General features: G+C 32.7%; 1 protein-coding gene and 2 long non-coding RNA genes across 3 annotated transcripts; 1 reads left to right on the top strand and 2 right to left on the bottom strand.

The window, feature by feature from the left end:
- Positions 1-21956: 21956 nt before the first annotated feature.
- LOC139498517 (uncharacterized) lies at positions 21957-32990 on the top strand. The gene is made up of 3 exons (XR_011657954.1): positions 21957-22167; positions 27558-27641; positions 30965-32990. It is a non-coding gene; the product is annotated as an uncharacterized lncRNA (long non-coding RNA).
- Positions 32991-33108: 118 nt separating this feature from the next.
- LOC139497634 (uncharacterized) lies at positions 33109-37942 on the bottom strand. The gene is made up of 2 exons (XM_071285864.1): positions 36198-37942; positions 33109-33139 (listed from the first exon to the last, which is right to left on the bottom strand). Exons 1-2 carry the CDS (start codon positions 37940-37942, stop codon positions 33109-33111), a joined length of 1776 nt encoding a protein of 591 aa, XP_071141965.1.
- Positions 37943-42340: 4398 nt separating this feature from the next.
- Positions 42341-48750, bottom strand: LOC139498514 (uncharacterized). Its single transcript, XR_011657953.1, has 3 exons — positions 48604-48750; positions 46328-46414; positions 42341-45354 (listed from the first exon to the last, which is right to left on the bottom strand). It is a non-coding gene; the product is annotated as an uncharacterized lncRNA (long non-coding RNA).
- Between the last annotated feature and the right edge of the window lie 23339 nt (positions 48751-72089).

The following is a 72089-nucleotide window of genomic DNA, read 5'->3' as shown; positions in this document are numbered from 1 at the left end:
TCAACATTACTGTGCAATAAGATACAGAAAATATGGAGTACTTTATGAAAAAACACATAAGGCGCAATGCATGTCTATGAAATAAAGCAATTAAAGAAAACCTCACTATTTGTACCTATAATGGTCATATATCAATATATCATGATATATTTGAATTTAATCTTTGATCTGATAGTTTGGTAAAATAAAAGTATGCTCTTCCCTTAAAAGTGTTAATCTGTTTATGATACCTTGAATTTTGTTGAATTTTCATCAAACTTGATCGTGAAAGATCAGGCAACGCATTATTTTGATCGTGAAAGATAATGCGTGACCAGAATTAATACTAGTAACTATAAATCAATATTTCTTTTACCATTTGATATACTTGCCACTGGTTGAAGCCTGTCACTTTTTTTTTATAAGAATGAACATTAAAGCTATCATTCTTTTTTTTATAATTCAACACTTTACCTCGAAAGTAATAAAAAACTGAAAACGTGTCTAAAATTCAGCTCTGAGAATCTATCCAATACAGTTCAGGCAGACCGCCACTATTAGGCCAATGATATGGGTATGCCTAGTTTAAACCAATATGATAACCATCAACCAAAAACTTATAAGAAAAAAGCATCTTTCTGAACAATTTGAGATTAAACGATAACCAATATTTTGTACAACAGTACTTTCGTAAGTTATATGTATCTTTATATAAAACGTAGCAGATTTTGATTGATTTCCAATTTAAAAATAACTATATACTACAGACTATAAAAAACTAGAGCACCAATGCTGAAATATCTCGTCTGCTTTACTTATGATAATATATTTGTTGGATCTCCTGTAGTTGGTGATCGCAATACTGGTATACCAGTATTGTCCACAATACTGGTATAAAAATTTTGTACCAGTATTGTAACTTTTTATAAAAAAAACCAGCTATACTGGTACATTACTGATATACCAGTATTGTAGTTGTATTGTCGACTAGACTATATTGAAGATCAAAGGGAGATTAAATGAACTCAAAAAGATTATAGAGGATAATTGTGAAATCAATTAACAACCAGTTTTAAAAAAGTCATTACTATATTTGCACAAATAAACAAAGGATTATTGAAATTAACTCATATCATCATTATTATTTATTGAACGTCTGTAAAATTAAGGATTAAAAGTGTCAAATACGCTTAAGATTGTGAATGGTTCATAAAAAGAGGTCAAGGTAAGATGAACCATGCCATACAGATCTCTAGAAACATCATGTACACCAAAAACAGGTGTTCTGATACTTACAGTATCTTAGAAACTGACAAATGTAAAAGTTTTGTTTGGCCAAATAATTCGGAACATAAAGTCGACAGTATATGTACCCTGACCGACAGCCAAACATAGACATCTTACTATCATTCCACATATCAAATACATTTAACGTTATAAATAAAACATGCAGACAAACATGTACACCGTTCACCAAATATCAAGGCGCTATAGCATACAGGTACAATGTATATAAGCAAAAGTCCAATCAACATAAAACGAATGCATGATAATGAGGTCAATGTAATTTGATATAATTTGCAGAAGCCAAAAATGTACATCTTACAATCATAACAACAGACAGATATCATTAAGCTTAACGAATTCGCGATACGAACTTGACCACAAAACTAAATGTTCATCCTTGAAATGAGGCATTGTCGTGGTCAGGTGAAAAATATTAATACTTTGAAATGCTTAAATTTATTGAGGATCTTGGCCAATCTAGTTTTTTTCATTACCAATAGCAAGTTTCAATTATCATATGATTGAAGAATAATTTTAACGTCTTCGTAGCATCCGATCTTTCACGATCCCTTTTCACGATCTTCAAAAAGTGATACGTGATCTTTCACGATCCGAAAAATCAATTTTATAAAAATATTTCTTTTATTAATAAGTTTCAGATCATGGCTATACAAAATAACTATGAGAACCATTTGATTCATTCCAAAAGAATGCCATTATACGTATAAAAGTAGTTTATTTTAATCGAATTTGTGAAAACATCATGTTTGTTTACATTTTTTATGTCATTGCAATGTCGAGAAGCAATCTGCCTTTTGTTGTTTTGTGAAAACTATGTACTTTCAAAACTGGATTTCTCACATACATCAATGTTGAACCATTTTGACAGACAGTTTTATTTTGTTGTAAATTTGTCTGTGTAATTAATTAAATAACATTATCTAATGACCTTTCATATGTCTTCTCGATTAATTTTTTTTCAAGATCCGTTACCAGAACTTTCACGATCTTCTCGCATTATTGGACCACCGTTATATATTCTTTCACGATAATTTCTCTCGTTAAACCGAATGACACCCGTGATAAGCGTCTTCAATATTTAGTGTTGAATCTTAAATAAAATCAGTCTGCTAAACCAGAGTAAACTTCAATTATTAATTTAACTGCATTTATATGAATTAAAATAATCAGAACAGCACTATTAGAAAATATATGTCCTTACTTTATGCCTCTGTTGTTTTGATACTGACTTTAGATTTTCCTGTACACACAATGCATATATATTTTTTACAATTCATATATATCAATTACCATCCCAAATCACTCACGACATGATGTCATGACAGAAAATCCAAGTCATAAGTTCGTTGCATTCGGCAATCCTCGGTAGAATCAGCTACTCCCCTTAGATGAGGGTACGGAATAAGCCGAGTTGAGACGAATGAAATTCGTTGAATACAACAATAAGGTTTATATTTAACCTCCTTATACTTATAGTACTCTTTTCCATCCTAAAACTTATTCCATATTATAAACGTAATCTATAAAATAACCTTACTAAATTGATAAACAATCAACATTTCAACATCTGACTATAAATAGATGATATTAAAACTTCTCTTATTGTTGGGGCCTGTTATCTAACTCCCACGTGAATAGATATTTTTCGTATCACACCGTGCGGAGTGTGATATGAAAAAGTGATATCAAAATTACGTTAATTTGATTGGCTTATCTCGTAAATTTCCAATATTTTCATTGGCCGTTGATCAGGTCATTATTCACTGGAAAAGGTCATGCCGGGACTACTTTTTTTCTTGACAACTGATTGTTTACTTCCGGTTTTCGCGATTTTCGTCTGCTTTATCGTCTGTATTATCTAATATAAATCTTATCATGGACGAAGAAATAAAGAAAGGAACCCGTGTACGGTTATGTAACGGAGCAAAGGGCATTATAACTGGCACAACTTCCAATTTCAATTTCCCTCTGTATGCGACAGTAAAACTACCGATGGACGTCCGCAAAGCTTCAAATACAATACAGTTATCTCTATTATAATGCAAAACAAGTTCATAATTGAATTTCAATCACAATTTCAGTGTAAAATCTTCATTAAAGAAAATGCCGCGAAAAGATGTTATCTTCTTTGGTCCCTACACTACGTGACGTCATAGGTATGCTTCCGGTGTCGTACATAAACACCGGGCGTTTTCTGGCTTCTGTGTCGCTTCAGAATGTAATAAAATTTGATAAAAAGAAGATTTTAAGGCGCAACAAGTGAGTTATTTGTTAATTATTGTAGAAATAACGTGTCAATACACTTGTTACAAATTAGATAACAGGCCCCAACCATAAGAGAAAGATCAGTACGCGTTGCAAAGAAAAACGGCCGTAGCAACACAACTCGCAACAAATAGGCCACGCACATACAACTTTTTGCCATAAGAGAAATAGGTTTAACAACTTGTGAGAATTAGATATCGCTTGATATCAACTCTCGTTATTTAATTTCAATAATAATAAACTCGCCATAGGCTCGTTTATTATTATTGAAATTAAATAACTCGAGTTGATATCAATCGATATCTAATTCTCACTCGTTATGAAACCTATAAATATATAATAAAAAAGGGTACATGTACAATCCTCTGTTTGTGAATAACCAGATATGTGGTACATAGATCGATGAGACAGCTTCCAAAAAGACACACACATAAAGAAAATACAATGATTAGGATTTTTCACTATGAATTGAAAGTAGTTTTGAATCTATATTTGGCGGCCAGCATATGTCACAGGGAGACAGGTTCAACTTTCGGCGATAAAATTAAAGAGCGATGGGTATTTACACTCTGTTAACAGGAACACTTCTGAACAAGTTGTAAATTCTTCTATGTTAGGAACATTCTCCACAAAGACATTGTTGATTATAAATCTCAAATGAAAGGAAACAATGATAAAAAAAACCTCATCATAGATACCAGGATTAAAATTTTGTATACGCGTTCCGATACATGTTTATCGTCTTTTGATATCAAACAAAAGGGGTTAGCAGGTTATGTCTATCATTGATTCGTGTAAAACCTAAATGTATTCAAGGCAAAAGTATTTGTTAATTATTGTAGAAATAACGTGTCAATACACTTGTTACAAATTAGATAACAGGCCCCAACCATAAGAGAAAGATCAGTACGCGTTGCAAAGAAAAACGGCCGTAGCAACACAACTCGCAACAAATAGGCCACGCACATACAACTTTTTGCCATAAGAGAAATAGGTTTTAACAACTTGTGAGAATTAGATATCGCTTGATATCAACTCTCGTTATTTAATTTCAATAATAATAAACTCGCCATAGGCTCGTTTATTATTATTGAAATTAAATAACTCGAGTTGATATCAATCGATATCTAATTCTCACTCGTTATGAAACCTATAAATATATAATAAAAAAGGGTACATGTACAATCCTCTGTTTGTGAATAACCAGATATGTGGTACATAGATCGATGAGACAGCTTCCAAAAAGACACACACATAAAGAAAATACAATGATTAGGATTTTTCACTATGAATTGAAAGTAGTTTTGAATCTATATTTGGCGGCCAGCATATGTCACAGGGAGACAGGTTCAACTTTCGGCGATAAAATTAAAGAGCGATGGGTATTTACACTCTGTTAACAGGAACACTTCTGAACAAGTTGTACATTCTTCTATGTTAGGAACATTCTCCACAAAGACATTGTTGATTATAAATCTCAAATGAAAGGAAACAATGATAAAAAAAACCTCATCATAGATACCAGGATTAAAATTTTGTATACGCGTTTCGATACATGTTTATCGTCTTTTGATATCAAACAAAAGGGGTTAGCAGGTTATGTCTATCATTGATTCGTGTAAAACCTAAATGTATTCAAGGCAAAAGTATTTTCTACATAATAATTATATTAGAGGATGACAGCTTCAGACGGGGGAATGTATCAACCTTATTATCAAAGTGTTATTTTTAGTGAATGTGGATGGCATGTACCTTTTTGGATATTTATCACAAAGTTTTTTTCTGGTCAGGTAATAATTTGTGGTTGACTGTTATAAAACGGATGTCATGGAAGATAAAATTGCACAAGGACAAAGATGTTATAACAGTTATGTTTAAAATGTTTTGGACAGTGGAACAAACACTGAAAGGGCTATGTATGTCTATGTTGTAATATTACACTACGATTCCAGGATATGTGTTTCTCGTTTTGTATGTAGATTAGACAAATGGTTTTCCTGTTTGGATTGTTTTACATTTTTGTTTTGGGTCCTTTATAGATTTTTGTTCGATGTGAGCCAAAGCTCCGTGTTGACGGTCGTACTTAACCGAATGTGAACGTTTGAAATGTTATAAGGTTGTACATCCCTGTACGTTAGATTAACAAGACTTCCATTGGTAGACAATACAGACATTGAAAAATAAAGAGCAAATAACAAAACATTGAAAGTAAAACAACCCAAGTCCCTGTTCATCAAACCAAAGGTGTTCTGAAGTGTTTTTTAGCCAACTGGTAGCACATGTAATGTTACGTTTATTTCTCAGCAGAAATTTGGTGTTAAGTTGTATTTATTTATGATTTTGTTGTAAGCACAAACGACAAAAAAGAAAATATTTTGACAAGAAGGAGAACATATCCATATTTGACTCAGGTGGGAGCCAATAGTCAAACAAATTCTAATGTCATCCCGACAACTGTTCGAATCTTTCATTTTATTGGATTTTGTTTTATCAAATTGTTTCTAAAGCATCAACCATACATCATGAAACTCAATGCCCAAAATACTGCATGAACTACACAGTGCAATTTGATAGTGGAAATCGATATCAGCAAAGCCTTGACTCAGTTTAGTTCATTTTCACTGTTTGGCCGTCTTTTTGCGATTTCCACCATTTTGAAAAGAAAAAAATGAATATACATGTAACGTTATGATTTACAAATTATTGCAAAATAAGTGTTATAACACAGAACAAACAGGTTGACATATATACCAAGTTTTAACTTAAATATATAACTGTTTATAAAAAATTTGAACTTTGGAAATACCAAAGCTTTTCCGACACAGGAATAGATTACCTTAAATGTATTTGGCAGCACTGTTAGGAAGTTTTGGTCCTCAATGCTTTTCAATTTCGTACTTATTTGGCCTTTTAAACTTTTTTGATTCGCTCGTCACTGATGAGTCTTCTGTAGGCAAAACGCGCGTCTGACACAAATTCAAATTTCTATCCTGGTCATGAGTTTATTTAACAAACGTATTATTCCTGGACTCGACTCAGTTCACTCAGATTATCAAAAAATAAAACATATTCAAAGATTATTGTTATGTATCACTGTAGTGCCATGCGTGTGCTGTTCGTGTGCTTTGTGTTAAATTAAATACTAAATTTTACAACTTAGAAAAGATGATGCACTCAGACACAATTTTTTTTTACAGTGTCTTCGTTGTTATACATTTTATAGTTACATTAGATCAAACAAAGTATCAACGACCTACTGAAATAATTTATATAACAGGTTTTAAGTCTACCTTGAAGCACAGCCAATGGAATTGGAGTGATTGTAAAATTGCAAAAGCATATATTAAGTTTTTTTTGTTTGTTTTTGGTATAAAATATGTCTGATGATTTGTATTTTGAAGCCAGACTTAAAGGTGTTTTCCCTTTATCTGCATTACATTTCTATACAGTTTTTCTGGACAATACACACGATCGATAATCTGTGTACAGTTTATGACGTTCCTGTATAGAATCACATATGCAATCCAGCAACTTATAATTGCTTGATTACATGTTGTTAACATGGTTAAGGTATTTCGAGGTTAGTTGCAGTGACGACATAATTTGCTAATGCAGTATTGTGTATTATTGATCGGTTAAATTTACGTTTTAGTTACCAGTTAAAACACTAGTGTAGTCTGTTTCTCAGTGTGCACTTTGGTTTTTCAGTCCAGTGATCGAGATTAAAGCATGAAACTCTGAGATTAAATAAAACTGTTTTAACATCATCATAGATTCGTGTGCCTTTTACCATGTCAGGAACTACGCAACGAGGTTGTCTTATGTTATTTATAAATGTTCAATCCTATGTAAAGAATGTTGTGAAGATGCGACAAGTTTGATAGTCGTTATTTGATATTTCACAACTTTCTTAGATAGAAGCAGCAGAAGTATACCGCTGTTCGAAAGTTGTAAATCGATTTAAAGAAAAATAATCCAGATTACAAACTAAAACTGAAGGAAATATATAAACTATAAGAGGAAAACAACGAAAAAACAGAAACACTGAAGTGCAACAAAAAACCAAATGACAATTCAACACTCACAGAAACGAACTATAAGATAACAACTGCCATTTGCCTGCCTTGGTACAGCTCATTTTTAAGAAAAAAATATTACGTGTTGAACACAGACACAGTCCAATTTAGAGTGTGCTATATTATAATACGTCACGGTGTCTCTTGTTCAATAATTTATATTGATTGGAGGATGATACAAGCTTTATATTGATATGCGTCCAGTATCAAATACTAAATGCATATTAGAACGAGTAGATGTTGGCGTGATATGAAACAAATGAGTATAAACCTTATTGTAACTTCTAGACCGAGATGGATTTTCATGTTCACACTCTAACATCCTTCAGAATAATATTTCGTTCTTTCCTTCGAAGGCAATAACTTTTTCTACTCCAAGTATTTGCTCATTAAGTTTCTCCTGAATGCTGCATCGCTAGAAAGAAATTAGCGTGAACTGTTTTCGTCACGGGTGGCATTCTGTTAAGTTTATCGAGAAAAAATATCGTGAAAAAATAAGTAACAGCGGTCAAATATTGCGATCGAATTAGGTAAAATCTATCGGATTGGGATTGCAATTGAATTCAATATAACTTAAATCTGTTGTAATGTCAAAAGGTAGAATGACAGCCGTGTTAACTTAACACATGGGTTTCTACTTCAGACTTGATTAATTAGAGTTTCATTGTGGTTGACTGATCCTATTTATAGAAAGACCTATTAGTTTTATGTTTTATTTATTCAATTTCTCAAGTCACGCATGTAAAACAGGTATTGATAAATTTCAACTCCATGATTTGGTCTGTCTCCCTTCTCTTTAAAAGGCCATCTTATTTCATGTCCATGCGAATGTTAAGTACAGCTCTTTGTAAGAACCAGGCAGAGTGCGATACATGATGGTTTCAGATTTTATCTATAATTGGCCTAGTAGAAGCAGTAAATGAGTATTGCTAAAAAAAAAAATTTAAGTGGGAAAATATGATTGGTTATCATGGTAACGGACACTCTATTTTTAGGTCGTTAAGCTTGGTAAAATCTTTCAAAAAACAGCTAAATCACCACAATTCAGAGCCTGCTTATGAATAGAATCATGCATTTTTCATTAATGTTCAAATCTAACATTGATAGAACTTGGTTTAAGCTTCATTTTAGTGAAGAATGCATGTCAACCAAATTTGTAATTTTTTTGAATATTTTTGCAAAAAAATTCATATTTTCAACATTTCTGAAATTTGGATTTTTCCGAAATTAACAAATTTTCTCAGGTGTTTTTCAAAAAAGTGCAAATGTGTACAAAATAGTTAGCACTGTAGTTATGAAGTTTGGATACTACTTTAACAAATTGAATAGAAAAATGCGTGGGATTTTCTTCAGTTTTATCACCATAGCAACCGATTTTTCCTTGGAAACGGAGTTTTATTTGCAGAATATTGCAGTTTAAGAGCTTAAATGTCTTGGATTTTTTCATAACCGATAAGAAAATACATAAAAACTTTAAATAACTATCATCAAGTGTTGTTGACTTCAATTGTTACCACAAAAACACATATTAACCATAGCAACATCCACTCTGAAACTGCATAAATAGAAATTTATGTAAAAAATACATAAATAGAGGGTGTTTATTTTCAAATTGGAACATGACTGCATGCTTTGCTTCACTCACAGTCTTGTTTGGTTTTTTTCCTTCAGATTGTTCAAGAAATGTAATATATAATGTATAATGTAATATTGGGGTTAGAAGGTAAAAAAAAGGGGGGGGGTAGGTTCATTTTTTTTAAAGATATCATACATGAAGATTTTTGAAAAGATAACGTTTGGTCGGCGAGCCTGATTATAAATAGAATCATTTTTTTTTCTCTCAGAAATTTCTTATATAACATCGATATAACTTGGTTTTAACTTCAGAGCTAAGTTAAGGTACATTGTAGTTGTCATGTTTTGGGATTTTTGTCAGATTTTGGGAAACCTCAATATTTATTCATTTGAATGCCTAAAGAATAAATTTGTAAGGGTTCTGCGAAACCCAGTGTCTTGGCTACTTTTGCTGTAAATCGCAGGCTCAACAGAAATGAGGAAAAAAATCGGTAAAAATATTCCTCTTGATACTATCTTTTGATTGTAAGAAGCTTCTGTCCAAGTTTGGTAAAAATCCTGGATAGTTTATGAATCTAATAAATGTTTTAAAAACTTTTACTGCAGACTGTATGTCATGTTAACTGGAAGAAAATCTAAGTCCATTTAAAAGTAAAATACGGAAAAAATGGATTTATCTTTTTACAAAATTTACTTCTTGATACTATCTTATGATCATAAATAAGCTTCTGTCCAAGTTTGGTACAAACCCAGCATGCCCAGGATAGTTTGAGAAAGTTATTAAAATTCTAAAAACTTTAACCACAGAGTAAATGTAATGTTTCCCCGCAGAAAAAAATAAGTCCATTTATAAGTAAAATACGGAAAAAAATAGAATTTTATTTTTACAAAATTTACTTCTGGATACTATCTTATGATCACTGGTATCTTGTAGAGAGTCGTCTTATTAACAATTATACCACATCTTAAGATCAAATGGTCACTTTTAGAAATTTCTTTATAGTTAACCAACAACATTCAAACTTGATCTCTGTTTTGTGGTAATAAGCATTGTGTATACATGTTTCAGAAGATTTGATTGAGGCAAACTATAATTGCAAAATAGAAACCAACTTTGTGACGACTAATGTACTGACGGACATGGATTAAACCTACTACAACGCCCCCTCCCCCTCATAAATTGCGGCGCGGCCATAAAAGTGTTTATTTTAGTTTTTGCCATTGTACCTTGAATCGATCAAATGTGTGCACAACGCGTGGGACATCGGAAATTTATTCTTTTTTTACACATGGGACACTAAAGTCTTGTATTCATGAATGATTACAACTTGTTTGGACTAGAAAACATTGATAATTATTACAAAGAAAAATAACATTGGTATGTACTGCGCTGTTTCTAGTGTTGCATTTAATTAAATAAGACCATGTGTGGAATTTGTCTTCAAATTATTAATGTTATTAATCTTGTATTTATGCAAATATTCTCAGCTTAGTGGTTTCATTCCAAATCTCGGGATTAATGCAGTCTTTTATAAAAATATAAAACAACACGTTTAATAATTTATTGCGTCCGAAGCGCTTTTCTAGATTTACCTTCATCAGGAACGCTCAAAGCCAAACATTTGAAATCCGAAGATGTATAAGTACCGAAAATCGTTGAAGAGCTATATGTTAACAATACCTAAAATAAATAGCCAAATTCATCTAAAGCCAACTTTGCCTGAGGGAGTTGAAACCTTAGTTTCATAATAATTTCAAAATTTATAAACGGACAATTTTAGTAAAGTTTGTTTAATCATGTCAGTACCGAAGCACTGACTACTGAGCTGATGATACCCTCGGGGACTGATAGTCCACCAGCAGAGGTATCGACCCAGTGATGTAAAAATATAAACAACACGTTTAATAATTTATTGCGTCCGAAGCGCTTTTCTAGATTTACCTTCATCAGGAACGCTCAAAGCCAAACATTTGAAATCCGAAGATGTATAAGTACCGAAAATCGCCGAAGAGCTATATGTTAACAATACCTAAAATAAATAGCCAAATTCATCTAAAGCCAACTTTGCCTGAGGGAGTTGAAACCTTAGTTTCATAATAATTTCAAAATTTATAAACGGACAATTTTAGTAAAGTTTGTTTAATCATGTCAGTACCGAAGCACTGACTACTGAGCTGATGATACCCTCGGGGACTGATAGTCCACCAGCAGAGGTATCGACCCAGTGATGTAAAAATATAAAACAACACGTTTAATAATTTATTGCGTCCGAAGCGCTTTTCTAGATTTACCTTCATCAGGAACGCTCAAAGCCAAACATTTGAAATCCGAAGATGTATAAGTACCGAAAATCGTTGAAGAGCTATATGTTAACAATACCTAAAATAAATAGCCAAATTCATCTAAAGCCAACTTTGCCTGAGGGAGTTGAAACCTTAGTTTCATAATAATTTCAAAATTTATAAACGGACAATTTTAGTAAAGTTTGTTTAATCATGTCAGTACCGAAGCACTGACTACTGAGCTGACGATACCCTCGGGGACTGATAGTCCACCAGCAGAGGTATCGACCCAGTGATGTAAAAATATAAAACAACACGTTTAATAATTTATTGCGTCCGAAGCGCTTTTCTAGATTTACCTTCATCAGGAACGCTCAAAGCCAAACATTTGAAATCCGAAGATGTATAAGTACCGAAAATCGTTGAAGAGCTATATGTCAGCCAACTTTGCCTGAGGGAGTTGAAACCTTAGTTTCATAATAATTTCAAAATTTATAAACGGACAATTTTAGTAAAGTTTGTTTAATCATGTCAGTACCGAAGCACTGACTACTGAGCTGATGATACCCTCGGGGACTGATAGTCCACCAGCAGAGGTATCGACCCAGTGATGTAAAAATATAAAACAACACGTTTAATAATTTATTGCGTCCGGAACGCTCAAAGCCAAACATTTGAAATCCGAAGATGTATAAGTACCGAAAATCGTTGAAGAGCTATATGTTAACAATACCTAAAATAAATAGCCAAATTCATCTAAAGCCAACTTTGCCTGAGGGAGTTGAAACCTTAGTTTCATAATAATTTCAAAATTTATAAACGGACAATTTTAGTAAAGTTATAAAGGTTACAGAGACAGATACAGAAATAGGGGCGTAATTCATGTAAAGGTTAAAAAAACGTTGAGAATAGCAAAATATTTTTTTTGAAATTTGAACCTAAAAGAAGATGCTCCGCAGGGAGCAGCTTTATACGACCGCAGAGTTCGAACCCTGAACATTGGGCAAGTATGGACACAACATTCAAGCTTGATACAGCTCTGAATTTGGATTGTGATTAAATAGTTGACACAACAAAGGTTTCTGACACATAATGAATGTGGTCTCAGAACTTAAACTTAAAAGCTTTAAATTTTAAATTGGACATTACCTATTATGGTCCAATATCCAAAATCAAAATACATGGTTAGTTTCAGAATATCAAACACCCCAAGAATTCAATTTTTTATGCCCGCGTCACACTGTCCCGATTTCAATATACGATGGACACCCGAATGCGAAAATTGTAAGTTCGTACGAAGTTGGTCCCGATCTGGTTAAAATATCAAAAAGTGACCGAAGCAAGTACGATGAATAACGAAGTCTATACGATGGTGCCGAAATTATATACGATAGCAAAAGATGGACATACGAAGGTTAACCGAAGACGGGTATTTAAGCTTCATATCTCAGCCGAAGTCTACGCGATGGATCACGAAGGCTACACGATGGATTACGAAGGCTACACGATGGTTTACGATGATGGCGCGATGGCCATACGATGTCTAAAAGATACGAACAGAATTTCGACAACATATCGCTTCTGTACAAGTCTGCCATGCATGGCGGGAAATCGATCTTTTTGTCTAATTCTTATAAAACTTAGTTTATTATCCCCTCGCCTACTAGATGTAATTTGTGTGTAGATAAAATTGTTATGGACACTCTAGAACCAAAACTCAAAACTTGGTATGGTGTTACTCGTTAAGAATATCTTAAGCGCTTTAAAGTTCAAAGGTCAAGGTCACAGTGGCAGTTGTAATACAAGGCAATATCACCCTTGTTGACACTCTAAAACCAATATGCTTCAAAAGATTTTAACCACATTTGGTATATTGTTCCTCCTTGTAATGATCTGACATTTTTTACGTTCAAGGCCAAAGGTCAAGGTCATGCAGATGGACTTGTTTTTTCTCCTTGAAATAGCATAATACACAGGAAATTGGTTGCTCATATTTTTACCTGCTGGTTCTATGAAGACAATATTAAAGGTATTTCCAGTTACTGAATGTTTTGGTTGATTTCTAAAAAAAATAGTTAATGTATCAAATGTACATATTCAATTTACCATTTTCTGCATGTGTCATTATATTACATATACAAATATAGTGTCCATATTTGTCCCCAATATGTTACATACGAGAGGATGCCACGCTCGGCATTGCCTTGTTTGAACTGTAAAAAGTGTGCACTAGTCTGAATAATCACCCATAATTATGCCCAAGTTTACTGATCTATCTTAAAGGTAAGGTAATGGGTTCGTTGATCCCTTTTATTCAAAAAGAGCTTTTTCCAGGAGAATATCATAATAATATATAGACAAAAGGAAGGATGTGGGGAAAGCAACAAATGCGTCAAAATATGACATATAGAAAACAAAATGGTTATGGAGTAAACATTCGTGTGACAACAACTCCGACGATACATAAAAAATCAGAATAATGAAGAAAAAGTTGGTTTCCCTATATATGTGTACCTGCAGTGTTGGTGTACGAGGCGCGTTTATGATTTTCATTATGTTACTTGATATGAACAATTGACAAAAAATAATATTTTACTTGTAAAAGTAAATTCTGAGTCTGTAATAGCTGCTCTTCTTGTTCCATTTGAATTAATAGAAACAACGCTGTCGCCTTTCTTGTTTTCATAGAATCATATGATATGAGCTCCATGTTTTGTGAACGTCTTTCTTAACTGTCGTATTAGACTGACCAGTGCATATCGCGCATGGCACTTTAAATGTATTTTAGCGCGAAAATTAACTTACATTAAGCTGGATTTATTGCCGTCGTAGTTCCATCTTGTCGCCTTCGTACTTTTATTCGATGGCAACACGACGGAATTACGAGGTCTTCACGAAGTCGTGTTGTCATCGTAAGACTTTCGGGTATCTTCGTGATTCATTCGTGTAGACATCGTAATGTCAAAACTGCCCGATGGAAACGATGGAAACACGAATGCAATACGATATGCAAAGATGCATTCCCGGTGACATTACGATGGTGAGGATGGTGATACGAACTCAATACGAACCATCAACATCGGACGCACCTTCGGGGATTTTTTAACATGTTAAAAAATTTAGAACCCTTCCCGAAGTTGTCCCCGAAGGCTAAAAAAAGTGGCCGATGGTTCTACGATGGTTAAAGATGGCACTACGAATAGCCCGATCTGGATACGATCGGTCCCGATTTTGAAAATTTCCATTATCGTGTTGCCATCGGCGAAAAAATCGGGACAGTGTGACGCGGGCATTATGAAATCAAATAAAGTTCAATTTTGGACCCTTTAGACCTCAATGTGGACCAATTTGATAACCGGTCCCAAACATCAAAAATCTAAATACAGTCATGATTAGATTAAGCATATATCAAGAACCCCAAATATACAATTTTGTTGAAATCAAACAAAGTTTAATTTTGAACCCCAATTTAGACCAACTTGAAAACTGGGCCTATAATCAAAAATCTAAGTACATGTTTAGATTCAGCATAGCAAAGAACCACAAGGAATCAATTTTTGTTGATATCAAACAAAGTTAAATTTTGGACCACAATTTGGACAAACTTGAAAACTGGGCCCATAATGAACAAGAGGCTCTCAAGAGCCTGAATCGCTCACCTTAAATGTTTTGCTTAAATCTTCTATCAATGATTATTTTGGGTTTCAATTTATATAAATGGTTCTTCAATTCTGTCATATCTTCTTCAAAAGCAAAAACAAGAGTGGACACACTGAAATGTCTCGTTTGTCTCGTGTTCATAATATAATTTATGATGAAAGTATAAAAAAAAACCATTGTATACCCCAAGCATTACATTATTGCTGTTTACAGTTTATCTATATCTATAATAATATTCAAGATAATAACCAAAAACAGCAAAATTTCCTTAAAATTATCAATTCAGGGGCGGCAACCCAACAACGGGTTGTCCGATTCATCTGAAAATATCATAATATATAGATAGATCTTGACCTGATAAACAATTTTACCCCGTGTCAGATTTGCTCTAAATGCTTTGGTTTTTGAGTTATAAGCTAAAAACTGCATTTTACCCCTATGTTCTATTTTTAGCCATGGCGGCCATCTTGGTTGGTTAGCCGGGTCACCAGACACAATTTTTAAACTAGATACCCTAGTAATGATTTTGGCCATGTTTGGTTAAATTTGGCTCAATAGTTTCAGAGGAGAAAATTTTTGTAAAAGATAACTAAGATTTACGGAAAATGGTTAAAAATTGACTATAAAGGGCCATAAATCCTAAAGGGGTCAACTGACCATTTCGGTCATGTTGACTTATTTGTAAATCTTACTTTGCTGAACATTTTTGCTGTTTACAGTTTATCCCTATCTATAATAATATTCATGATAATATCCAAAAACAGCAAAATTTCCTTAAAATAACCAATTCAGAGGCAGCAACCTAACAATCGGTTGTCTGATTCATCTGAAAATTTCAGGGCAGATAGATCTTGACCTGATTAACCATTTAAATTCGTCAGATTTGCTCTAAATGCTTTGGTTTTTGAGTTATAAGCCAAAAACTGCATTTTACCCCTATGTTTTATTTTTAGCCATGGCGGCCATGTTTTTAATTAAATGGGAATTAAAACACAAACTTTATTCTAGATACCCTAGGAATCAATCAGATGAAGTTTGGTTTGAATTGGTTCTGTAGTTTCAGAGGAGAAGATCTTTGAAATAGTTTACGACGGACGGACGACGACGACGGACGGACGACGACGGACGCCAAGTGATGGCAAAAGCTCACATTTCCTTTTTAGCTAAAAATCTAAGTACATGTTTAGATTCAGCATAATTATCAAAGAACCCCAAGGATTCAATTTTTGTTAAAATCAAACTTAGTTTAATTTTGGACCCTTTGGACCTTAATGTAGATCAATTTGAAAACGGGACCAAAAATTAAGAATCTACATACATAGTTAGATTCGGCATATCAATGAACCCTAAATATTCAATTTTTGATGAAATCAAACAAAGTTTAATTTTGGACCCTTTGGGCCCCTTTTTCCTAAACCGTTTGGACCAAAACTCCCAAAATCAATCCCAATCTTCCTTTTATGGTCATAAACCTTGTGTTTAAATTTCATAGATTTCTATTTACTTATACTGAAGTTAGGGTACGAAAAACCAAGAAAAATGCTTATTTGGGCCCCTCTTTGGCCCCTTTTTCCTAAACTATTGGGACCTCAACTCCCAAAATCAATTCCAACCTTCCTTTTGTGGTCATAAACCTTGTGTTTAAGTTTTATTGATTTCTATTCACTTATACTAATATTATTATGCGAAAACCAAGAATAATGTTTATTTGGGCCCTTTTTTGGCCCCTAATTCCTAAACTGTTGGAACCAAAACTCCCTAGATCAATCCCAACCTTCCTTTTGACACACACACACATACACACACACACACAAAACAAGATATAATGTTATCGGAATCTTGAACTTATGAGATGTATGTAGAACGACGCATAGTAAGGAATAATTCATAATTGATACAATTATTTTGATATGATAATCTTGCCGGTAATAGCATAATTATTTTACCGGGATTAGCACAATTCCAACTTAGCAGATGTATTCTATTTGTCTATCTCGGAGATCCTGAATTTTAATTTCGGGATAGTAGTACAACAAAGGAGTTATTAATGATATTTTAATAGCTACATGTATATTTAAAGAGGATTCCACTATACTGGACTTCGGATATTAGCGATCAACAATTGACTATTATTATTTTTTTTAAGTCACCACCAACTTAAAATGTGTTCAATTTGCCTGTCCGTCTATCCGTCCGTCCATCACACTTAAGTTTCAGTTTAGAAATGCTTTGACCAAATGATTCTATTATTGGTTTGTTAATATTATGTTACAGGTCAATTTTGTGATTTTTGCTGGAAAAACATCTTAGACGGGTGTGTGCCATAAGAAATTAAGAATTTTCTTACATTTGTTAGGGCCATATCTATCTTGCCTTGCCATAAGCCAGGTTGGCCCACTTATTGTAAACCCATGAAGTTCATCATCTGCTAACTTCCAAAAATTGATAATCAGATGATGAACTCGGAACAAAGTCCGACCAAATGCAATTATCTTTTTAAGTATCTACTTGTATGCAACATTTTAAAAATTCAACATACCCCCCTACCCCCTCCCCCCCTCCAACCCCAATGTTACATTATATATTACATTTATTGAACAATCTGAAGGAAAAAAACCCAGACAAGAGTGTGAGTGAAGCAAAGAATGAAGCCATATTCCAATTTGAAAATAAACACCCTCTATTTATGTATTTTTTTACATAAATTTCTATTTTTGCAGTTTTTAAGTGGATGTTGCTATGGATAATATGTGTTTCCGTGGTAACAATTGAAGTCAATAACACTTGACAATAGTAATTTAAAGTTTGAGTTGGCTTTTATGTATTTTCTTATTGGTTATAAAACAATTCAGGACATTTAAGCTTTAAAACTGCAATATTCTGCAAATAAAAACTCTGTTTCTAAGGAAAAAATCGGTTGCTATGGTGATAAAACTAAAACAAATCCCACGCATTTTTCTATTTAATTTGGTAAAGTAGTATCCAAACTTCATTACTACAGTGATAACTATTCTGTACACATTTGCACTTTTTTTAAAAACACCTGAGAAAATTTGATAATTTCGAAAAAATCCCAATTTCAGAAATGTTGAAAATATGCATTTTTTCGCAAATTTTTTCAAAAAATATACAAACTTGGTTGACATGCAATCGTCACTAAAATGAAGCTTAAACCAAGTTGTATAAATGTTACATATGAACATTAATGAAAAATGCATGATTCTATTCATAATCAGGCTCTGAATTGTGGTGATTTAGCTGATTTTTTAATGATTTTAAAATGCTTAACAACCCAAAAATAGTGTGTCCGTTACCATGGCAACCACTCATATTTTCACACTCAAAATTATTATTGAGCTTCATTCATTTATTGCTTCTATTAGTCCAATTATAGATAAAATCTGGAACCCCCCATATATCACATGTATATGGCACTCTGCCTGGTTCTTATAAAGAGCTGTACTTAATCTTTCAAGTTCGTTGCTTAGAACCTAAATGTATCACATTTCTACATGAAGAATAGCAATACTTGCTGATTTTACTCCGAAATACGGCGGTCGTTGTTTTTTTTAAAAAGAAATATGCGAGGATTTCCGTTCATATAAAATATCGAGTAACATATAAACAGCAAAAATACAATAGAATAAATCATATGAACAGATAAAACATAAAAACATAAAAAGATAATTATAACAATAATTTAAGCATTAAGGAGGCCCCTCATGGGGGGGTCCTAGTAATCACATAATCACCATTTTTTTGCCAATATAATCACATAATCATTAAATATTTGCTTATCTTTAGTAATCAAATAATCATAAACTAAAAATACAGTCCTAGGTAATCAAATAATCATGAAATATTTGGCTTAATAATCAAATAATCATTAAAAAAACGGCCAAGTAATCACATAATCAAAAACCCCATGAGGGCCCTCATTAAGGGTTGCAGTCTTGTAATTGACTGCTCCATAGGCTTACATGATAAACAGCTGATATTTGAAAATAAAAAAATAAAAAATGCTACATAGAAAAAAATAATTCATGTTCATATCATGTATGTACTAATGTGAAATTGTGATTTCATCGAAAAAAAGGGGGTCATGCCACGAAGAATAAAAAGTTACGTAACCCTGAAGTCAAAATATTTTTATTCTACTTTCTGTTTGCTGTTTTTACTAGGCCGCACCACTTCAAGTACACATGATATCCTTCCACTTTCCTGGATTGATATCCCCAAAAAGATGCAAGATTTATTTTAAATCTATAAATATGTTTCAATCAACATAAACCTATAATCAAACAGAAAAAATTGAGTCCAGAAAAAAATTCAGAAAAAAATGGACTATTTTGTTTCCCTCCATGTTTCGACATGCACCGGAAACTGGAGTTGTAATACAAGACTGGTACCTGAAGGAAACTAAATGAAATGTAAACAAAATGAAAAAAATTCATTTAAAAAAAAAGATGTTTTCTTCACGTGCACTAAATTTACAGTGAGTTATTTCTATTCCATAATGTTGTATATAAACACAATATATGTATAACATGCATAGCATGTATGGTAGATAAAGGCTTTGCGAGCAATGTGTTTGAAGTTTATTGAGTTATCATAAGATCTTGGATATAAGTAAAATCACAAGTTCTTCATCTAAAGATGTTTGTTCAATATCATTGTCCATTTTCGTCATCATTGTCGTTTCCATGTAAAATCGCCATTCCTTTCTGTTGTATCATGATTTCACTAGAACTAGAAACAATCTTTGATTATTTTCAAACAAAAATAATATAAAGAGATATGTGTTATTTTTTTTTTCTTCATTTCATATTTTTCAATATTTGACCAATCACTGGTCTTGTATCCAGCCAGGTTGTTTATATCATTAATAGTTATCCCACGAGGACGCGGTGTGTCAGTGTAAGATCACCCCGATGGCCGGAGGCCAGAGGGTGATCTAACACTGACACACCAAGTCCGAATGGGATAACTATTTTACATCCCAGCTGTTTTAGATTAGACGAAAAACCATTTACAATTCATAAAATTTAGTTTAGAACGTCACACAACCATTATAATATACTTTATATATTACTATATGATGGATACCCTTAATGACCCCCGAACACGATGAGTAGATATCAAATAATGTCAACTCGTCCCACTGGCCAATCGGCCCATACTATATCACCACTTTATAAAAAAAATGCCCCACTCTTGTTTACCGACTCGCCCCAATTTGAAAAAGTGTAAAATCAAATTGAACAAGCAGTCTGACAACCCACTTATTAACGAAAAGGGTTTAAACCCCACTGAAAAAAGGTCTGCAAACTCGCCCCACTTATAAAAATATCTTGCTTCCTTTAAGTATGTTAAATTACTGGTAGTTCGTATCCATTCGTACTGGTGTAGTGGATTGTATCGTGGCTTGATATGCTAAAGGTCTTGAGTTCGAATCCCAGCATATACACTGGATTTTTTCTACGTGAATTTTGATAGATAGTCTTTTCCGTATAATTAATTATAAGTTTTATAGTGGATTTGGCATTCCCGCCAAAATGTTACAGAACAAAGGAAAGAATGCATAACAAAGAAGCTCAAACTGGGGTGATCTGGTAGGGGTGATCCGGCTCAGATCACCCCTGTTAGAACAAAGGAGCTGGGATGTAATACGTATACTCCCGATTAAATTATGTCAAGTTTCGAAAATAGTTTGTCGGACCGAACTTATTTTCTAAAAGTCAGAGAGGCAGTCGGGTTATTATTAACTTAATACATTTAATAATTTGAGTCGTATTGTTTACAGACCGTATAATTTAATGTTAGTGGAATTGTCCTCTCTTATTAAAATGAGTATGATTTAGTGTTCAGTTTCCTCCTTCTTCATAAAACTAAATTACAAGAACCGAAGAACCAACGAACACGTAACTTTTGCTGAAACCACAAAAATTGATACAGTAAGATTATTTACTTCTACAAAAAAATAGATTTACTAAATTGGCTTATTTTGGATTAACCTAAAACCTAGATAACAAATTTGGAAGTGAGTTTTAAATGCCTGGAAAAAATAATTAAAATACAAACATCTGTGTTACTTTAAGGAAGTCATCTCTGCATCTATATGGAATTATTAGAACATTAAAATTAATGATGTTTGTGTTTATTATAGAACCTGGATACAAAATATAGTATGGATTGTAAATGACCATTTAGATAAGCAGGCACATATTATAATAGCATTTTAAACATTTTTTTTATACTCATAGGTATCACCATCAAAAGAAGGATAATAACCCGACTCTCTCAACTGTTGTTTAATGTAAATATTTTCGTCAAGTCAAACACAGACTAAGAAGACAATTCTTGGTTTGTATGTCAATCGATGAGATGTTTTGGACAAAGTATGAACACTGTAGTAATTAAATTACTTTGTCGCTAAAATGTATGTAGATATACAGATTTCACCACTGACGCTTATTCTCTATTCCATAAAATTATTCGATCATGGATGAAAGAATATTAAATATATAAAAATCAGCAGTATGTTAAAGCAGTGTGTCTTTCTATGATGTAATGTTAAACTACTACTTCAATATAGGGTTAAGGTTAGTGCCTGTTTAAACGTGTAAACCCGTCGCATTTGTTTGCACCTGTCTTTAGTCAGGAAACTGATGTTAAGTGGTTGTCGTTTATCACCCCATCCAAAAACTATTTGCTTTATCAATAAGAAAGTTATTAGTGTTATTTGTCTTCTAGAAATAGTAACAACGTATACTGTATGTACGGTATAGTATGGTTCAGTATGCTATTAGCTTATTACAACAGACTAAGTAAACAGGTGATTTGTTCCGGAACTAGGCCAGCATCCCTTTCCTGAGCTGCTTCGAATATTTCTACAAAAATAAATAATTTCTACGGCCATTACAGCATGTCGGATCAGCAAGAGTCAAGAGTAGATGAACAACAAAATCGGGACAGACTGGTAATGACGATGAAGATGGAAGAAGGCCAAAGAGTAATGGGTGTAAATGATATAATTTTTTTGTTTTAGCTGCACTCGTAGACAGTCATATACATGCTATAGATAATAAAATTAGAAAATGTGAGGCGTTCCAGAAAAAAATAAAATACTAGCCTTACCAGACTGAGATGTTAGTCTGTTTCCCGGCCGTTATTGAAATTATTGACAATATTTGTTAATATATGTATATTCCGAATAGTCCAGTCAATCTAAGATTTATCCTCAAACTAATTGCAACAGAAAATGTTTTAGTTATAATCTATAGCATATATATGCCCTTTTTATATACACAGAAAAAAGTCCCATTAAATCTAACTTCACTTGAGGCAGGAACATGTTATATAATATGTTATATATACTAGATATACTGTTCCCAGCTTGAGAAAAACTCAAAATCAGCATTTTTAATTTCCTATGGAAATTAACATTAGAAGGGGAGATAACTCTTGCAAAAATAAGTCTTTTTTTTGGTTAGATTTTGGTTGTTTTTCTTGAAATTTATGTAAAGTATGAAACTTAAATGGGGTTATAGGTTTGTATTTGACTAAATTATATAATCTTCTGCTCATGAAATGTACAAAACCTAAGTGTTATGGGTAGTTTTATTTTTTCCATGCATTTCTCATTTAAAAAATTGCAAATTTGAAGCTTTGTGACAATTTAGAAAAAGTAATGTGAAAATTTGGTATTGTTTACATCTGTATATTATATTTTTTCAGCAACTTACTTATCTAAAGAAACTTTAAACCACAAAAAAGAAGAATACATGCTTAATTATTTTGATTAAATTTGAGATTCTTTACCTTGACACGTTGAAAAATTCAAAAAAGGGTCAACCAATGAATTATGAAATTAAGTTTATAGCTTGATAAAAGATATAAAACACCTTTAGAGTTGTTTGTTATACTCTAAAGACAGCTAAAAAATCAAGAATCAATACATTCTGATGAATAGAAGCAGTAAAGTAATAACTTTCTATTAATTTTTATTCAAATTTTTCGCCTTTTTTGCGAGAGTTATCTACTTTTTCAATGCAAATCTCCATAGGAATTTTAAATAGTGATTTTTTTAGTCTTCCTCAAGTTAGATTTGATGGGACTTATTTCTGTGTATATTTGGGGTATAATGCAAAAGATTAAAACTTAAAAATCTTCTGTTGCAATTACTTTAGGGTTAGGGTCAAATTTATGCTAGATTGACTGGACTAGAAGGCATACTGAATGTTTTACGGAAGGGACCAACTGATACTGGTCCAAATACAAAAGTCGTTGGACAAAAGTGAGTTCCCACCTAAAAAATCATTTCAACTAAAATCAATAATTTTCAATAAATTATTACCGAGCAACTGTATGAGCGATTTTTATACAGTTTTCAATATAAATTTATAAAGGGGCATAACTCAAGAACAGTTTAAGTGAAACAAACCAATGACAAACTTGATTTGTGTTTCTGGTTATATATTCAGCATAGTGTATGGAGTTTCATGAAATTTGGAGGAGACAAACTATAGTTAGAAAGCAGAAACTAAAAGATCAGAAATTTATGTTAAAAACAGGGGCACAACTCCTGAAGCCATCCAATTTTTAACTTGATCTGTGCTTTGTTGTAATAAGTATTGTGTATAATTTCCATGCCCTACTTTTGATTAAACTAAATTTAAAGTTGAAAACAAAAACAGAAAAAAAAATGTTGCCTAGTTTTAATCCATCAACAGTAACCTGGCTGCTGCTGTTAAAATTATAGAACATGGGATTGAATGAAGTTTTTGGATCATATGATCTACTGGGATTTTAGCAAAAAATAATTTTAAATCCAAATTGCACAGCATCATGATAAAATATACTGTGGACCCATTGAATGATAACAAGAATGTGTCCAAAGTACACGGATGCCCCACTCGCACTATCATTTTCCATGTTCAATGGAATGTTAATTTGGGTAAAAAATCTAATTTGGCATTTAAGTTAGAAACAATTAAGTTTTCTTTTATAGTCAAATATATGAAATAAGGAGAAAAATTAAGAAAATGAGTATATAGTTGCTCTGCATCAGGGTATAATATCAGGATATACACAAACTGTATAGAAATAGGAAGATGTGGTGTGAGTGCCAACGAGACAACTCTCCATCCAAATAACCATTTATAAAAGTAAACAATTATAGTTCAATGTACTGCCTTCAACACAGTGCCTTGCTTCACACCGAACAACAAGCTCTAAAGGGCCCCCAAATTACTAGTGTAAAACCATTGAACCGGGAAAACTAACAGTCTAATATCCCTATTTCACAAATGTTTCAAGGCAAAATGTGTTTTTGAGATTCTATTCGGTCAGAATATGTCTTTTTTGCAATATTTCAGGGAAAATAGATATTATAGGAAGATGTGGTGTGAGTGCCAATGAGACAACTCTCCATCCAAATAACAATTTAAAAAAAGTAAACCATTATAGGTCAATGAACATCCTTCAAAACAGAGCCTTGGCTCACACCAAACAACAAACCCAGTGTCTCGCCTACTTTTGCTGTAAACGGCAGGCTCAAAAAAAATGAGGGAAAAAAATCAATAAAAATATTCCTCTTGATACTATCTTATGATTGTAAGAAGCTTCTGTCCAAGTTTGGTAAAAATCTATGATAGTTAATGAATCTAATAAATTTTTAAAAAAAACTTTAAATGCAGACTGTATGTAATGTTAACTGGAAGAAAATCTAAGTCCATTTATAAGTAAAATACAGAAAAAATGGAGTCATCTTTTTACAAAATTTACTTCTGGATACTATATATCTTATGATCATAAATAAGCTTCTGTCCAAGTTTGGTACAAACCCAGGATAGTTTAAGAAAGTCATTTAAAAAATTTCAAAAACTTTAACCACAGAGTGAATGTAATGTTTTCCCGCAGAAAAAATAAGTCCATTTAAAAGTAAAATACGGAAAAAATGGATTTATTTTTTCACAAAATTTACTTCTGGATACTATCTTATGATCATAAACAAGCTTCTGTCCAAGTTTGGTACAAACCCAGGATAGTTTAAGAAAGATATAAAAATTCTAAAAACTTTAACCACAGAGTGAATGTTATGTTTCCCCGCAGAAAAAAACAAAGTCCATTTATAAGTAAAATACGCAAAAAATTGAATTTTATTTTCACAAAATTTACTTCTGGATACTATCTTATGACCATAAACAAGCTTCTGTCCAAGTTTGGTAGAAATCCAGTATAGTTTAAGAAAGTTATTAAAATTTCAAAAACTTTAACCACAGAGTGAATATTCCTGGACACCGATGACACCCGACGACGACAGAATTTAGGATCGCTTAGTCTCGCTTTTTGGACTAAAGTCGAAGGCTCGAGACGACAAAAAGGAGAAACATTAGAAACACATGTAAATTACATAAACAAACGGCAACTACTGTACATCAGATTCCTGACTTAGGACAGGTGCAAACATTAATAGTTTTAATGGTATGAAAAGTATGAAATTGCAAAAAATAAGAGCACATATAAAAAGTCCACTATTGTTTGTCCCCTAGTTTTACATTACATGTATTATTCTTTGTTACCGGTAAACTTTTCTTTCAAAATCTCCTCTTATTACAATGTAGTCCCTAAATAAAAAAATCCATGTGGATTTTTGATGGATTCCAGGTGGGTTTTTTTTACAGGGAATCCGTTTGAGGTCCCCCTTTACGCCTAGAAACTTTCTTACATGCATATGGGTTCCAGACATATTCAAGTAGGAATAGAGCCAAAATATGCGCCTATATTGGAAGGAAACAATCTGTTCTATAACAGGGAAATATAGCACTTGAAAATATTCAACCTAAAGAGGCGGAAAATATTTCCACTTGAAAAGGAAAAAATATTTGTGCCTATAAAAATGGAAATTATTTCTGCATGATAAAGGTTAACATTTTGAGTTTAAGGCTTTTATCCATTTTTTAAATAAAATAAAAACTATTTTTGTAATGATTAACATAAGAGTCACAATTAATGTTTCAATGTCTTTTTAAAGTTTATAAGATGATGTTTGGTCAACTTCTGTGCCAGTATCAATAACGCTTCATGAAGGCACAAGAAATCTGTTTTACCAAACCTGCACTTTATGTCTTATATCTCAAAAACTATAATAACGTAACCCTGAAAATTTAAGAAAAATATTTTGAGTTGCCCCAGAGATATTGTTCAACAGGAAAATATCAATTCTAGCTATAGTCGATTAAAATTGGAATTTAATACAGTTGACCATGCTGCCACATACTATTGCAAACTCACAATCTGAATGTTGACAGGCTTTTAATTGAAATGTTGAAATTGTAAATTATTTACTAACTTATTCAGCAACTTGGCTCCCCCTCCCATTGTTTTGAAAACCATAGCTGTTTATCCACCAATGTCTTTTCTAAATACATGAAATATATCATATAAACTCCACCTATATTTCTTTTTCAGTGATTGAAGTCTGATCCAGTTTTAAATGGTGTAACATCAACCTCACTTTTATTACTTGTTTTCTGAAGGCTGATCAAGTATAGATATCAGCCTCATGCAACTATATTGTTAGTTTGACCATGTTTGATGAATGCTAATCCAGGTTTTAATGGTCGTATTTCAACTTTACTTATATTCTTATTTTGCGAAAGGCTTATCCAGGTTGAAATTGTGGTTCATCATCCTCTCCTTTATAATATATTACTTGTTTTATGTAGGCTGATCCAGTTAAAAACTGTAGCTTATCAACCTAGTATTATATGCCTGTTTTATAAACGGTATATCAATTATAAAATGGGAAATTACATGTATCAGCCTTATCTATGTTTCAGGTTTCAAGACTGATACTGTATAAAATGGAGGTTTATCATTCCTTCCTATATTGCTTGTATTGTAGATATATATATGTAGTCTGAAATAGCTGCTTATCAACCTCACTTAAGCATGTTTAGTTTCTTGGTTTTTTTGATTGATCTAGTATTAAATAGAAGTTTTTCAATGTCAACTATATTGCTAGTTTTATGAAGGCTGATCCAATGGAAACTAATGGTTGATCAAATTTATAGCTTGTTTTATAATGGTTGATCCTGTAGAAAATTGTGGTTAATCATTTTTACCTACATGTATATTGTTGGTTTAATGAACAATCCTTCAGAGACCTCACCTTATTTCTATACACAGTTTATAAAGCAATCATTCCCCAAAAAAATATTGTAGATGGTATATTAACTTTAAGGTATAAAACCATCAGGGTTATACCACTTTTTTCATTACCCTACAATTTGAAGACCTTTTTATATAAGGACTTTTCACTTCAAATAAAAAATTACTTATTTAAACTTTCAGGATATTAGTTTTACTGTACTCGCATGTAGTATAAACGTATATTATATTTTGCAGATAACATGCTGGATTGAAAATGAGGACTTGTTTGGTGGAAGAATTTACCAAGGAAAATAAAGAATTCTCCAGTCATTGCAAAAGGTTAATTTACAGCTGTAGTTTTTTTTTAAATCTTGTTAAAAAAAAATGGTTTCATAAAAAAGGAATGAATTTACACTGTATGGATAAAGGTGTTTGCTAGCCTGTGTGTCTTTCAAAACACTCTACATACATTTTTGTATATACATATCACTACTTTGTATATCTATACCAACACTATATATTGAACACCATTCTGTATATCACCAATCTGTAAACTAATCAACATTTTGAAAACTAATCACCACACTGTATAATTTTATATCTATATCTATATCTATCACCACTATGTATATTTATCTCAACTCTCTCTATCATAACTATGTATGTCTTTCAACAATTGTAAATTGATCTCAACTCTATATCTATTACCAATATGTAAACCTATCCCCATTTTGGTTTATTTATTTCCAATCTATACATATCCCCATTTTGTTTATTTATCTCAACTCTCTATATTTTCACCACTATGTCTCTATATCTATCACCACTATGTTTATATATCCCCATTTTGTATATTTAGCTCAACTCTCCATATCCATCACCAATATATATATATTTTACCACTTTGTATATTTATCTCCACCCTATATCTATCACCACTATGTTTATATATATCCCCATTTTGTATTTTTATCTCAACTCTCTATATCTATCACCACTATGTCTCTATATCTATCACCCCTATGCTTATGTATCCCCATTTTGTATATTTATCTCAAGTCTATATCTATCCCCATTTTGTTTATTTATCTCAAATCTTATATCTATCCCCATTTTATTTATTTATCTCAACTCTTTATCTAACACCACTATGTATATCTATCACCACTTGTTTATTTATCTAATCTCTATATCTATCACCACTTTGTTTATTAATCTCAACTCTATATATGCACCACTATGTTTATATATATCCCCACTTGTATATATAACACCACTTTGTTTATTTATCTCAAGTCTATATCTATCACCACTATGTTTATATATCCCCATTTTGTATATTTAGCTCCAACTCTCTGTATCTATCACCAATATGTATATTTTCACCACCATGTATTTTTATCTCTGACTCAACCCTATATCTATAACCACTTTGTATATCTGTCCCCATTTTGTTTAATTATCTCAACTCTTTATCTAACACCACTGTTTATATATCCCCGTTTTGTTTATTTATCTCAAGTCTGTATCTAACACCACTATGTTTATCTATCACCACTGTGTATATTTATCACCACTATGTGTATCTATCACCACTATGTGTATCTATCACAACTTCTAGATTTATCTCAACTCTATATCTATCACCACTATGTTTATATATCCCCATTTTGTATTTTTCTCTCAACTCTCTTTATCTATCACCAATATGTATATCTTTCACCACTTTGTTTATTTATCTCATTTCTTTATATCTATCATCTTTGTTTATTTATCTCAACTCTATATCTATCACCACTATGTATATTTATTTAGACTTGTTTATGTATCTCAACTTTATATCTAACAGCACTATGTATATCTGTCACCACTTTGTTAATTGTTTATTTATCTCACCTCTATATCTATCACTGTCATGGAATTGGAAGTTCCTTCATAATACAAGTTCCAAAAGGAAACATTATTCTTGAATATTATTTCCACAGGAATAAATATAACAGTATATGTTCCTAATGGAATAAATGGTATAGAATATTTATAGGTACATATCAATCACTCCTCTGTTTATCTATCACCCTTTGTATATCTAAAACCTCTTCTTAAATCTATTAAAATTATGTGTTTCTATCACTACTCTATATATCTACAACCCCAATCTATATTTGTCACTTCTTTGTAAATCTATCACCACTTTGAATATCTATCACCACTATGTATATATATCTGTCCCACCACTATACATTTTGTATAGGTGTCCCTCCTTTTATATCTGTCACCACTTTGTATTTATTTAACATTTAAATTATATTTCACCACCTTGAATATCTATGTATTTGGCAAAACTTTTAGGAATTTTGGATCTCAATGCTCTTCAACTTCGTTCTTTATTTGGCATTTTTTTTTTATTTTTATAACTTTTTTAGATTCGAGCATCACCAATGAGTCTTTTGTAGACAAAACGAGCATCTGTCGTATATATAAAATTTAGTCCTGGTATCTATGATGAATTTATTTATTCACCATTCTGTATACTTGTCACTTCTCTGTATATATACCTATCCCCACAATGTATATCTTTTACCACTTGTATATTTATCTCAACTCTATATCTATCTCCACTTTGTATGTTTATCTCGACTCTATATCTAACACACTATGTATATTGTTCACCAATTGTAAGTTTAGCTCAACTCTATATCTATCGATCACCACTAAGTATGTCTATCCCCATTTTGTTTATTTATCTCAACTCTATATCTATCCCCATTTTGTATATTTATCTCAACTCTATATTTATCACCACTATATATATTTATCTCAACTCTCTATACATGCTATATCTATACCCATTTTATTAATTTATCTCAAGTCTATATCTATCATCACTTTATATATTAATCACCACTTATACATTAACCTTAACTCTATATCTATCACTTTGTTTATTAATCTCAACTCTATATATGCACCACTATGTTTATATATATCCCCACTTGTATATATAACACCACTTTGTTTATTTATCTCAAGTCCATATCTATCACCACTATGTTTATATATCCCCATTTTGTATATTTATCTCAACTCTCTATATCTATATCACCACTTTGTTTATCTCAAATCCAACCGTATGCATATTGTGTAAAAGTTCGCAAACGGTCCAGACTGTACATGTACAGCCCAAATTATCCTTTGGTCTGGAACATATGTATAAATATCAAATAAAAATCCAGTGGGCTAGCCTTCAGGATAAAAACAAAACACAAATTGTCTTACATAATCAATGTTATTATCTGCACAGCCCTTGAATTAAAAGAGGATTTTTTTTTTAAACATTAAGAGACGCTTAATCACACTTGAGATTTTTGTATTTTACTGTCAAGCTATAAAAGATGTTTAAGGACTTTAAGTAATATATTAAATTATACTTGGTAAAATATTCTTAAACCAAAAAAGGTATTTTTGGCAACATTCCCAAGCAGGAAGATCAGAGAAAGACACAGCTTCAACTTAAGTTTTGAACACATCATTGGAAAAGTCAGTCATCTAGTGCAGATGTTAACAGATCAGTTCAAACTTATTTCTTTTTCATTTTAACATGAATGCTTATTCTATTAATTGAACTATATTTTGTGCTCTTACATGAATCAATGTTATTTTAGGTTCACCAATATATCTTAGTGATCCTTAGTGGTTGCAATACAAGTGTCAAGATTGAAGGACAAGAATGACTTTAAAGAATAGAGAAGACTTGCACTTAATATTTAGTTTTGCTTTATATTTTATGACTATGACAGAGTTGTGTAAAATTCATGTAATGTATTGTTCTAATATATCTGTTTTGGTAATTACTCATTTTAAAAATGTTGTAGATGTTTATAATCATTTTCCTTCTTGAGTATCATTGACATTTACTATTTAAAGTTTTAAGTACCGTTACTTTGTTTTGGGTTTTTATTTTATAAGATTAAGATGTTTTTCTTGAGTACTAGTACCTTGTAGGTATGAACTGTGTTGTTTCTTACTTTATATGTGTAGTATTAATCTTTTCCCCCCAATTGCATTTAACTTTGAAAAAACATAATTTTATCATTTATACCATAACAATATAAATGCCTATCTAAATAAAACTTAGAGAACCTTGGCATAAATAAAAACAAATTTCTAAAAGACATTAGATTATGAAGACTTAAGATGACATCATACATACGAAGAAACTTTGGAAAGTGTCACACCAGTGATTCTTTTTGTATAATTCTGGTATTCAAATACTTTAAATTTCATTTTTTATTGGGGATTTTCTTCATTGTATAGAGAGTGCATTCATCATTAGATTAATATTCCCCACAATGTGATTTGTATATGTATTTGTTGTAAATACAGAAAAACATACATAATGATTATGATATGCTTATACTTCATTATAACAAATAATTTTACTTTTAATTATGATGAATATTTAAACTGAATTGACTATTTATATGTCATGCCCCTTGATTGTTGCCTTTTGTGTTGAAAAACAAAAAGTATTCAAAGGACCTTGAGTAACCAGACAGAAAGTCAAAGAGTCACAAATAATTCATTTACAATTATTTAAATGTATAAATTATTGTCTTTTTCTAAGATATATTGCTTATGCATTATTAATTTTTCGAAAATGGTAAATTGGTTAATAAATTTGTTTGGTTTATAATAGATTAGAATATATTAAAAAAATGTCTGTATTAGTCTTCCTATTCAAAAAGAATTCTCTCAAAAATACATTGTGACCTCTTACTCTTTTTTTTTAATTAGTAACTTTTTTGTCTACTTCTTTTATACCATAATATTATGCATGATAAGTATGAATTTTACATGACGCATGTCACATATGTATGGATAATTAGTCCCCTACTGATGAAGTCGAAGTATACTTTAGGTTTGATCTGTCAGTCCTGCAAATCAGTTTAATTTCCGCACTATTTTTCTTCATGCTTGAAGATATTTATTTGATATTTGGTAGATTGTCTTATCATGACATGCTACAGATCACAATCATATTTTGTTCTGAGGCTGCTTTTTTTTTAGAGTTATCCTTCGATTTAGACTTTTTAAATAATCAATTTTCCACACTTCTTTTTTTGTCATTTTTAAAGATATTGATTTGATGATTAGTATATAGTTTTATCATGACAAGTTACAGTTCAAGTTTGAATTTTGTTCTGATTTGTGCAGAGTTATGGCTCTTGAACTTAGAAATATCAATAAAATAATTAGTTTTCGGCACTCTTTCGTCGTGCTAGAAGATATTGGTATGATAATTGGTTTATATTTTTATCATCACAAGTTACAGATCAAGATTGAATTTTGTTTTGGTCTGATGATTTTCTGCAGAGTTATATTCCTTGAACTTAGAAAATTCACATAGATAATCAGTTATCAAAACTTTTTTCATCATGTTTGAAGATATTGACTTGATATTTGTTAACACCATGACATGTTATAGATCAAGTTAGAATTTTGTTCCAATACAGTGAATTCTTAACACTAGGTGACTATGTAGGGACTATTGCCATGCAATACTCACAGAATGCTTGTTTTCTTTAATATTTTATAAACTTTATTTAGGTATTACTGATAATTTATTCAATTACCTATATGCAAATTTAGAAAATTAGAAGATTTATAATAAAAGAACAAAATTGATTAGATATGTTTTGATTGATATTTTTTTAACCCAATATGTATATTTAAAGGAAAGTTGGTGTCTAAATATATAACTTTTATTATATATAAAAAAAAGAAGAAGAAGAAGAGAGAAAATTTCTTATACTGGGTCATATTCAAAGTCCCATTTCCTGTAAAAAGCAGGAATTGAGAGCTAATATAAGGCCTATTATGGACTGTATTGCAGCTAAGCATGTGTGAAATTATATTTCATTAAAAGAAGACTACAATGTATTCACTAAGTAAAAAATGATTTTCATTTGAATAACATACATACTCAGTGGCGGATCCAGAAATTTTCATAAGTGGGGGCCCACTGACTGACCTAAGAGGGGGCCCGGTCCAGTCACGCTTCAATGATTTCCTATATAAGCAACCAAATTTTTTCCCAAAAAGGGGGACCCGGCCCCCCCCCCCCCTAAATCCGCCTCTGATACTATAAGGAATAGGATAACTATATTTGGTATATGGGTTTCTTGCAATGTCTACATGTCCATCAGACAGGGTTCATATGTGCTTGACCTCATTTTATGTTTAAAGTTATATGTTAAGTTTCATTCCTCAAACACTTGAAGCAGTAGGTCAACTATATGGTGTGTATATAATCTTTGTAAGGTGTGTGTGTGTCTGGCAGGATTTATCTGAAATGTGAATTGTCTGTGATACTTGTAGTGAAACCTAAATCTACAAGACTCCTAAGATCATTGGTCTGTAAAGCAGGTGAGACCTTTCAGTTTGTGTACTGTTGTGTGTTTTTAGAAGTCAAATATGGTTTGTTTGTCTATGAAGTGTACTTATACTGTAAATATACAGGCAGGTAAATAAAGACCTTGGCCTTAATTTAGTTAAAAATAGATAATATGAAAGATGTGAGGCATGTACACAAAACAACTCTTAAATAAATAGTTGATGAAATATGTACGAAAATGTACACAATACAAATGCACATGGAAATTAATATAATTTACCCATAGCAAACCATAGTATGCATTGTCTGAGGTTATGATATAAAATTTGTAAGAAGTGTTTGTGGTTCTTGGATAAGTCTGTAAGTATTGCATATGGTTCCTAGATGCCATCTATAATAAGTATTGTCTGTGGTTCTTAAATACAGTCTGTAAGTATTGTCTATGGTTCTTAGATACAGTTTGTAAGTATTGCCTATGGTTTTTAGCTACAGTCTGTAAGTATTGTCTGTGGTTCTTAGATACAGTCTGTGGTTCCGTAAGTATTGTATGTGGTTCTTAGATACAATCCGTAAGTATTGTCTGTGGTTTTTAGATACATGCCGTAAGTATTGTCTGTGGTTCTTAGATACAGTCCGTAAGTATTGTCTGTGGTTCTAAGATACATTCTGTAAGTATTGTTTGTGGTTCTTAGATACAGTCCGTAAGTATTGTCTGTGGTTCTAAGATACATTCTGTAAGTATTGCCTATGGTTCTTAGATACAGTCCGTAAGTATTGTATGTGGTTCTTAGAAACAATCCGTAAGTATTGTCTGTGGTTCTTAGATACAGTCCGTAAGTATTGTCTGTGGTTCTAAGATACATTCTGTAAGTATTGCCTATGGTTCTTAGATACAGTCTGTAAGTATTGTCTGGTTCTTAGATACATGCCGAAAGTATTGCGTGTGGGTCTTAGATACAGTCCATATGTATTGTCTGTGGTTCTTAGCATGCTTAGATACGTGCCATAAATATTGTCTATGGTTCTTAGATACAGTCTGTTCGTATCGTCTGTGGTTCTTAGAAATACGCCGTAAGTATTGCCTGTGGTTCTTAGATGCAGCCCGTAAGTATTGTCTGTGGTTCTTAGATACATGCTGTAAGTATTGCCTGTGGTTCTTAGATACATGCCGTAAGTATTGCCTGTGGTTCTTAGATACAGTCTGTAAGTATTGTCTGTGGTTCTTAGATACATGCCATAAGTATTGTCTATGGTTCTTAGATACAGTCTGTAAGTATTGTCTGTGGTTCTTAGATACAGTCCGTAAGTATTGTCTGTGGTTCTTAGATACATGCCGTAAGTATTGCCTGTGGTTCTTAGATACATGCCGTAAGTATTGCCTGTGGTTCTTAGATACAGTCTGTAAGTATTGTCTGTGGTTCTTAGATACATGCCATAAGTATTGTCTATGGTTCTTAGATACAGTCTGTAAGTATTGTCTATGGTTTTTAGATACAGTCTGTAAGTATTGTCTGTGGTTCTTAGATACAGTCCGTAAGTATTGTCTGTGGTTCTTAGATACATGCCGTAAGTATTGCCTGTGGTTCTTAGATGCAGTCCGTAAGTATTGTCTGTGGTTCTTAGATACATGCTGTAAGTATTGCCTGTGGTTCTTAGATACATGCCGTAAGTATTGCCTGTGGTTCTTAGATACAGTCTGTAAGTATTGTCTGTGGTTCTTAGATACATGCCATAAGTATTGTCTATGGTTCTTAGATACAGTCTGTAAGTATTGTCTGTGGTTCTTAGATACAGTCCGTAAGTATTGTCTGTGGTTCTTAGATACATGCCGTAAGTATTGCCTGTGGTTCTTAGATACAGTCCGTAAGTATTGTCTGTGGTTCTTAGATACAGTCCGTAAGTATTGTCTGTGGTTCTAAGATACATTCTGTAAGTATTGCCTATGGTTCTTAGATACAGTCTGTAAGTATTGTCTGGTTCTTAGATACATGCCGAAAGTATTGCCTGTGGGTCTTAGATACAGTCCATAAGTATTGTCTGTGGTTCTTAGCATGCTTAGATACGTGCCATAAATATTGTCTATGGTTCTTAGATACAGTCTGTTCGTATTGTCTGTTGTTCTTAGATACATGCCGTAAGTATTGCCTGTGGTTCTTAGATACAGTCCGTAAGTATTGTCTGTGGTTCTTAGATACATGCCATAAGTATTGTCTATGGTTCTTAGATACAGTCCATAAGTATTGTCTGTGGTTCTTAGCATGCTTAGATACGTGCCATAAATATTGTCTATGGTTCTTAGATACAGTCTGTTCGTATTGTCTGTGGTTCTTAGATACATGCCGTAAGTATTGCCTGTGGTTCTTAGATACAGTCCGTAAGTATTGTCTGTGGTTCTTAGATACATGCCATAAGTATTGTCTATGGTTCTTAGATACAGTCTGTAAGTATTGTCTGTGGTTCTTAGATACATGCCGTAAGTATTGCCTGTGGTTCTTAGATACAGTCCATAAGTATTGTCTGTGGTTCTTAGATACATGATGTAAGTATTGCCTGTGTTTCTTAGATACAGTCTGTAAGTATTGCCTGATGTTCTTAGATACAGTCCGTAAGTATTGTCAGTTATTCTTAGATACATGCCATAAGTATTGTCTGCGGTTCCTATATACAGTCCGTAACTATTGTCTGTGGTTCTTAGATACAGTCCATAAGTATTGTCTGTGGTTCTAAGATACATGTCGTACGTATTGCCTGTGGTTCTTAGATGCAGTCCGTAAGTATTGTCTGTGGTTCTTAGATACATGCCGTAAGAATTGCCTGTGGTTCTTAGATACAGTCCGTAACTATTGTCTGTGGTTCTTAGATACAGTCCGTAAGTATTGTCTGTGGTTCTTAGATACAGTCTGTATGTATTGTCTGTGGTTCTTAGATACAGTCTGTAAGTATTGCCTGAGATTCTTAGATTAAGTCTGTAAGTAGTGTCTGCGGTTCTTAGATACAGTCTGTAAGTATTGTCTGTTATTCTTAGATACATGCCATAAGCATGATAAGTTTTGCCTGTGGTTCTTAGATACAGTCCATAAGTATTGTCTGTGGTTCTTAGATACATGATGTAAGTATTGCCTGTGTTTCTTAGATACAGTCTGTAAGTATTGCCTGATGTTCTTAGATACAGTCCGTAAGTATTGTCAGTTATTCTTAGATACATGCCATAAGTATTGTCTGCGGTTCCTATATACAGTCCGTAACTATTGTCTGTGGTTCTTAGATACAGTCCATAAGTATTGTCTGTGGTTCTAAGATACATGTCGTACGTATTGCCTGTGGTTCTTAGATGCAGTCCGTAAGTATTGTCTGTGGTTCTTAGATACATGCCGTAAGAATTGCCTGTGGTTCTTAGATACAGTCCGTAACTATTGTCTGTGGTTCTTAGATACAGTCCGTAAGTATTGTCTGTGGTTCTTAGATACAGTCTGTATGTATTGTCTGTGGTTCTTAGATACAGTCTGTAAGTATTGCCTGAGATTCTTAGATTAAGTCTGTAAGTAGTGTCTGCGGTTCTTAGATACAGTCTGTAAGTATTGTCTGTTATTCTTAGATACATGCCATAAGCATGATAAGTTTTGCCTGTGGTTCTTAGATACAGTCCATAAGTATTGTCTGTGGTTCTTAGATACATGATGTAAGTATTGCCTGTGTTTCTTAGATACAGTCTGTAAGTATTGCCTGATGTTCTTAGATACAGTCCGTAAGTATTGTCAGTTATTCTTAGATACATGCCATAAGTATTGTCTGCGGTTCCTATATACAGTCCGTAACTATTGTCTGTGGTTCTTAGATACAGTCCATAAGTATTGTCTGTGGTTCTAAGATACATGTCGTACGTATTGCCTGTGGTTCTTAGATGCAGTCCGTAAGTATTGTCTGTGGTTCTTAGATACATGCCGTAAGAATTGCCTGTGGTTCTTAGATACAGTCCGTAACTATTGTCTGTGGTTCTTAGATACAGTCCGTAAGTATTGTCTGTGGTTCTTAGATACAGTCTGTATGTATTGTCTGTGGTTCTTAGATACAGTCTGTAAGTATTGCCTGAGATTCTTAGATTAAGTCTGTAAGTAGTGTCTGCGGTTCTTAGATACAGTCTGTAAGTATTGTCTGTTATTCTTAGATACATGCCATAAGCATGATAAGTTTTGCCTGTGGTTCTTAGATACAGTCTGTAAGTATTGTCTGTGGTTCTAAGATACATGCCTTAAGTATTGCCTGTGGTTCTTAGCTACAGTCTGTAAGTATTGTCTGTGGCTCTTAGATACAATCTGTAAGTATTGCCTATGGTTCTTAGATACAGTCTGTATGTATTGCCTATGGTTCTTAGATACAGTCTGTAAGTATTGTCTTGGGTTCTAAGATACAGTCTGTAAGTATTGTCTGTGGTTCTTAGTAACAGTCTGTAAGTATTGTATTTGGTTCTTAGTAACAGTCTGTAAGTATTGTATTTGGTTCTTTGTTACAGTCTGTAAGTATTGTCTGTGGTTCTTTGTTACCGTCTGTAAGTATTGTATTTGGTTCTTTGTAACAGTCTGTAAGTATTGTATTTGGTTCTTAGTTATAGTCTGTAAGTATTGTCTGTGTTTTTAGTAACAGTCTGTAAGTATTATATATGGTTATTATATACATTATATACAGTCTGTATGCATTGATTCTGGTTCTTTTATGATATCTGCTTGTATACTTGTTTCACATGTATAGTATGAAAGATACCAGAGGGAGAGTCAAAGAACCTCGTCTGTAAGTATTGTCTGTGGTTCTTAGATACAGTCCGTAAGTATTGTCTGTGGTTCTTAGATACATGCCGTAAGTATTGCCTGTGGTTCTTAAATACAGTCCGTAAGTATTGTCTGTGGTTCTTAGATACATGCTGTAAGTATTGCCTGTGGTTCTTAGATACATGCCGTAAGTATTGCCTGTGGTTCTTAGATACAGTCTGTAAGTATTGTCTGTGGTTCTTAGATACATGCCATAAGTATTGTCTATGGTTCTTAGATACAGTCTGTAAGTATTGTCTATGGTTCTTAGATACAGTCTGTAAGTATTGTCTGTGGTTCTTAGATACAGTCCGTAAGTATTGTCTGTGGTTCTTAGATACATGCCGTAAGTATTGCCTGTGGTTCTTAGATGCAGTCCGTAAGTATTGTCTGTGGTTCTTAGATACATGCTGTAAGTATTGCCTGTGGTTCTTAGATACATGCCGTAAGTATTGCCTGTGGTTCTTAGATACAGTCTGTAAGTATTGTCTGTGGTTCTTAGATACATGCCATAAGTATTGTCTATGGTTCTTAGATACAGTCTGTAAGTATTGTCTGTGGTTCTTAGATACAGTCCGTAAGTATTGTCTGTGGTTCTTAGATACATGCCGTAAGTATTGCCTGTGGTTCTTAGATACAGTCCGTAAGTATTGTCTGTGGTTCTTAGATACAGTCCGTAAGTATTGTCTGTGGTTCTAAGATACATTCTGTAAGTATTGCCTATGGTTCTTAGATACAGTCCGTAAGTATTGTCTGTGGTTCTTAGATACAGTCTGTATGTATTGTCTGTGGTTCTTAGATACAGTCTGTAAGTATTGCCTGAGATTCTTAGATTAAGTCTGTAAGTAGTGTCTGCGGTTCTTAGATACAGTCTGTAAGTATTGTCTGTTATTCTTAGATACATGCCATAAGCATGATAAGTTTTGCCTGTGGTTCTTAGATACAGTCTGTAAGTATTGTCTGTGGTTCTAAGATACATGCCTTAAGTATTGCCTGTGGTTCTTAGCTACAGTCTGTAAGTATTGTCTGTGGCTCTTAGATACAATCTGTAAGTATTGCCTATTGTTCTTAGATACAGTCTGTATGTATTGCCTATGGTTCTTAGATACAGTCTGTAAGTATTGTCTTGGGTTTTATCTTCCCTCACCGGGGATTCGAACCCATGCTACTGAGATATCGTGACACCAAATCGCCTGCACTGCAGCCGTCCCGCTAGACCACACGACCACCTAAGCTTCACTCGTGTGGTCTACTATATATATATATATATATATAAACGATTGGGTACAGGCTTACACAGTGCTTTTTCTTATAATATATATATATATATTATCGAGACAGCGGACACCATAGTTAATAAACAAAATGTCTTTGAAACATTGTGATACGGATACAGTGCTAACAAATATTCACGGCATTTAACATTACCAAGCTGCAGACCAACTTACATAAGGATTTCGTCTAGTAGAAGCAGTGAAAATATTTTTTTCCATCCAGTTAATTGGACAGGTTGACATAGTCCTGTGACCAACCTATCGTATCCCGCACTGCTAATTTGTCCCCGTCCTGTACATGGATGAAATATTTGCCACTGGACCTAAATATGCTGTTGGACACACAGGACAGAGTCTAGCGGTTACATGTCCTACCTAATGTTTTCATTGTAAATTTGTTCTCGTCCTGAACATGAATGAAATATTTGCCACTGGTCCTTAATAGGTTTTTGTACACCAGGACGGAGTACGCTTGCGATTACATATCCTACCTATTAATTGTAGTCATCGTGAATGGTTTCACGTCCTGGACATGAATGACATATTTGCCACTGGACGTAATCAATCAAGCTCAGTATTGGTTACTAAAACGATTGCAACGCAGGTAAAACGAAAAACTGTTTAGAGAGGTTAGTCGTGATCATAACCGATGCAGCTTTTTACTTATTTCTTTAATTTTTAGATGACTTATTGCTATTGTCAATTTTGTTTTTATTTTTCTCTCTTAAAGACTGTAACAGTGAATCTGCTGTTTGGTGCTTTAGCTATTTGAGGTTGCCAACAAACAAAACCGGTTGATATAATAAATAATGATTGCTTTATTTAAAAAAATGGACAAAACCATTATAAATTCTACAAAGCATATGTACCAGTAAAAATACTCAGTAAGTACCACTCCATAGAATAGAAAATACATGTATAATCCCAGTGGCGGACCGAATCAAGACATTTTCACAAGTGGGGGTCCACTAACTGCCTCAGACGCTTCATTGATTCCCTATTTAAGCAACCAAATGTTTTCCAAAAGGGGGGACCCGGGCCCCCTGCACGCCTAAATCCGCCTCTGAATCCTTATACATATTATACCCTCAGTCAATAATACCACATATATATACAAGTTACAACTACAACCAATAGTTATGTGAAAAAAACTTTAAGATGTTCAAAGTCTAGCTACTTAGTTGTCATGAACAGGTTATGCTTTCAAACTGGAAAATTTCAACATTTTTCATTCACATGAAAGTAGTGCAATACTCACTGTTAATACTGTAAGTTTGAAAATGAACAGAAAAACGAACTTTCGAATTAAAAGTACCCTGAATTGTGCATTGTTAGTTTTCACAGATATAGGTGTCACATGTTCTTCCCATTGTAAGTATATCTTAAGCCAATGACGTATAACTAACATATATACGTTCTTGCTTAAGCCAACAACGAACTAGTCCACTTAATTGTGTTACTGTCTAAACAGAAAGTCAATAGAATTTTAACGGTTGAGTCTGTCACAAATAATCATAGTCAATAGTTTTAGACTAGTTTTATTATTTGATTTTTTTTAACATAGTCATTTCGTGGACTTTTATACCCGATTATGTGGTATGGGATTGGCTCATGGTTGAAGGCCATACAGTGACCTACAGTTGTAATTTTTGTGTCATTTGGTCTCTTGTGGAGAGTTGTCTCATTGGTATTCATACAACATCTTCTTTTTTTTTTTATACTAGACTAAGTTCTCAGCTATAACAAGAATATATTTTGCCACCTTTATAACTAAATATGCCATTGACCAATTGTCCATATAGCAGACATGGCAAAACCAGTCAATGCTTCCCTTTCAGCATCTGATATCACTTTTTTTCTGTCAAATTTGTCTGTATACAGTTCTGTCTTTTATATGCCTCAGTCATGTAATTGTATATAACTGCCCCCTCTTTTTACACAGGGTTTCCTGTAGTTTCTACCGAATATCCATAACTCGACATCTTTGGCAATGTTCCAAGCTAAAAACAAACTAAACAAGAGTGCCCATGCTGAAATGTCTCGCCCATCAACTTACTGTCTATTGTTGTACCTATAAATTAGGCCATTAGTTTTCTCGTTTGAATTGTTTTACATTTATCATTTCAGGACCTTTTACAGCGGACTATGCGGTATGGGCTTTGTTCATTGTTGAAGGCCATATGTTGACCAATTGATTTTAATTTGTGTCATTTGGTCTTTTATGGAGAGTTGTCTCATTGGCAATCATACCAAATCTTCTTTTCTATTGCTTACATATTGCTATTTATAGTATTTGAAAACCAAACCAAAACACAAAAATCTATCAGTTTGACCAAGAAACCTTGGCCACCAATAATTTTTGACACATGGAAATGTATTGGAACATCAAATAATACATATTTTGTTATTGAATGTGTTGATACAATAGAGTGTTTGTTGGGTTGGGGGAATGATGGTTGAATGCTTGACTTGCAACTTTGAATAATGGTGTGTGTGACCAATAATGTCTGACTGATGTGTATTTGAATACAGATAACCTATGGCTGGTTGACTGGAAAATACAAACAATTAGAAATTTAAACTGTCTTTATTGCAAGTGCATATAATGCATAATACAATAAACAATAGAATGCAATATTAGTATGATGATTTAAATAATTAACATTCATGAATCTATATAACAATGCATATAAATATATTGATCATTTGATCATGTCATTTATCTGTATCATGATCTTAGCATTAAAGAAGAAATATGTAAAATAATGGAAAAACTAACTGAATATTGAAATACTGGGAGAGAAAAGCTGATAGAATGATAAGATATCGTTAGCTCTACTCAATAAAATAGATATTGATATATACCAAATTAGGCAAATAAGAACTTTCAAGTTTGATGCTAAATTTAGCCCGACTGTGTTTTGAATTCTTATACGATAAAATATAGAAATTGTTTTGATAGCTTTAATGTGAAACTAGGTATCATGAATTATGACAATAAAAATGACAGACAATATGTAAACCAGTACAATGAATAATCAAAAGAGCTAAATACACAAAAACACAGGCCTGCAGCAATTCCATCTACAGTAATATTGAACATCCTTTTGAAGTGGGCTCACAGGTATAACTTTTAAATATAAGATTTCGCTTTTTTTCTTCTATAAATGAACTTTATCATTTACTTAATAGAAAATTAAAATAAAATAAAGGGCTGCGCTTTAGCGCATGATACGCCCATTGCTCTTAAAAATTCCCCCTTTTTTTATAAATAAAGCCCCATAAATCCAAAACTTAAAATCTGAAATTTATAAAAATTGAAAGGGAGCTTACATCAATAGATATAAACAATTCATTTAAGTTTCATGGAAATTGGTGAAAGTGTTTTTGAGTTATTGTCCGAGGTGTGGATGACGGACGGACAGACGGACAACGGTATACCATAATACGCCCTGTCTAAAAGACGGGCGTATAAAAATTGGGTTACCATTCTTTTAAGCTCACAATCTGCCTTGAACGAAACTTGCTTTTTTGTTCAGATACTTTTTTCTGTTGAACTATTATAATAGGAGAGAAAAAGAGTAATATCAAAATAAAACATTACAGACATTGCTTAAATTTTACAGTTGTTTAGTTCATTGTTTTGTTAAAGTACAGCTTATTTGAAAAAAATAACAAGGGAGATAATTTGGAGCTTTTTCAATGAAATAAACATATAGTCATCTGGGGCCAAAACTAATCAGTTTTATTGGTTAATTTTTGTACAATAACATAAAGAAACAACTTATAGTGAAATAATTAAAATTTGTAATGAAAAAAAGAAATGTTTAAAATTTTGCTATCATTTTGGTACCCTCTAGCCTCCTTAAGGATCTAGTTGACCTGTTTTCATTCAGGGAACATTGTTTGCATGTAAACTCTATGGGTTGAGATTAACCTACTGAGTCTTTGAACTGATACATTTTCACTTTGACTCCAATCAATACTTTGATTTTTCTATGTGATTATGGAAAAACTGTTTTTCATATGGGAGATAACTCTATATTTGACTTGATTAATAACCATACAAATACTTTGCAGTGGCACACAAACACATAGATAATATACAATGATTGGACCAAATTTCATAGGTCATATCTGTGAAATTTTGTCCATGGGACATCATTTCATTGGGGACTCGATTTAAACTTACAGTAACAGATCAACTTTTCAAGGGAGCTGCTTAATTGAAAGTGAAATAAGGCATTATTCAATAAGTATAGTTTTTAGGACTTTAATATCATAAATATGATTTAAGTTTTTAATAAATAATTAAAAATTTACAATAAAATAGATAAAGACTCAGTCTTTATCTATTTTACTGTAAATGTTTATCTCTTAAGTGTAAATTTTTATCTCTTAGAGATAAAAATTAACATGAAAAACTCGTAAATAATAAAAAATGCTCTGCAGGGTGCAGATTTATGCAACCGCAGAAACCGAACCCTGAAAAGTTGGGGCAAGTATGGACACAACAATCAAGCCTATTAAATACAACTCTGAATTTGGAATGTGATTAAATAGTTGACACAGAATGAATGTGGTTTAATAAGAACTTAAAAATTTTGAATTGGACATTTACTTTTTATGGTCCAAAATCTAAATACATGGTTAGATTCAGCTTATCAAAGAACCACAAGAATTCAATTTTTGATGAAACCAAATAAAGTTCAAATTTGGACCCTGTAGACTTCTATGTGAACCAATTTGATAACAGAGCCCAAATATCAAATTTAATTTTAGACCCTTTGGACCTTAATGTAGACCAATTCATTTTTTGTTAAAATCAAACTAAGTTATGTTAATGACCTATTTGGCCCCTAATTCCTAAACTATTGGGACCAAAGTTTTCAAAATCAATCTTAACCTTCCTTTTGTGGTCCTAAACCTTTGTTTAAGTTTCATAGATTTCTATTTACTTATACTAAAGTTATTGTGCGAAAAAACAAGAAAAATGCTTAATTGGCCCTTTTTGGCCCCTTATTCCTAATTGTTAGGTCCAAAACTCCTAAAATCAATCCCAACCATCCTTTTTTTGTCTCATAAACATTGTGTTTAATTTTCATAAATTTCTATTTACTTTATATACTAAAGTAATTGTGGAAAAACCAAATGTCTTCACTCTTAATAGGACAACGACAACGTAATTCCAATATACATATTAAAATACAATACATTAACTTTTAATGCAATGAACTAGTTTAAAACAAACTTAATTAATGTGAGAAAATAGAATTCACAATAAACTAGTTAAAAAAAGTTGACAATAATATCTGTCGAGCTGATTGACCCAATAAAATAGATTTGGACAGGAAGGGACTAACTATTCAAAGACAATTTGTATTTCCATAACCAACTACAACACACCAAGTTTTTTGGAAGAGCATTCTTATTTGCATGAACTATTATATATTAGAATTAAACATCTAATTTATCAATTAATTAAAAGACTAAGTAAACATTTATTAAATGAATCCCATCTGTGGTTACAACGCTGTTCTGTACTTTGTTCTTTTGGCCTATACTAGCTGGTTTGTACCTATCTGAAAGCACAGAAATCAGAATATAAACACTTTCTCTACTCATGTACATCTGATTATAAACAAAACTAACTACTGAATTAACATGATTAATAGTTCAATGAATATAGTTGCCATAATTTATATTAAAGCTAACTGATAACATACTGAAAGAAAATGTAATTTTTTTGTTTGTTAATTAAGTAATCAATTGCCATGAATTGACTGAATTCAATTATGCGCCTAGAAAACGCTTAAAACAGCCCAACATCAATATATACAACCAAGGCTTCCATCTAAATAGCCATTATCATATTTTTCAATAAAATTGGTGAATATTTTTGTGATCTTGTTTTTTCTTTTTAAAGTTTCTCATATATTAAAACTAAAACAGTAAAATAACATTTAGCTTAATTAATAAAACACAAACAAGTGCCATTCTATTATGAATTATGAGATAATATCAAACAATTAATTTCCGGTAAACTATATTTTACATAATTTTAAAACTATATATATTTAAGATTTAGCTATATACAAATAAGAAATTTGTTCTCATACATAAAATATTAAAGCAGGTTTTAGCAACTTCCTCATGTAGTTCTTCAGTTCTGAATAAAAATATAAACTTTTCATCAACAGGCAAGTTATAAAATAGACCATCATGTTTTGCTGCGCCACTATACAAGACAACAACAAAATAAGATAAGATCTTTGGGTTTTATTCTGGGCCCTTCATTTAAGTAGGAAGTATGCAATAATTAGATTTAAGACCAAAACCTAACAGATGTTTTTGATACAAAGTTCCACCAAAAAAATTTTGATTATGAAAATATAGAGATGTGAGATTTATACAATGTACTCTTCAAGATAAATGTAAATTAATGAAAAAGGAAAATTCCTTCTTTTAGATGCTGGAAGAAAAGTAAAGCAAGTGCAACGACACCATTAAACAAAATATCTTATGAATTTCCTAGAAAACCTATTAGAGGAATACCTCTTTTTTTGGATTGCAGGAACCATGCTGTTGGAACTGCTGGTATATTAAAAGCTGTTCAAATTCATAAACCCATAATTTCAGATACTGAAAAATATAATAACATTTACATAATCTATTAAAAAAAAATTCTGTCAGATTTAAGTATTCAGTACATCTATAATTTTTGGAGAAAAGTTAGAAACTAAATTCAGTCTGCTGCAGTCACAATTTGTACCTACATTGTACTGCAAAAAAATACATTTAACCATTATGTTCCATTTTAGCCATTGTGGATAAGTTATTTGACATACAAGGAAATGAAATACAAAATGTATACTAGACACTCTGAAACTCATTCCGTTGAAGTTTGGCTGAAATTAATTCAGCAAGTTCAAAGGAGAAGATTTTTAAAACTAAGCAAATTAGTCGCAGTAACTGTGAGTACTCTCAGATCAGAATCTTAATTTTGTTGTTGGAATATACAAGTACTCGGCCACATTGATCCACTCTGTTTTTATTTGTATCCATCTGATGCTTTTAGTCTTTTTTAACTGATTTCTATATTATAGTTCGTTCTATTAGTATTTTGTACTGTTAGGTTTGGGGGAGAGTTGGAATCCCGCCAACATGTTTAACCCCTCCAAATTCTGTATGTATGTGCCTGTCCCAAGTCATGAGTCATGAGCCTGTAATTAATTGGTTGTGGTTTGTTTAAGCGTTACAAATATATTTGTTTTTCATTCATTTTTTTGTACATAAATTAGGCTTAAATTAAAATATTGTTTGTTTGCCCTTTACCGACCGACCCTATAAATTCGTTCCGCCTGAAAATCTTTTATTTGTATTTACCAGCAAGATTTTATTTTATTTCATTTTTTCGTTCCTACCAAAAATCTTATATTTGTATTTCCCGCTCAAAACATTTTTACCGGAATCCTCGGGTTTTATCTTTAACGTATAAGGTCCGGTCCGTTTGGTATCACCTGAGTGTTTGACATGAACACTTGCATTTGAATGTTCAATGCATTTGTTTGAAATCGATGTTGAACGCCTCCTGAAATCATGATATGACGTACGTTACTCTGTACTTTTATACTTAAATAGCAGGGTTCGTTTACAAAAAAGTTCGTTTGATACAAAATTATCAACGTGTGTACAAACTAATTTGTAAACGGACGTTGTGTTCTATGTAGGGATTGCCTTTTGTGGTTCGCAGATCAGGATGATTATGTTAACGATGCCGATATATTATTTATATCTGACATGAACCAAAAGTGACAAAACCCTGTAAAGTGGAGAATATCTGGCAGTAAAATCGCCCAGTTTTCCATACAGATCATTTATAAATGCAATGTAAAATACGTGACAATTGAGTTTTAAGTCTTGTAGCATTTTTATTGGAAACAACTTTTAGGCACACACGAAATTTTTAACCCTCTATGGACTTTTTCTACTAGTAATGTATGACTTCCCGGACATATCTTACCAGTACAAAGTTATCTCTTACAGAAAACCTTTAAATAAGCGTACAAGGTACGTAGTACAGAATGTGAGCGCAAGTTCAAACTCTTCAAAGTTCCAGGCATATAAACGTTGAAGATATGCGACACAGGTCTGTATTTTGATATTTGAAAACAAAATAGTAGTGCATATGAATTAGCTTCACATTCTACGTGATATTTTTTTTTCAAAACTAATAGTCCCAGAAAACTTATATATATATGCAAAAACAAAACGGACCAAAATGACATTCTGCAGATTTTGTATCTATGAAATAAAATATTATACCTACCTGCCTACTCATGACAAATAATATACCGAGCCAAGTTATTTTAATGGGGAAAAAAATAAAATATTTTACCTACCTACCTACCCTGTTTCAAAACATAGGGTCGGAAAAGGGCAAACAAACAATATTTTAATTTAGGCCTTAGGCTGTTAGTTTTCTTGTTTGAATTGTTCTACATTTGTTATTTCTGGGCCTTTTATAGAGGACTATGAGGTCCAGGCTTTGCTCATTGTTGAAGGCTGTTCTGTGACCTATAGTTGTTAGCTTCTGTGTCATTAAGCCTCTTGTGGAGAGTAATCTTATTGGCAATCATACCACATCTTCTTTTTTAATAAATGAACAAATCGAAATTGTGAAAAATTGTCTTTAAAAGGCAATTCTCCAGAAAAAGGTCAATTTAAAATTTTGGTCATCAAACCTAATTGTGGATCCTACTTTGCTGAACATTTTTGCCTTTTACAGTTTTGAATATCTTTATCTATATAATAATATTGAGGATAAATACCTGAAAAAAGGTTCACTTACACCACATCTTCAACTCTTGAAGGTCCACCATGTCAGGTACTTTGTTGGTTTGCACGTTACTTCCTTATAAATTTCTTTTTAGTAATATTTCACTGTAATTACCAATTCTGTAATAAACATATATATTTAATAAATATTACTGTAAGTTGTAACCCAACTATTTTTTGCACCATGCAATATTTTTTGCAACTTTTAAGTGTAGAATAACAACATGAACAAGGTGAATATTAATTGTTGCGAATATTTAAAAAAAAATTAGATCTTTCCTAGTAGAAATAAATATTTTTTTATAGAAAATCGGTAATCACAAAAATAAATCAATGCAAACTTCGTTAGCAAGACATGCTAGAAATGGCTTAATTTTACCACAAATCAAGTTTGAGAAATAAAAGCTGGTTTATCACGTTTATATTTTTTTGTACACCAGAGGTGCATATTTTCTCTACATAGGACTCATCAGTGATGATCAAAATAAAAAACTTTAAGGGAAAACGGTACTATTTATTCTGCCATAGGCGACAAATTTACTAACATTTTCTAAATTTACCAGTTTTTATAATAAAAACCTGGATAAAACAGTTATGTGTGGTGTTAGTACTTTATTACTGTATTCTGAAAATTGAAGCCAAATAGTATCATGACCAATTTCCCAACGGAGCTTGTTTATGTTATCCATGCCCACCGTCATTTTGCACCAAATTTATGAAATTTTGGAAGCCTTTTCGAATAATTCTCTAGAAAATATTTCAATAGGTTTTAAAATTTATATGGTAAATTTACACACTGTAGTTATTCATAGATAAATAAAAAAAATAATTGTACCCTTACATCCAATCACAGCTCTTCTAATTTGACTTCCTCCACCTGTCTTGGGTACACAAAAGGCCAACCTAATTCTGGGAAAATGTAATACTACCATTTTCCCTTAAAGGGCTAAATGAAGTACAAAGTTGAAGAATATAATAACGAAATTCTCCATGTCATACAGGGGCGGATGCAGGAATTTTCGAAAGGGGGGGTGCTAACCCAGGGCACCCAGGGCAAAGGGGGGGTGCAAAACATATGTCCCGATACAAATGCATTGATCGGCAAAAATAAAGGGGGGGTGCGCACCCCAGAACCCCCCCCCCCCGCCCTGGATCCGCCACTGTCATAGCATCTAAGGAGATAAAACTGTCAGTAAACTATCACATATTATGTTTTTTAAATTTGCAGATATTTATAAGAGAAATATGAAAAAGACCAAGAAACAGTTTTCAATTAGTTCATTCCTAATAAAATATACAATTCTGTTTAATTAATTTCCACCATTAATAAACCAGAAAGGAAATAAAATGTTTTGCAATTCAATTAATCAAATATTATCCCACATTGAAAATTCTCCAATAGTAGTGGAAGACACAAAAGCATGGGATCTCTTAAGTTAAGCTATACATGTACTGTATACTTTAATATGTTCTTTAAGAGGTGCAATATCACATTTCCTAATTATAATGATGCTGGCTTTTTTATCCACACATCCTCTAGAACAGACAACATCCTAGCAAATGCCACATGGTTATGGTGGTCATATCTTCTTCTTCCAAGTAATGGTTGTTAGGTATAGATGAGTTTTTCAATGAATGTGATTCATATCTAAATACAGCTGTAGCATCATGCATGGTACCTAATAAAAGATTGTTGTAAAATTGATGTCTTTGTTTCAATATACTGCATGTACTGTTGATTCATTATTATTCTTTGGATACTAATTTTCATTGATTTCGCATGTACAGGTAAACAACAAAAATCAAACATTCAGCAAGTAACAAATTTCTATAGAATTGTATCATCACTAAGCACACATTGGCCAAACCATGCAATTAAACATCCACAAACATGCAAATTTTCCTTAATCCATGAAAATTGGAACCCACTAAAAACACAAATGAATCCACAGTAATTCCTCTGAAATTGACTGAATATTATTTAGCATCTATACATGACATATATGTTCATTACAGTGTCTTTCATATTTAAAAAATAAATTAGTCTTGTTAAATGTGTCCAGACAGACAAATATTAGTAGACTAGTCATGGTTGTGTTAACTTATTGTGTAAAATGTCCATGGTTACAGAATTTACTAGCATAGTCTGATGTCAGCAACTTATGTCCCTAGACTATTTTTTTCCTAGAAACTTAATGTCAATGTCATCAAAATTCCCAGGTACAATCCTTCTTGTTCTTTTATAATCACATGAGAACCAAAAATAATGGGAAGCCACATGTAGGATTTCAAATATATCATATCTTAAATATACATTTGTTATACAATATTAGACCAAATAAACCTAGATAAATGTCTGTTATATCTGTTTTTTCATTTATTTTTTTGTACATTAATCACTGCTTTTAGTTTTCTTTTTAAATTCTTTATTTCAGAGCCTTATTACAGCTTACTATGCGGTATAAGTCTAACTCATTGTTGAAGGCCATACAGCATGTACAGGAAGCAATGGCAATGTATAAAAATTAGAATGGAAATGGGGAATGTGTCTAAGAGACAACAACCCGACCATAGAACAGAAAACAGTAGAAGGTCACCAACAGGTCTTCAATGCAGCTAGAAATTCACGCACCCGGAGACATCTTTCAGCTGGCCCCTTAACAACATACTCTCCAAAGTGTACACAAGAAACTAAAATGAAAATATCATACAAGACTAACAAAGGCTAGAGGCTCCTGTCTTAGGACAGGCGCAAACATGCGGAGGGGTTAAACATGTTTCTGAGATCTCAACCCTTCCCCTATACCTCTAGCCAATGAAGAAAAGTAAACGCATAACAATATGCACATTAAAAGTCAGAGTTTGATGTCAGAAGATGCATGTTACCAAAGAAAATAAATAAAATGACAATAATACATAAATAACAACAGACTACTAGCAGTTAACTGACATGGCATATATAGTTGTTAACTTCTTTGTCATTTAGTCTGTGTTGGAGAATTGTCTCGTTTGTAATCATACCACAGCACATCTCCTAATTTTAAAGTGTCCGAATTCAGAACTTATAGTAGCATAAATCATGTCTGCTGTGAGAGGGCAAACAAGGCCATTTTCCATAAATTTGATACTTCCAAGAGACATAACACTTTTTAACATAAATGGGAAATGTATCCATGGGATGATGCTTGCATATCATATAAAGTTATAAACAAAAATAACTGAAGAACAGTGAAAGTGACACTACCCAAATTAGTACCTGATCTGAGTTTTGTGGTAAAAAGTATTGTGTTTAAGTTTCAGAAAATTTGTTTAAGGCAAACTTTAAAAGTAAGAGAATGGAAACAAAAAATTCAGAAATTTTTCCAAAGGAGCTTAAATCTAGAACGGTCAAGGTGACACCACCAAAATTCAAACCTGATATGTATTTCATGGTAATAAGCATTGTGTTAAAGTTTCAGAAAATTTCTTTTTAGCATTTCTTCCATTTGTAAAGGAGCTTAATTAACTCTAGAACAGGCAAGGTGACACCAGCAAAATTCAAAAATGATTATATTTTGTAATATTAAACATTGTGTACAAGTTTTATAACATTTGGATGAGACGAACTCAAGTAAGAGAATTGAAATGAAAAAATCAGCCTTTTTTTCCATTTTAAAGGGGCATAACTCTAGAACAGTTAAACTGAAATAACCAAAATTTAAACATGATATGTGTTTTTAAACTAGAGTATTAGGTATAAGTTTCATACTATTTGGTAAAGCCAAGCTAATTTACAGGACAGAAACAAAATAATTAGCATTTTTTCCATTTTTAAACCAACATAACTCTTGAGGGATTAAACATTGTTTTTGAAGGCTGCATTTCATGTGCCAGAAAATACAACAGCTCAATGTCTATGAAGTAAGATGTCCACTCTACGATAATGTCATTTCCATAAAGACTGTTACATTTGGGATCCATTGATGAAACATGTAATCACGTTTAAAATTTAGTCTTTCATTTGAAAGATACAGCACTGAGGCGAAATGAATAAATTGAAATATGGACATAATTGACCCTCTGATACAGTCAGTATGGACATATGTGTACCTCCGGCAGCAAGAGGGTTTAAGTGATGCCAATAAAATTCAAACTTGATCTATGTTTTGTGGTAATTAGCATTGTGTATTAATTTCATTAAATTTGGATGAGGCAAACTTAAGTTGGAGAATAGAAACCAACTATGGGACATAAGGACGGACTGATGTACAGACAGATATACAGTGTACATAAAACTTAATGCCTCTCCGCTACATCAGAGGCATAAAAAGTGGAACAGCCACCATTAGGCCAAACAAAAAATATTTGTCTGTTTACGGTTACCCGACCAAGTGCTGAACCTAAGCCATTTTATTTCCATCATAAAGTGAAAAATAAACTGAACTTGTGTTAAAAGTGAATATAATGTTGCCTGATACATCCTAATATTCATAATCATGAATATGATAGCTGTTTAAAGAAATTTGCGAGTGGTGTGATGAAATAACCATTTTGCCTACATTTTTTCAAATCAATAACAAAAAAAATAATCCATTCATTAAAAATATGGGTAAACTCAGCCATGATCAACTTTGCCCACAACAAGATGAAACCGCACACTCAAAATCGTGTCACAAAAAATAAAATGAAAAAAATAAAATAAAATGAAATTACCGACCTACCTACCCTATTTTTTTTAAGCATGTAACCTTAAACAGACATATATATATTTTGGGCCTTATAGAACTATTCTGACATATTGTTGTTTATAACCTATAGTATAAGATTTATCTAATCTGGCAAGAACTGTACCTGTCATAGAGCTAACAAGGCAATTTTCCATAAATCTAATATTTCCAAGGGGCATAACTTTTGAAAAAAAGGTGATGGGCCACCATTATAAAACATGTTCAAGATAATGTTGATACTATCCTATAAAAATTTAAGCTTGGTAAAAATCTGCCAAGTATTGTAATTGTGAGAGCTCTAACGAGGCCATTTTCCATAAATTTAATATTTCCAAGAGGCATAACTCTTTGAGAAAAGATGATTTGACACCTTTATGGACCTTGTCCAAGATTTTGCAGATATTAACTTAAAGTATGATGAGTTTTATAAAATAATCAGAGAAGAATTGTATGGCTGTAGTACAGGTCTGTTAGAGTGCTAGCAAGGCTATTTTCTACAAATTTAATATTTTCAAGGGGAATAACTCTTTAAAAAAGTTGAATGCCCACCATTTTAGAACTTGTCAGGGATATTGATGATATTAACCTAGAGTATAAGTTATATCAAATGTGGTTACAATTGTACAGACCTGACTGTGAGAGCACTAACAGGACTTCAGTCTCAGAACACGACCTGACGGGCGGACGCCTGGTATTTCCATGTCCCCCCCCCCCCCCCCCACGCGTAATGAGGGGTCTAGACCATGTAGACTAGACGGTAGTGCATTACACAATAATTCTTTACACAATTATGTGTCTTTCAACACCTTATTTGTTAAAATACAACCATGTCATTCCAGATATTTTTGAAAAAAATGTGTTTCTATATGAAATGATCAAATGTTGATGTAGATGTCTAGGTGACGAAAACTTTTGACCATATTCTCCTTTATATTATCTATAATCTAATAAATTGCAATCCTCAGAATAGGATAGCTTTACCATAAACAAATGTATGACTCTCTGCTTTATTTGGGTTCCAACCGCAGTATCAGTGATAATATGGCCGCTTCATAAACATGATGCTGTCAAGTTCCGAATGCGGACTTGAGTGCTTCCGAAAAAATATTTACTTGAAGTCTGTTGTAAAAAGCTAATAGCATACTGTACCATACTCTACCGTACATACAGTATACGTTGTTACTATTTCTAGAAGACAAATAACACTAATAACTTTCTTATTGATAAAGCAAATACTTATAGGATAGGGTGCGTTTATTGATGTGGTTCACAAGTGGTTTTTGTATCCTGTTTTTGTATAGATTAGACCGTTGGTATTCCTCTTTATATGGTTTTATACTTCTAATGTTTAGGGCCTTGTCTCATTGGCACTCATACCATATCTTCTTATCCTTATATTAAGCATATAATATTGGTGATCCTTGATGCCAAAATCTTGAATGTCAAAAGCATACTACAAACGTTGCATTATATAAAAAAGGGACCAACAATGTTATAACAATATGCTTAATAATAAAACAAAATGACCGCTGTTGGATCTTGATATTTATATCTAAACGGGAAGCCAAATACCAAAGATATGATAAAAGAGATGAAATTTCATTTCCTATTGTTAATTATCTTTTTTAAATAGTGATGTTCTTCTCGCCATCTTACGGTGTTTATATATCTCAACGTGTTTGATTCGCTCGTGTATGAAACAAAGTATTTGATTTCAACGATAGAAATATCTGTATTACCGGAAAATATAGTTTATTTTCATATATCTAAATATTTGATATAGTCGGTCAATATTTCTATTAGTTTCGTTTTTGAACCAAACTATGTAGGCAAGTATCTATCTATTATTACTTCAATAGTTAAATCATACACGCATATATACGCATAGATATTGGTAAGAAATAATTTATTTGATGATGTAATTTCACCTGGTGTTTCGGTTTAGGTTTTATATTACCTAGGCATTATCCTCATCAGGTACCCTAGCCTTACAGCAACAAAATAAAAAATAAACGAAATTTCTGGGGTACGACACTCGGTGAATCATCTTTCTGTTTTCTTTATATTAAATTGCGAATATTGTGATATAGTTCAATCTGCTATATTCTATTTCAGTTTAGAATATGTTAAATACTCTTTTAAAATCTTGTGTTTCTGGTATGCAATAATGGCTGGTTTAATCACGAGACTTGATGTGTCTGTTTTACGTTTAGTAATAAGTTCAAGTTGACCTTTTAACAGGGAATTATGAATAAGATGGATTCTATATAACTGATCACTGTCTCCAATGGAGAGATAAGCGTTGCAGTATTTGTTACAATAATTAAACTCTATTGGAGAGATTAATATGTATTTAGTTGACTGGATAATTGATCCCTATTGGAGAGACTAATGTATAATAATATGCAAAATATTAAATCTTTATTATATGCATTTATGTTGCAGTTAACTGTAACGGCTTAAAAAGTATTCTGAATGAAATATTTATTAAGAAACGGAATGCCATCGAAACCGTCATGCGCAAACACTCTGCATTCTTATTGGTTTTTAATGTTCGCCGACACATTGAATTCCAAAATATATCAGTTATAACAGCCCGTGTAGTTGTAAGATAAGATGATTGATACATACGTATTCACCCGTACAACACCGATACAAATGAATCGGACGTTGACGCGTTCGAAGCGATAATCAGGACAACATTTGGGATGACAACAATTTCGAATACCTCTCTAGAACTTATTCGAGTATATATAAATATGTCAATGTGCAGGTTAGTTTATTTATTCAATTATACAGTTGTTGTAAGTTTTAGATATTGCTATTAGAACGTTTGATAAAACTGCTAGATGCAAAACGCACAGACATGGTGCAATTTCATACGTTTTATGAGATAAACAATCTTTTCGTGCATACACTTTTGCGTATTAATACCTTAAGCAATAATATAACTATACGTCGAATTACTACGTGCCTTCAAATGTTTCAAAGAACTCAGAATAAACGCAATATCATACTTCATAAGTTTTCTCTTACTGTATCGTGCGTCTCACCAAATGTGTCGAGTTCTTGGTGCGTTTTTAGATAATCACTGTACAGTTCGTTGACAAAAACCGCCACAAATCACTTTCTTATTAAGGTATTCCAAATGGCATCTGCGACCCTTTTTCTGTATTTTATTGTAAATGTTTATCTGTTTACTTAGTCGAAGTAGTTGAACATAACATTTCAGTCATCCAAATTCAAAGTTACAATGTTTAACCAGTGTACATCTAATAGGAATGTTTCTATTGAAAATTGGGACTTTCAACGTTATTCCAGATGAAATAAAATAATAAATATGTTCCAGAGGAAATAAAGTTTCAAAAAGTATAGTACTGCCAAAAAAAACCTTTAATGACTCTTACTTTTCACAATTTGAGGCTCTTTCAAACACCGATGTTGGTCCAAGTTCGCCTAAACAAAAGCAGCCAAAGGAACTCGTTGAACTTAGATGGCATTCCAACTGGTTTTGAACAATGAAGTAAAACTATACCGTATAGTCAGCTATAAAAGGCCCCGATATATAACAAAATAAGGTGAAACATATAAAACTAGAAAACTAAGTAAGGAGCCTGCAATTCAGTGGTTGTCGTTTGTTGATGTGTCACATACATGTATTTGTTTTTCTTTCTTTTTTTATACATAAATAAGGCCGTCAGTTTTCTCGTTTGAATAATATTACATTATCAATTCGGGGCTTTTTATAGCTAACTATGCAGTATGGGTTTTGCTCATTGTTGCAGGCCGTACGGTGAGCGTTTAATTTCTGTGTCATTTTGGGTTCTTGTGGAGAGTTGTCTCATTGGCAATCATACCACATCTTCTATTTTTATTTTATATATAAAGTAATATGAATTATTTATCAACGAAAAAAAAATATGACAGATCTATATAACCAATGTACTATAGCATGGGCTCCAGACGTTGTACAGACACAAAAAGAATGCGGCGGGATTAAACATGTGAGCCCGAACCCCCTCCTAAACCTATTATTGCAATTGACTCAGCTCAAAATCTCGGTACAAGGCACAAAAACCATATTCATCAAATATTGACAAAAGAGTCATTGTAGTAACTGATAGTTATTTCAAAGCAAATTACAACTACGAGGTAAATCATGTTACTAAAGTATCAGTCAGTATATATCCAACGCAAATAGGTAAAGACGAAATAAAACGCATTAACTAGACGTGCAATACCAAATACAAGTAAACAGTATCGAGAGTATATACGATCTTATGAGTTCTCATAAGTGTGCATATATTGTAATAATGTTAAGTGATGTTTTGCAAAACTTTCTACATTGTAGCCAATTTTTTTTCTTCATCTATGTAAGTATTTGGTAAAGGGTGACTGAGAAATATACTAGTAGATATGGTCACTTTGGTCTTTTTCCGACCGGCATTAAAACCTTTCAGAAGTTGATCACCCGTTTAGCTGTGTGGCATGTAAAAGTACGCAGTCACGTCCAGTCCGAATGGGAATACCCACTGTATCGTATAGAGAGAGCACTGCGCTCACTACACTGTACGAACCTTGCGAAAACTTTATGAGGGGTTCATAAATGGCATGCTGCAAGGCAAAATTTGTGTCTTTATTCAATATACCTCATTTTATCCAGTGGCAGTCCAAACTTCCCTGATGTAATTCCAGAGGGCCTCCTTCCTGGACCTACATGTAGTATGTGTTGCTGCTTTGTGCTTATCCTGAACATGCATGAAATATTTGCAAGTGAACATTAAGCAACCAACAATCAGCCATTACATACGCGTGTCATTAACAAATAAAGGGGTCCATAAATTGTTCAGTACCAACTTTGAAACGTTTCATTTTTTTATTGATAACTATAAAGACATGCAAGATGCAACAAAGCAAATGTCTAAGGTAAGGTAGATGATTGATGCTTTGATCAACCGCATAATGTAACGATAATGCCAAGGGTAACAGTGGAATATAAATATGGTCTCATTGGTCTTCTCCGAAATAAGTCAAAATTTCAATGAAATGCATATGGATGGGTATAGACTTTAAGATGCTTAAAGTTATAATAACCAGATTGACCAGTTAGTTAGATTTTGGGACCACAGCAGAAAGACTGAACTGTTCGAGGAAATTAAGCATAATCTTTATACCTTAAAATTAAAAATAAAAACAGAATCGAAGAAAGCAAACCAGTTAGTAATAAGAATTATCTTTTCATCTGTATATCTCCACGTTAGAGAAACTTTAATATATGGCATGGGTAAAATCTTTTTGTTTTAACTGTGCTATATTCTGAATAATGCACAGCCAAGGTTTGCATTAACTATCTCATATAAACTGCACAGTTCAAATCTATTTTTACCTTTAGGGGCGTTTCCTGGATTCTAAAAGGGGTGTCACATGTATTCTATAAAATTAAAAAATATCAACGATTGTAGCGAGACTAAAAACGTTTCGTTCTCCAATTCAAGACCCCCCCCCCCCAAAAAAAAAAAACCAAACCCCAACAACCACAAAAAACAAACAAAGAAAAAATAAAACAAAAAACGAATCCGCCATCTGACTTTAAGTTACAAAAAAGTTGATAAATTAAACACTTTGTACAAGCATCGTATTTTTAAGATAAGAAAATAAATGATAGATTGATTGTTGATGTTTTAATTTCACTTTTAAGCGCCACATTTCGGTTATTTCGTGGCGCCAAGTTTTTATTGGTAGAAGGAGCCGGAGTGCCAGGAGAAAACCACACACCTTTGGTAGGAAAACTGACAGTCCTAATCAATAAATATTGGAGTCGAAACCCCCAGCACGGGCGGAGTTCGTCCCCAATTCCTCAGTGTTGACTGTCTAGTGATTACTATAGTAGAACTACTTAGACTTCTTCGCAAACAAGGCGCCTGATGAAAAAAAGGTTTCTCCCTCCTTTTTTATTATCTAAACTTGGACATAAGATATTTTATTTTATTTTATGTACATAGCCGATTAAATCTTAAATCAGTGTTTTAAAGTCTGAACAGATAATAACGGTTTTTTTTGTTTGACTCAATGAAATTCATTACGATTTTTGGCATATTTATGCCTATAAAGGGACTATTTGTGTATCGAATTTAAATTTGAGGTCGGGGGAGGGTGAGGAGGTTAAAGATTGGATAGCGAATCGTTGTATCTGTTTATTTAACATTTTAAATTAGATTTTTTTATGTTTAAATATATGTACTAATATCTTCCTCGTTTCATCATTCTCTAAGCATATCATTAAGGAAAGAAATGCAATTAATCTTTACTCAACAACACCGATTTGAAAATGCAATATGTCAAAGTATTAATCCTCACTCATTGCAAGAAAAAAATACGAATAAATTTAACAGAAACGATAGAAAAAAAAATACAATTAAATCGCAAATAATGTAAAAATTGAGGAAGAATTCGTGAATATAAAAAAAAAATAAACAATTTAAAACTTATCAACCGCTTACAACAGTAAGGCGCATTCACCCCTTTCTTTATTCTACAATAAACTTAACTAAGAGCCGTAGATTGCGGAATATCGTTTGCATAATGCTAAAACGTTCACGTAAATTGATGGCGTCATTTGTTAAAACAGTTTTTGGCCAATCAAATCGGTATATTGGATTTTATCTGCACAGCACAGGTGACCACGAATAACCCGAACGACGTAGGACGCGGTAAATTCAATATACCGACTTGCTTGGTCAATAACTGTAACATATTACTTCTCAACGATGGCTATAAATTACATGTTCATTATATACACATAATATTTAGCCTTAATGTAACTGTATGGAACGCCGTAGCTGCCTTATGTGTACTTGTTTTTAGATACGCTTATACTTTTCAATATATGCACATAGTTTTCCTATATATGCACATACTTTTTCTCTATATGCACATAGTTTACTTTATATGCACATAGTTTACTTTATATGCACATAGTTTTTCTATATATGCACATAGTTTTTCTATATATGCACATAGTTTTACTATATATGCACATACTTTTTCTCTATACGCACATACTTGTTCTCTATATGCACATAGTTTACTTTATATGCACATAGTTTTTCTCTATATGCACATCTGTTACTTATTCGTTTTTAATGCGCGGAGTATACGGTTGCACTTTGAATTAAATCGTTTTTCAATTGTGTTCATGTCTCTGGTGGTAACAATGTGTTCTTACAGATGAAATGACCCTATAAGCGCGATTGCAACCGTTCCAGTGCTCGGTTAATACCCTGTTACTTATTCACTTATAATACGTTTGTTGTACGTTGCACCTTTTAAAAAAAAAATTCAATTGTGCCCATGTCTCTTGGTGTAACAATGTGTTCTTAGAGATGAAATGACCCTATTAGCGCGCATGTACCCGTTCCAGCGCTCGGTAATTAACCTGTTACCTATTCGTTACCTATTCACTGATAATGCGTTTGTTGTACGTTGCACCTTTTAGAAAAGGATTTTCAATTGTGTCCGTGTCTTTGATGGTAACAATGTGTTTTAAAAAATGAAATTACCCTATTAGCGCGCATGTACCCGTTCCAGCGCTCGGTTAATACCCTGTTACCTATTCACTTATAATACGTTTGTTGTACGTAGAACCTTTTAGAAAAAGATTTTCAATTAAGTTCATATCTCTGGTGGTAATAATGTTTTCTAAGAGATGAAATAACCCTATTAGCGCGCATGCACCAGTTCCAGCGCTCTGTTAATACCATGTTACCTATTCACTTTTAATACGTTTGTTGTACGTTGCACCTTTTAGAAAAGGATTTTCAATTTTGTCCATGTCTCTTGTGGTAACAATGTGTTCTTAGAGATGAAATTACCCTATTAGCACGCATGTACCCGTTCCAGCGCTCGGTAAATAACCTGTTACCTGTTATATAAAATTAAAGTATTTACATGTTTCTGCTTTTGCACATATTTTCCTTGGAGAACCCTGACAAATATGGTTGAAAATCAAATATGATGAATAAAAGATAAAAATTTGCTCTTCTTAATGAACATTTATCATTGTCATAGAAAATTGTAGATTAAAGCAATGTCCCTATTTTTTGGTGGCAGCTTTGTGACAAGTACAGCTTTCTCTTAAATGTTAAATTTACTATTCTAATAAATTCAAACTCTGAATGTTTACACTGCCATTACACATGGAATATTTAAACAAAATCATCCAAAACGTACAAACAAAAATAAGTCTGAACATACTACACTACACATAAAAAGTATTACAAACGTATTATAAGCGAATAAGTAACGAATAGGTAACAGGGTGTTAACCGAGCGCTGGAACGGGTACATACCCAGTAATAGGGTTTTTTCATCTCTAAGAACACATTGTTACCACCTGAGACATGGACATAATTGAAAATCCTTTTCTAAAAGGTGCAATGTACAACAAACGTATTATAAGTGAATAGGTAACGAATAGGTAACAAATAGGTAACAGGGTATTAACCGAGCGCTGGAACGGGTACATACGCGCTAATAGGGTCATTCAATCTCTAAGATCACATTGTTACCACCAGAGACATGAAAACAATTGAAAATCCTTTTCTAAAAGGTGCAACGTACAACAAACGTATTATAAGTGAATAGGTAACGAATAGATAACAGGGTGTCAACCGAGCGCTGGAACGGGTACATGCGCGCTAATAGGGTCATTTCATCTCTAAGAACACATTGTTACACCAAGAGACATGGGCACAATTGATTTTTTTTTAAAAGGTGCAACGTACAACAAACGTATTATAAGTGAAAAAGTAACAGGGTATTAACCGAGCACTGGAACGGTTGCAATCGCGCTTATAGGGTCATTTCATCTGTAAGAACACATTGTTACCACCAGAGACATGAACACAATTGAAAAACGATTTAATTCAAAGTGCAACAGTATACTCCGCGCATTAAAAACGAATAAGTAACAGATGTGCATATAGAGAAAAACTATGTGCATATAAAGTAAACTATGTGCATATAGAGAACAAGTATGTGCGTATACAGAAAAAATGTGTGCATATATAGTAAAACTATGTGCATATATAGAAAAACTATGTGCATATATAGAAAAACTATGTGCATATAAAGTAAACTATGTGCATATAAAGTAAACTATGTGCATATAGAGAAAAAGTATTTGCATATATAGAAAAACTATGTGCATATATTGAAAAGTATAAGCGTATCTAAAAACAAGTACACATAAGGCAGCTACGGCGTTCCATATAACTGTATTGTAATCCATGACACCCTCGAACCGTATCTGCTATTCAGGCCAAAAGCCTATAATCCATTGATTGTTTTGATTGCTGTCTATATCAAAAAGAAGATTTGCTTTTTAAACAACTCTTCACAAGATACCAAACGACACAAAAATGAACAACTATGGGTCAATGTACGGCCTTCAACAATGAACAAAGCCCTTCATGCATAGTCAGCTATAAAACACACCGAAAGGACGGATGTAAAACACTTCAAACGAGAAAACTAACGGTCCAATTTATGCATTAAATAGTGAACAAAAATAATATATATAACCACTGAATTACACGATTTGGGCTTCATACAGAATATGGCGAGATTACCATGAGAGCGGGCACTAGCTCGCCCCTAACCTGGGACACTGGTGTAACCGTACATTGAATGTCGTATGGTAAACACTTTCAAAAATGATATCAAATTAGAATTCGGACCTGTGTATGGGGGGGGGGGGGGGGCATGTATCTGTATGCTCAGCCAGTGATATTTGCATCTCGAGTAATTGTGTTTTCCTACCAATTCACACTTTCGTATAAATAAGGATATTTTTTTGGCATGTACAAAATACCTCAAAGAGTGTTTCGACAATACAACAGATATTATGGGTTGCTGTCTGCATGTTATGGTGGTAAATTGATTTTTTAAAACATGTATATTGGTTAAAATCATATTATTTTAAAGCATAATTTAATGTTTACATATCACAATTGATACGTTATTCACGTGCTTGTTCACACTATACGGACTTCATATACAGGAGTGTGCTACTTACGCAGAAACTTCTCCAACAAAGTTATGAGGAGGACAGATTAAAATTGACACTCCGTAAATTTTATGGACACCATCACGAATTGGTGGATCCATACGATGTGTGTTTAACCAAACTAGCTAATGACATTTTTACCACATGGTAGATTGTGGTTTGTCATTATGTCGTCTAATCTTTTAATTACCAAACGTGACTTATTCCCGATTGTGACTGTTTTGCTGAGTGTGAATTCGCATTACTATAAGACGTGTTACGGTACTTGTCTATCCCAAATTCATGTATTTAGTTTAAATGTTTAATGTTATATTTGTAATTCTCATCGGCTTTTGTCAAATGTGTTGACGTCTTTTCTATTATATCTATGTGTTATGGAAACAAAAATTAATCACCGCCGTCATTTATTAGATTTAATTTTGGTCAACATAATCTGTACGATAATTTACGTTTGAAGTTGGATTCATAACAAACTGCACATATATATATTATAGTTAATTGCTATTAATAAGTATTGCAATATGCATTGTGTTTAAATGCAATATCAGTATTTAGTTCTATTTTAATCTTTAATCAATCCTAATTCTATCTTACTTTTGAGATATAGTTTTTCATATGTGACGTAATTGTTCTGCTGTTTCAGAAATTTCATATATTCAAATGTGACGTAATTTTTAATGCCTTTTCACCATCGTATGTGACGTAATTTTTAATGCCTTTTCACCATCGTATGTGACGTCATATTCATAATTTACTGCGTTGAGGCCTGGACTGAGTCGGTGTGTCTATTCTGTGTTTGTCATTCATTATGTATTCATGTTTGTTTTATGTAATGAGTTAATACTTCAGTTTCATTATGTATATCTGTTATATTCATTTGATAAAATTTACTGTTTGCAATAGCATTCAGTGTTTTAAATAATAAGGATGTTCTTATCTCAAGCATAAAAACTAAGCCGTATTTGACACAACCTTTTTCAACTTTTGATCTTCAGTGCTGTACAACTTTGTACTTTTTTTCGCTTTCGATCTTTTATATCTGGGCGTCACTGGTGAGTCTTGTGTGGACGAGGCGCGTTTTTGGCGTATTAAATTTTAAACCTGATGCTTTTTGTTATTCATTAATCATGTGTTTCTTTGTCTAATACGTTTTCCTATTTATTTGTATTGTAGTCCTGTAATATTATGTTGTGATTTCTATATTATATTTAACATTGCCATTAAAGTGCGAGGTTTGGCATACCACAAAACCAGGTTCAACCCACCATTTTTTCCTTTAAAAATGTCCTGTACCAAGTCAGGAATATGGCCATTGTTATATTATAGTTCGTTTCTGTGTGTGCTACAATTTAACGTTGCGTCGTTCGTTTTTTACTTACTTTTGAGTGTAAATTGACATTGCGATAAGACGTTTCACGGTACTTGTCTATCCCAAATTCATGTATTTGGTTTTGATGTTATATTTGTTATTCTCGTGGGATTTTGTCTGATGCTTGGTCCGTTTCTGTGTGTGTTAGTTACATTGTAGTGTTGTGTCGTTGTTCTCCTCTTATATTTAAGCGTTTCCCTCAGTTTTAGTTTGTTACCCCGATTTTGTTTTTTGTCCATGGATTTATGAGTTTGAACAGCGGTATACTACTGTTGCCTTTATTTAATACATCCAAAATTCATTGACAAACGCCATATTGTCACAACGAAGCGTACAGTATAAAAAGGTGTAGTGGCAACGAAGCGTACACAACATGAAAATGAAGGCACTTTTAAACTTGTATTTTTTTTGGTTCTAGATACAATATAAACCAACGATCTTTATAAAGAACAAGGTATGATAAGGGCCGTTTCTGGCCCCCTTTTTTCCAGAATTTTTAAACTTTGAAGTTGAAACCCATCACGCCTGTGTAATGAACTGCAGTATCTGATCGTCCATGTAGAACCTTATTTTTAGGTGTCATGTACTCAAATATGTTCAAACTGAGACCTTGAAAAGCCCTAAACGACGAAAAGTGTAAAAAAATCTACAATTTCGTCATGTTCGGAGACAAAATTTGACATCAGCGCCAACGTAGACCATCTTGAAATTTTCAACCATCAACTGTACTATTATGTATCTTTCACATAATAAAATATCATGGTGGTCTACGTTGGCGCTCATGTCTAAAAATTTGAAAAATAATCTGATTGTTTACAGGGAAAACGGTAGTATTTAATTTTCCCAGCATTAGGTTGGCTTTTTGTGTACCCAAGGCAGGTGAAGGAAGTCAAATTAGGAGCGCTGTGATTGGATGCAAGGGTACAATATATTTTATTTATCTATGAATAACTGCAGTGTGTATATCTACAACATAAATTTTGAAACCTATTGAAATATTTTCTAGAGAATTATTTGAAAAGACTTGCAAAATTTCACAAATTTGGTGCAAAATGACGGTGGGCATGGATAACATAAACAAGCTCCGTTGGAAGTTGGTCATGATACTATTTGGCTTTAATTTTTAAAACACAATAATAAAGTACTAACACAACATATAACTGTTTTATCCAGGTTTTTATCTTAAAAAGTTGTAAATTTAAAAAATGTTAATATTGTCGCCTATGGCAGAATAAATAGTACCGTTTTCCCTATACTGAAGATAGCAAGGGAAATCAAAGTCCCTAAGACTTCAATTCTTTTATACTATTTTGAAGCTTTTGATTAGTACATTTGATTTTTATCACAAAAAATAGAAATTTTTCACTGAGAACAATACTGTGTTGAGAAAAGTGCTGAGTCATCATGATAGGTCAAATTGATTGGTAATGATATAAAACTTTATTCTAGGATGTCAATACTAACTATATTGTGTAAAATGCACCATATTATAGTTCTTTTGTATTTGATTTCACCTTTCGCAATGATTTTTTCAATTGGAAACACCAGAATTCAAGTCGCGACAAATATTTTTTACTGAAATGTTTGCCTTTTTTGCTGCGTAATTCCCTAAATGTATCACTTGGGTATTTCTGTAAACATAAACTATTAAAATGGGAAATTGTCTGGTTTAGTTTGTACTGTTTATGGAATTAGGCATTATTTGGTCACGTTGGAAGCATTTTCAGTGTTAGAATTGTTTATCTAAGAAAAAAAGAGGCCCACTTGAGGCTAAATTTACATAGAATTTATGCTCTCCTGTGTAAAGAATTGTTCACATTCTTGATAATTCATGCAGCAAATATTTCAAAAGTGCTTCATTTTGTAGTTTCTTTCTTTTATTATATCAGACATAAATAATTTTTCATTTCTTCTGTTTGAATGGACTTTTGGTGGAAATTAATACTCCCAAGGGACATAATTCAGCTTTTTCATTGATTAATACAGGCAACAAATGCAACTTTACAGCTGAGTATTTTGCATATTTAATGTTTAAAGTGTCTAATATCTTTGTTTTCATCATCTTAAGACAGAATAGTAGATTTTATAACAAGCTCTGAAATTTTAAACCACAATATGGCATATACTAAAGCATGGAATGGAAATTAGAAGAAAAATCTTGAATTTGTGCATTTGTTGTAAATTTTTGATAAAATGAATACAAATTGAATGGAACTGTCCATTTTATCTGTTAAAATGGAACTATTTATCATTCTTTTTGAATAAGATAAGATATGATTGGATACAGGTGGTTTATTTAGGCTTTTCTGAAAGAAGTAGAGAATGAGGCAAACCAGCATGTGGGGGTGGGGACATAAAATGATCTATGTTTCTTTAAGTACTGGGAACATACAAGTATTTATTATAGCCAAGGTTTTCACAATAGCCCAGTATTGCAATCATAATGTCATAAGAATTCTTTATATCTTTATGTCACAGTATAGGGAATACGGTAGTATTTAATTTTCCCAGCATTAGGTTGGCCTTTTGTGTACCCAAGGCAGGTGAAGGAAGTCAAATTAGGAGCGCTGTGATTGGATGTAAGGGTACAATTTATTTTTTATTTATCTATGAATAACTGCAGTGTGTATATTTACAACATAAATTTTGAAACCTATTGAAATATTTTCTAGAGAATTATTTGAAAAGACTTGCAAAATTTCACAAATTTGGTGCAAAATGACGGTGGGCATGGATAACATAAACAAGCTCCGTTGGAAGTTGGTCATGATACTATTTGGCTTTAATTTTTAAAGCACAATAATAAAGTACTAACACAACATATAACTGTTTTATCCAGGTTTTTATCTTAAAAAGTTGTAAATTTAAGAAATGTTAATATTGTCGCCTATGGCAGAATAAATAGTACCGTTTTCCCTACATATTTTGACAAGTCATTATAATACGTCAAAGTGAACGGCACGGGTACGAAATTATCCCGGGATCCATAATTGATCAGAATATCACGTACGGATTGTTTTATGTCGTATCCAGTCATCAAGACATGTCACACTCTTAAAGAAATATGTTGTACGTGAAATTAGACTAATAATGATCAAAATAGTCTAACACTGTGCAGCCAAATACAGAGTTTTGTCCCTTGAAATATGGTGAATTAATTTTTATTCATTATAAAATATTCAACGAAATCTTACAAATGAATTTTATAATAAATTCTTAATATAGTCAAACTCTTTTTGTAGTTCTGAAGAAAATCATTTCATCAAAACGTATATATTTTGCACTTTGAAGTTTTCTATTTAACCATCTACAGAAAAATAGATTTATGTATCATACATGTCATATCCATTTCGTGCACAGTTTCGTAACTATATGAATTTAGGACTTCACATGTGTATTGTCCATAATGTAGTAGTTATTTGAACAGAGAATTAAGAATATTAAAACCACTTGTTGATAGATAAAAATCTGCGTACAGTACTAAACTAATAAGTTATGCATGTGCTGTCAGTATGAAATCCAAAGAATGAAATGTAATTATAAACATAATTCCAGGTAAAGAGCAGTTGATACTGAAATTAAGTTAACTACACTTAATATACTATACTGTAAATTATGTATTTCCAGCCTATTCATATATCGGTACACAAATGATTTTTCTTATATATGTGTCAGAGCACTCTTTTGACAACATGTAATCATAAAATAAAAGTACACAGTCAAGTAGCATTCAATTGACTCAGATCCTATATGGATTATCAAATGAAACTATGTCCTCTTATTTCTATTTCACACTCCCCCTCCCCTCACGGGACAAAATGTCGAGCACGTTCGTTAATCTAGATCTGTCCATCCATCCGTCCGTTCGTCTGTTTCTGTCCGGACATATACGTCTAACTATCTTCTTCAGTTTTTGACCTAAAAAGCTTTTTATTTATAATAGAGGTATGACTACAGGGTTTTGATATTTTTATAAAATTTTCTTTAAATGTCCGGTATTTTTGGTACAAGCTATATATTTAAAGAGTCGGTTATTCTCCTACAGTTTTTGAGATACAGCTTTAATACCTAATAGGTTTATTGTACACATAATTGAAGCATGTATTGCCATCGGATTTTTGTTATTCTTCAAATATGCTAAAAATGTCAGATTTTTGGACTTAGTCAATATTTCCTGCTACTTAAAAAAACAATTAGGGTAGTTGTTGAATATTCACCAAAAACGGTAGTTGAACTTGTTTTCCCTCTCACTTGCTATTGAAGGCACAACTTAACGGTAGTTGAACTTGTTTTCCCTCTCACTTGCTATTTAAGGCACAACTTGAGCTACTAGTACTACAGTTTAATGTCCCTAATGCAATAATGAAGATTTTTTTAGTAACTTCAAATATTTATTCAATAACGGAAAGGTTGAACTTGGTGAATACTACAGCCGATTTCATTGAGTGTGAAGTCAAAGGTAATATTTTTAGTTAGCTTGCTTGCTAGATGAACCATAAAGGTTAAATACCCTCCTTTAAGAATATACTAGTCCAGCAGATTACCAATCTATCTGTCTGATGGACTATGCTACTTCGAAAGGAGGGTAGTAAACCTGACATAATAATGACTTCACGGTTTAGCTAACAAGCAAACTTTCCAAAGATTTTACCTTTGGCTTCACACTCAATGAAATCGGCTGTAAATCTTGAAAGTTGAAACCTTTTGGCTGGACATTCAGTCCTGCAAGTGAAGAATGAAAATAATAAATAGATCAACATTGAAAGGAGAAATAAAGGTTGAGAACTAGTGCACCCGCACGAGCGGGGATCGAATTCACAACCTCAGTGTTACCTGGCTAGTGATTACAGAAGTAACTTCTTAGACCACTCGGCCACCGAGACCCTTTAATGAAGTATGTCTACGAATGTTTTGGGGTTTCATGAAATACTACTTACCAACAACTGTTTCATTAAAAAAAGCATAACATTTTGGATAAGATAAGGAGATGTGGTATGATTGCACATGATACTATACGCCGGTGTATAGTATCATGTGCAATCAATGTGCTAATTTCAGGATATATATCGTAGAAATAATGAATTTTAGAGAAGCTTGAAGATATTCATGCCTCTTTCGTCTACGTATCTTTAACGTCTTAAACCCTAACCTCATCGAAAACTTTGAACTTTGTTTTCAGCATTTCAGTCTTTAAAATATTATGTTAAGTGTTAAAAAGTTCACAGTGTACGATTCTTTAAGTGACAACAATGACATTGTACAGGCTATGCATATTTGCTATACATACTGTATAAATCTGATGCTGAATCTTCAATAGTAGTATTAATCCATTTGCGTTTTTTAATGTACCGGTAATCATCATGTAAATGTGAAAAGCTATATTCATAACTTCAACTATTATTTATGAGTTATAAGTGTGCCACTAAAGTTTTTTCATGCCCCAGTTATGAGCATTATGTTTTCTGGTCTGTGCGTCCGTCTGTTCGTTCGTCCGTTAATCCGTTCGTCCGCCCATCCATCCGTTCGTCCATCTGTCCCGCTTCATGTTAAAGTTTTTGGTCGAGGTAGTTTTTGATGAAGTTGAAGTCCAATTAACTTGAAATTTAGTACACATGTTCCCTATGATATGTTATTTCTAATTTTAATGCCAAATTAGAGATGTTGCCCCATTTTCATGGTATACTATACTGGGGACACATTCTTGTTTATTTTACCTATTAACTGGTTAATCTTTAAACTTACTAATTATTATGTCACAATATGATTTGTATTTATCCTTTTTTTATAATAAACCGACCATTTCCTCGATAGCTATCTTTTAATTAATTCTAAAATTGAGAATGAAATGGGGAATGTGTCAAAGAGACAACAACCCGACCATAGAGCAGACAACAACTGAAGGCTACCAGTGGGTCTTCAATGCTGCGAGAAGCTTCAGCACCCTGAGGCATCTTTCAGCTGGTCCTCAAACAAATATGTATACTAGTTCAGTAATAATTGACGTCATACTAAACTCCGAATTATACACAAGAAACTAAAATTAAAATCATACAACACTAACAAAGGTCAGAGGGTCCTGACTTGGAACATGCGCAAAAATGCGGCGGGGTGAAACATTTTTTTTTTTTAAATCTCAACCCTGTTTTTGGTAACAACATATGATTCAATATTTACATCATCAAGATATAATAATAATGCCAAAAACCTACTTCGGATTACAAAAAAAAAAGAACATTATTTAACCGTTGCTAAGCATTATTTTGGTTGCTAATCTTTTTATCAGCATGATATACAATTGACTTGCTTTCATTTCTTACTGTTAGTTTTTCTTGCATGTATAAACCAATCTAACCTGATTTTACTCTAATTTGTACAATTAAAAATCAAAAGGGTTTTTTTTGTAGTTCAATTTAATTTCTATTTTTTTCGGCTGTTGCTAAGCAACTTTTAGGTTGCTATGGTCAATTTCATTTTCTTGAAAAAAAAGAATGATGACTCAGACATCATACATATGGAAGAAAAATCATTTACAGTAGCTAAATCTTTAAATATTGCTATATTTATACCTCATATTGCCGAAATTACAAATTTTTGAACCGTTGCTAGGCAAAATTTTTGTTGCTAATTTTTGCACTTGATTTACATATGATGAAGACATCATCTTCTAATCAGTTTAATTGAGGTCTGGAGATGGCATGTCAGTAACTGCTAGTAGTCCTTTGTTCATTTATGTATCATTGTCATTTTGCTGAGTTTCTTTTGTTACATATTTTGACATCGGACTCGGACTTCTTTTAATCTGAGTTTTACTGTAAGTATTTCTATGTGTTTCTTTATTATACTTTGGCTAGAAGTAGAGGAGGAGGGTTGGGATCTCACAAAACATGTTTAACCCCGCTGAATATTTGCGCCCGTTCAAAGCCAGTCTTGTATAAAAATAAAATTGAGAATGGAAATGGGGAATGTGTCAAAGAGACAACAACCCAACCAAATAAAAAACAACAGCAGAGGGTCACCAACAGGTCTTCAATGTAGCGAGAAATTCCCGCACCCGGAGGCGTCCCTTAGCTGGCCCCTAAACAAATATATACTAGTCCAGTGATAATGAACGCCATACTAATTTCCAAATTGTACACAAGAAACTAAAATTAAAATAATACAAGACTAACAAAGGCCAGAGGCTCCTGACTTGGGACAGGCGCAAAAATGCGGCGGTGTTAAACATGTTTGTGAGATCTCAACCCTCCCCCTATACCTCTAACCAATGTAGAAAAGTAAACGCATAACAAAACGCACATTAAAATTCAGTTCAAGAGAAGTCCGAGTCTGATGTCAGAA

This window comes from Mytilus edulis, chromosome 12 (assembly GCF_963676685.1).
Source record: "Mytilus edulis chromosome 12, xbMytEdul2.2, whole genome shotgun sequence".
NCBI lineage: Eukaryota > Metazoa > Mollusca > Bivalvia > Mytilida > Mytilidae > Mytilus > Mytilus edulis.
This window is presented reverse-complemented; position numbering and strand designations above follow the sequence as displayed.

Bases quoted from the DNA above. Each gene is read 5' to 3' on its own strand.
- LOC139497634 (XM_071285864.1), bottom strand. From the start codon at position 37,942: ATGTATCTTAGAACCACAGACAATACTTACAGACTGTATCTAAGAACC. The intron at 33,140-36,197 runs GTATCTAAGAAC...TGCTTTTTACAG, and splicing joins ACAGACAATACTTATGGACT to GAAATGGGACTTTGAATATG.